This window comes from Pocillopora verrucosa, chromosome 1 (genome assembly GCF_036669915.1).
Source record: "Pocillopora verrucosa isolate sample1 chromosome 1, ASM3666991v2, whole genome shotgun sequence".
NCBI classification, from domain to species: domain Eukaryota; kingdom Metazoa; phylum Cnidaria; class Anthozoa; order Scleractinia; family Pocilloporidae; genus Pocillopora; species Pocillopora verrucosa.
This window is the reverse complement of record NC_089312.1, coordinates 34,445,520-34,513,202: the sequence shown is the minus strand read 5'-3', so window position 1 is coordinate 34,513,202 and position 67,683 is coordinate 34,445,520. Positions and strand designations below refer to the sequence as shown.

The 67,683-nt window shown below is 38.1% G+C and overlaps 3 protein-coding genes, 1 long non-coding RNA gene and 1 pseudogene across 5 annotated transcripts; 3 read left to right on the top strand and 2 right to left on the bottom strand.

The window, feature by feature from the left end:
• Nucleotides 1-18,591: 18,591 nt before the first annotated feature.
• Nucleotides 18,592-19,905, top strand: LOC131799915 (angiopoietin-related protein 7-like; annotated as a pseudogene).
• Nucleotides 19,906-28,125: 8,220 nt separating this feature from the next.
• On the top strand, nucleotides 28,126-29,539 carry LOC131799914 (uncharacterized). Its single transcript, XM_059117601.2, is given in 3 exon segments — nucleotides 28,126-28,788; nucleotides 28,790-29,240; nucleotides 29,243-29,539. Coding segments are annotated over 3 exon segments (1,233 nt in total). The 3' UTR covers nucleotides 29,362-29,539.
• A 111-nt stretch (nucleotides 29,540-29,650) lies between these two features.
• Nucleotides 29,651-37,119, bottom strand: LOC131799919 (uncharacterized). Of its 2 annotated transcripts, XM_066159715.1 has the most exons (10): nucleotides 35,998-37,119; nucleotides 34,953-35,187; nucleotides 34,556-34,664; nucleotides 34,207-34,310; nucleotides 33,759-33,874; nucleotides 32,915-32,988; nucleotides 32,280-32,554; nucleotides 31,875-32,173; nucleotides 30,821-30,902; nucleotides 29,651-30,385 (listed from the first exon to the last, which is right to left on the bottom strand). In XM_066159715.1, exons 1-7 carry the CDS (start codon nucleotides 36,991-36,993, stop codon nucleotides 32,386-32,388), a joined length of 1,803 nt encoding a protein of 600 aa, XP_066015812.1. In that variant the 5' UTR covers nucleotides 36,994-37,119; the 3' UTR covers nucleotides 29,651-30,385; nucleotides 30,821-30,902; nucleotides 31,875-32,173; nucleotides 32,280-32,385. The 2 variants fall into 2 exon arrangements, with proteins under 2 accessions (XP_066015812.1, XP_066015814.1); XM_066159717.1 differs by lacking the exon at nucleotides 32,280-32,554 and having other exon boundaries at nucleotides 29,653-30,385.
• Nucleotides 37,120-46,375: 9,256 nt separating this feature from the next.
• LOC131799918 (angiopoietin-related protein 7-like) lies at nucleotides 46,376-47,770 on the bottom strand. Its single transcript, XM_066162915.1, has 3 exons — nucleotides 47,681-47,770; nucleotides 47,029-47,407; nucleotides 46,376-46,641 (listed from the first exon to the last, which is right to left on the bottom strand). The coding sequence occupies exons 1-3, from the start codon at nucleotides 47,768-47,770 to the stop codon at nucleotides 46,376-46,378; spliced, it is 735 nt and encodes a 244-aa protein (XP_066019012.1).
• Nucleotides 47,771-49,632: 1,862 nt separating this feature from the next.
• LOC131770628 (uncharacterized) lies at nucleotides 49,633-51,172 on the top strand. Its single transcript, XR_010718820.1, has 3 exons — nucleotides 49,633-49,799; nucleotides 50,363-50,459; nucleotides 50,890-51,172. It is a non-coding gene; the product is annotated as an uncharacterized lncRNA (long non-coding RNA).
• Nucleotides 51,173-67,683: the final 16,511 nt, after the last annotated feature.

Here is a 67,683-nt window from a genome sequence, read left to right as displayed (position 1 = left end):
TGAGATTAAAAAAAAACTCGTGGTTTCCTGCGTTCTCTGCCGTTTTATGCTCGCTTTTGCCACCTTATTCGTTATCCAGTTAAATCGCACCATGGTTAGATCGCTCCTAGTTAGTTTGCTCCAGCCAAAAGTTAGATCGCTCAACTCAAAATTTAGATCGGTCCATCAGGTATCGCCCCGTGTAAGGTAATCCAGGACAGTATTAGATTCTGGATTCCTCGTTGTGGATTCCGGATTCCAGGTGCTGGATTCCGGATTCTACCGCTGCAGATTCCGGATTCCAAAACACAAAAGATTCCAGATTTTAGTTTCTGGTTTGCCCCTAATTTTCACATTTCGTTTTCTAGGAATGACTTCAATGGCGGATTTTGCTATTGAAGGATATGTTTGTGAATGCATGTTTGTCTATTCATATTTCCATAACAACATTTGATAATTATGACACTTGATATTATGACATTTGAAATGTATAACGGCAAATTAAGGGATAAATTTTTATTGTAGGAATAACTGTTGAGACTGTCCGTCTCTTAAGTCCAATGTCCATTAATTCCACATCTTTTAGCAACTCTGAAGAAGCCAGGCCGCATTTCTTTCATACAGGTTCCTTGAGGTTCTTTCAGTGATTTAACAGTAACAAAGAACTAATAGTTCAAATCATTGCTTATCATTTTTAATTTGTAAATAACTGTTGGACTAAAAAGTTTTTCTGGTACAGCATAACATTGTTCCGACTTGGAAAAGATGGCCAATTTTTTTAAATATAAAATTGACTTAGAACTGCCAAGAAAACAGCTCGAAAATATTTCCCTATCATCTCAAATTACTTTTTAAACTTTCCTTTTAAACAAAAACCATGGTATTGAGGCAAAAATCTAAACTGGAATAAAATTTTAATAACACCCCTAGTAAATCGCGGACAGAAAAGCTTGTTTTCCTAGATGTAATTGGCGATGATGTTCGACGAGATTGCGCATTAAACGGTGTTACACCAATTCAACTATGCTTACACCTTTGAAAAATCGCGAAAGATCTTCATTTACACGGTAATAACAGATTCTATTTTCTATACTTCCTTTTTTCTTTGGAAGGTTAGCCAAGTTATATCGCATTACGTCAGCTATGAATCCTTCAGAGCAATGATTCTATAAAGTTTCAGATGGCCCGCCGCTATTTTCTTTTCTGGACCTTAAAATCGGGTAATATCTTATCTTAGTCGCACTGAGATATGATGCTTTATGAAATCTTAAATTTGTTATTCTAAATGCCAAATATCAAAGAAAGCAGTTTACGTTTAAATGCCGAACATTCGACCTATAAATAGACCTCTCCTGGCTCCCATAAATATCCATATATAACTTTGTTCAAAGTTTATCATAATTGGAAACGTGTGGTCCGTCGCCCTGATAAGCTCACTCCTGCTAATCTTGGAAGCGACACTTCCCTTTCACTCTCCCCAGCTGCTCTCTCATCCTCTGAAGTTTGATCCTCATCATCTCCAACATCTTCGTCATCGAGGTCACCATTAGCAAGCCTGCAGAACCTATTGTTCCCCTCAAACGTTAGAGTGATGCTTGAACCCTCGACAGTGAATCCCAAAACTCGGGTTAGAATGCAGTTGAGTGAGTTCCGATCACAGACATCGCCATTCAGCCAATGAAATTGCACTTTCTTTCGTAATAAATTGCCTCCATCTACTTCTAATTGAACGTCTTGAAGGAGAGTAGCCAGCCAGAATGGCGAAATCTCACAGCAACGACATCCTTATTGTGGTAAAGAGTTTGCACCCGCACAGTTCCACCCTGCAGTACGACATTAGCATCTTCTATTTGGCAGGCTGTTTCGTGCAAAATAGGCGATTTCCATGACCAGTGCCAGGTAGCATGATAAAATATTTAACGAGCAGAGTTTATTCAAACCTATAGTGTAACCGATCTGAAAACGACAAAAGGCCTAACTCACTGTTAACGAGCGAGTCATGCTGTGCGTTCGCTGCGTTCCAGAATTTAACGAGGCGTAATACACTGTTGTTCAATGAGATGCAAACAATTGGCCAGGTATTCTCAAGTTGAAAAAGTGTGTGTTTAAGTGTGAATCACAATTCGGGCGAAATTTTGCGCAAAGTAAGCGATTTTCATGATCAGTGCCAGGTAGCATAATAAAATATTAAACAAGCACAGTTTATTCAAGCCTCTAGCGTAACTGATCTCAAAACGACAAAAGGCCTAAAGCACTGCTAATAAGCGAGTCATGCTGTGCGTTTGTTGCGTTTCATCATTTACGAGGCATAATACATTGTTGTTCCATGAGATGCAAACAATTGGCCGGGTATTCTCAAGTTTAGCAAAGCGTTTTTTCGAGTCTTTCAACTTCTTTTAAACTTCCGAATTTTACTACCTTGACGATTTACGCTCTAACCTTGAAAAAATTATTACTGACCATAGTTTGTAATTAAAACCTCCATCGTTCCTGTTTGTTCGTTGCAACCCCGAAAAAAAATTCAAGAGTGTTTCATGATACACAAAAATCCACAAACCTCAATTGAAGATGCATTTTCAGTAGTTTTTTGTAAGTTTCGCTGGAGGTTAAGTTAGTTGAAAATGGAACAGAAAATCAATTGAATCATTACAATGTTACACTTACCTTTCCCTCTCTGCCTTTTGCTTTTTCTTGTGCTTCCCCATAGATTATGATCGAGGTATCGAGATTTAGAGAAAGAGCAAATCGAATAAACAAATGATATATCAGTATTGAAAAAGACACTACAAATTTTCTGTACACTGCGGCTTGTGTTCCTCCACGTGCTCTGCGTGACTGGTGCAGTTTTGACAGTTCCTGGCTTTCGTCTCGCTTCTAATTACAACTATTCCTCCACGATCATCAGGAGAATATTACTTTTTGATGCTCTCATTATGATTTATGGAAAATGAATATTTATTTTTGATTTTGGTGAGTCAGAAGTGCCAGAAAGTTCGAAAGAGTCGAAAAGGAAAAGAGTATTAAGTATTAAGTATTAAGTATTAAGTATTAAGTATTAAGTATTAAAGTCGATACCTCGACCCTAGGTGCCAGATAAAAGTAGCGCAGTTTCCGGTGCCAAAGCTTGCCGTGCGCCCAATTTGCTTAAAAAACCGGCGGGGAAAGCGGGCAAAAGCAAAGCATCCAAGTTGTCAACAGTTAGATTAATTTCACAGAAATTTACAAATTCCTCGATTAAAAGCAAAACTAAAGCGTATCTTTTACAAGGTCACCTTCCAGCTGTTCTTATGACAACCAGTAATTTAATCTCACAGGACGTCCTTGCGGCCATATCATTATTTAGAGGTGTTCCAAAACAATCAAATAGCGGCCATATTGATGTTTCAAGCAAATCCTGTGGGATTTTAAAGCTCACTTTGAGCACCGATTGATAACGTGAGCGAACTGCACTCTAGTGGATTCTGGATTCCCTTTTTAGCGGGATCCTGGATTCCAAAAGCTGGATTCTGGATTCCAGAGCCCAGTATTCCGGATTCCACAAGCAAAAATTTTTCCTGGATTCCGGAATCCGGATTACCTTACATGGGGCGACTTATCTCTAAATTACCCTGAACCCCTCTGGGCACATTTAAATCAAGAAAGGGCAAATGTCTATCATTTTCACGCTCAAGGGGGAATTGGATCGACGGCTCTACTGAATTCAAATGCGACGAGAGGCGCTCCGCTTCATTTCCGGATACCGCAGAAATAACATCATCGACATATCGTTTCCAGAAAAAGGGTTTAACCGGTGAAGTGGCTAAGGCCCTTTGCTTCACGTCTTCCATTACCATGTTAGCAATGACAGCAGAAACGGGCGAACCCATCGCTGTACCAAAAACTTGTTGATAGTAGGTGCCGATATATGTAAATTGCGTGGTTTTGAGGCAAAAAGACAGCAGATGAATAATATCCTCCACAGGCAAAGAAGTTCTTTGTCCCAGGGAAGCATCTTCTCTGAGTCTTTCCTCCACAACTTTAACGGCAAGGTCAACTGGGATTTTGGTGAAGAGCGAAACAACGTCGAAAGATACTAATTCTTCACAAGCGTTAAGAGTTTCATCTCTTATGAAATTTTTGACAGTGTAATCAGTATTCCCAACAACAGGCGACAAAATTCTCGCAAGATAACCAGAAATTGCATAAGTCAGAGAATTAACAAAAGAGACAATGGGTCTCAAAGGAATTCCCGGTTTATGAATTTTAGGTAATCCATAAAAACGTGGACATAAGCCGTCACTACTGTTGACATAACATTTTGTACGTAGAGTCACTAATTCTGCCAGCTTTTTTCAAATCAAGCAACATTTTGTTTAACTTTCTTTGAGTTTTACTTGTAGGATCAGAGTTTAAGACAGCATACGTATTCTTGTCATTAAGCAGAGACAGAGCTTTGTCGTGATATTGCTGTTTGTCCATAACCACAACACAATTACCCTTGTCAGCAGATTATACGAGCCTGTCCGGATCCTTTTTGAGAGCTATAAGCGCATTGAAAACATCCTTTTTAATGTTTTTGGGAGGAGGTTTAGCACGCTTGAGTATGCTAGTTACTTATGCTCTTTCCAAATGCCTACAATCGTCGTTAAGTTGAGAGATACTCTCCTCAACAGCGGCGACAATTTCGGCAGTCGGTATTTTCCGAGGAGCAATAGCAAACTTTAGACCCTTCTCTAAACCACTCCGTTCCAGTGCGGATAACTCCTTGGAGGAAAGGTTCATGACCCATTCATCTTTCAGAGATGAGCCTGAATTAACAGGAGACCTCTTACTGAGCAAGTGACGGAGTTTTCTGTCGTGTTTCTCTCTCTGTTTGGTAAACGTCTGCAGTTCGAAAGAACTGCAGAACTCCTCGACCCAGGAAGTTTCGGAGTTGTTAATCAAAGCAGAGAGTTCACTGAGTGATCGAAAGAATAACGCACGCAAACGCAGTATGGAACTGTGACATTCATCTATTCGTAGCTTAAGAAAAGAAAAACCAGTACGGACCATGAGCTTGTATCCTTTAGCACTCCGTAAAGGAGGCCGAAATCTCAAACTGGATGGAAGGACATAGTTTTCTTTTCTTTTGTTTGGCGAACAAATGAAAAAGATCAAAACGATTACAAAATCACAGAACCACATGAGCTGATTGATCATTTAAATGACACGACGATTGAAATATCAGACATACGCATTTTGAGTGCTGATGTGATTGAATTACCGTATAAGAAGATAGATGAGGATGCAGTAAAGGGGTCCAAAACCAACGTATTCATAACAGCCTTTACCACCTGTCAGGCCCATCTTAAGCCTTATAAATCTTTGAAGGTGTTGGGCGATCGAGTCTTGTATTATGATACAGACTCGGTCATTTACACGTGGAAGCCAGTTCAAACAGAAATTCCCTTAGGTGATTACTTTGGCGATACGACCAATGAGTTGGATGAAGGGGATTACATCGTGGAATTTGTGTCAGGGGGTGCCAAGAGCTATGAAACATGGGAAAATCGTGTGTAAAGTTCGTGGCTTTTCCCTAAACGTGCGTGGTGCCAAACAGCTTAATTATCAGGTCATGAAGCAAAATATTTTGGAAGAAATTTTAGACCCGCAAGACAAAAGAAAAGACACTGTCATTGTGAACCCGAGACATTTTAAGCATGATCCAAATGCCAGGAAGATTAAGACAGAAACAGAAGTAAAAAAATATGGTTTGGTATTTGACAAGCGGGTACTTCATATAGGAACATTTAAATCGTATCCCTACGGATATCGGATATGCCCAGTTTACAGGATTCGATGCACAAGACATTTTAAACATTGAAACACTTATATGAGAGACATTTAAGCCAAGAGAATTTAGCGTTTTATCCCCTTTTTATTATTTTTGAATAAAACAAAAGTTACATTTAAATCACGTGTCTGTGTCATCCTTTCAAGCGTTTCATACCCTCTGTGATATTATCTATCCATTTTCTAAGAAAGGCTGTTCTTTGATCTACCCAGCGAATCATATCTTGTAGTTCCTTTTCAATGTTGTCTTGCCATTCGTGACATGAAGGACATTTGCAAGTAAGTGGATGGAATGGACATTTCCTCTTCTGTCCTTTTCCCGGGCGGCGGCATCCATGAGTTAACGTACGCGTCTGAGATGAAGTGTGATGATAGAAAGCCCGTCTGTAAACCGAGCCAAATTATTATTTTCCGACTCACTTATCTGTGTTTCCACTGCATCAATGTGATTCTTACGCAACTTGATGTAATGAATCTGCTTGGGTTCGTAATAATAATTTCCTTCCAAGATTGGTTGGTAGTGTATTTGACGTATAAGATCAGTCGTCTGATCTCCCATACGTACTGGAGCACAAAGCGAGGAATACATATACAAGGTCCATGGGTAAGGTAAGTTTAAGTAGGTACTTTTCTTAGTATTGATAAAGGTCCAGTTCAGATCGCTAAGAAGAAATCTATGATATTTCTCCGCAAATCGGTCTTTCCATGGGATCTCATATCTGTAATACGCCCAACTGGATGTAGTAAGCCTCCTATCATAACTCCACACCATACTTCGTTTGGTCACTGTGATATTATGTGCCGGTCGTGATGTACTATAATTCTCTTTAACAGGACCACTAAAAATATGACGATAACGAACTGCTGTTTTTTTCTTCCAACCAAACAACTCACACATCTCTCGAGGTAACTCAAAATAGAGACCGTCACGAACTTCTTGATGAGTTATATCAGTCGATTTTACCTTATCTGCTGTCACAGTAATCTTTTCTTTACCTTCATCTGCAATCACTTCAAATTGTGCGCTGTGTCCTGAATAAAAATGACTACCATACGCCGAACCCCTATTCATAATACATGTTAAACGTTCTTCATCAAACAAGGATTTGAGTGAATAGTGAACTGTCTCGATACGATGTTGTTTGATGTCTCCATACGTGACACTGTAAGTCACTTTATGTTGTATATCCCCAGTGGCTACTTTAAGTCTTCCTGTGGTTTGCAAGACATCATCGTCTTTTAATCCTTCGAGGTAACTGTACATCTTAGAATCGTGTGGAAGCGAAATACTACTCAATCCCACTTCCCACTCTCCTTCTAAATCGATGCGTTTGTCTTATCAATTTTTCCAAGAATCGTTTTTTCTGTCTGGAAAATATTTCAGACTGCCATCGTTACTGGGTAACGCCAAGTAAAAATTATTGCCTGACATGATGTGCTCTCGATAACGACACAACTACAAATGAACCGGAGACAAACACTTTATTGCATTTTCACAAGTTTTATTTCCTCATTGTAGAGGTGTTACAATTTTGTTTTAAGTTTAGCTTGCATGATTCGCTTATAATTTGCTCGGTTAAACTCTTCTTGCCTGGAAACTTATCGATTCCAGCTACCATCCTACGTTCTGCAATATGTTTGTCAGCGAGTGATTTAGCTTTACTGTAATCAATATCATGCTGTTTGGCTAATCTGTCAAGAAGATTAATTCCTAGATCACCACGTTTTAATCGCTTGGCTAATTTTGTACCTGGATCTATATACTAGTATCCAGGCCAATGGAACTCTACACCTAACTTTGAAATCCATTTCTGAATATCAAATTTTCCTCCACTCTGTCGTTTCCTTTTAGGCTTAGCTTGAACTGTTCTTGCCCCTCCCTTTGCCTTTCCTCGACTTTGGGGTTTCGTCATCTTCAAACGCTTGATACGGGTCGTAACCCCTCTTTTCTCAAGGTTCCCAGATACCAAATTCTTTGAGTCGTTCCAACTCCGTGCGATGCTTTTGCGGTGTGGGAACAGGAATTTTTCATTTCCTTTTTTGTATCTTTTGGGGTGGAGGTGTGAGAATAGGAATCTTGGACGTTCCCTGTTTCGGAAGGGTGAAGGGTTCGTTCTTGATCCTCGCAGGTGTGACAGGTTCCCTCTTTGGTGTCATCTGAGGTACAGCGGCTTGTCCCCTGGTGGGGTGGTGAGTAGGGTGCCATTAGCTCTGAAATTGATTTGTTTGAAGAGGGTGTGTGCAATATTGTTGGCTGGTGAAGTCATCATACCCACATTGTTTGCGCCTGCTGTGAAACTGGCATTTTCTGTGGTTTTGAAACCCAAATCCAGTTGGAAAAAAGTTCTCGAAAGATCAATGGGATCTGATTGTCGTTCCACGTACACTTGGATAGAAGTAATATTAGAAGTCTGAGGTGGTATTTTGACATATCAGTATTTTACCGCAGAAAGATCTGTAAGTGGTATTCTAAAGAGATCTGGACTTGGATTCTGCTCTGGCCCTTTGATAGACATGGTGATGTGTCTCTTTCAACGTCTTCTGCGTTTATGCACACGTCGACTGTGTTCCTATTTTCTTAATACGACTTGTGAGAAATCCTCCTGGTTGTTTTTGTTTTCGTTTCCCCCCTTTATACCTTTTTAAGATGGAAGACGCAGGATCCGTCGGTGATGCTGTCCCTACGCCAATGATAGGATCACTTTAACGTACGGTACTGATGCAGACCATGTTTTATTCTCCAAAAATATCGTTCAACCTCTTGGCAACTTTTCACTTTAATTCGTTCTTAAGCTCTTGGGATGCCCCTCTCTTTATACCTCGCGGCACTTCTGATAACGAACGCTTTTTGACACAAAATCTTTAGCCATGTCTTTGACTCCGGCACTTATTTGAGGATCACCCCAGCATCCGATAAAAGGCGGTGGGGTGTAAGGTGAGGGGGTCTACTGGTGCATGAGACCACCACCTCCTTGTTCATTTGGCAGATACACTTTAAAGCGTCTCAAACTTTCTCCTATCATGATTCGATCGCCACAAACACACAGTTCACTTTAAATCTTTTTTACCAGTCCAACTGTTATATTTGCTAGAGTACCGTTTCCACTTGACAAACAATTTATCATTTTGTCTCTTTCATACTTTTTCCACCCGAAAATAAGTCGCTTCATCTACATGTGGTTTTTGCAAATCACACGCATAAAATGTGCCTTGTAAGGGCGTGTCATCCAATTCTTGCACTTTATAGGTCGTTACCATTCCGGGTAGGACTTTATGAACTTGAAACCCTTCTTCCGTCCATCCTGGTAAATACCCTTTCTTAAACAGTCTCAATTTTTTTATTCCATTGGACTGCCACGCCACCCAAACTACCGACGACGCCGGATTCGTCATACAAGTCTTGTGATCCTCTCTCTTTTGTTTTCATTTTTTCATCCTTGATATCTTTTTAATGTTCTTAACCATGATAAACTACACCAAAGTTTGAAACAATGGTAGGTGACCCAATACTTATGAACATACTGCGTATGCAAATAACTCTCCGTCTTATATGTATACTTCCCATAAGAGTATCTCATAAACGTCATCAAATGAAAGATACGGTCGTGTAGTGGATGTGGGTGTGGTTTCACGACAAACTTAAACACCTCATCTCCATATCTTCGGGAACCGATTCGTAAGCGATTTTATGCGGCTCATCCTCTTCGTAGATGCTACGTGTGATGCGATCGCAAAAGCCACGACACTACTCGATAACGTAAGTAACATAGACATTGACTCCACGAGGTAGGCATGATGAACTAATGATTTTTTTTTTCATCGCCGATCCTTTTTATAATGCTTGACATTATCCATAATACCTTTCAAAGCCTGTTTTCCCAGAAGTATACCAAGTGTTCCAAAACCTGGTGCAGGACCCGATAACAATATACTTGCTGCGTAAGCTAATTTATCTGTAAGAGAGGGGCCTCGACGAAGAATTATCTTAACCGTACTCACAGAAGCACCCCCACTTTGATTGCGTTTTCGTCTTTTAATCACTGACCGTCTTACACGCCTCATGATTGACACAGAAAAATGACTCTGTTTTTGGTGATGAAACTTTTATTTATTTATCCGTACTATCTTCTAGAAACTGTACATCACAAGCAATACAGTCTAAGTCTTTATTCGACAATCCTGAGCGTCCAGCTAATTTTCTAAACTTAGGCATACCGATCAACCAAGCGATTTCAACATGACCGTCCATAGACAATGTACCTAGCGTTGTTTTTCTACTCATCAACCGTGCGATTTCAAGATGGTCTGTACTTATCCCTTCTACAAAAAATTAACAAAACTTGGAATTACAACTAAAAAAAATGTGTATTTTTACATCTGGTAAAAGAAACGTTTGAATGAACGCTATGTTTTTGTAACATTAACAGTCACTTTATCGACATAGGGTTCGACTAACTGTGCAACCCTAAAAACAGCCATCTTATGTTCCTCATCCTCGTCTTTGCCTAAAAAATTAATACATTTGACTCTTATTACTTTCTTTGAAGTAAAGGAAAAAGGGCTTCTAATAAATCAGCAAATGTCATCTTGACATCTAGTCCTGAAATGAATCATTCACATCCATCCGTAAGAATTTGTACTGACCTCTTGTTGGGTTTAAATCACCACCAAGAAAATAGCTTACAATGGCGTTGACCGCATCGCAAATAGATTTTTGCCAAAATTTGCTTCTGATTGAGTCAATCCGTAAGAATTTGCACTGACCACTTGTTGGGTTTAAATCACCACCAAGTAAATAGCTTACCATGGCGTTGACCGCATCACAAATACATTTTGCCAAAATTTGTTTCTGATTGAGTCAAAGAAAATGTGGGAGACATTCCACGTTCGCACACTATCTTGTCAATTCTGTCCAGGGTGAACCAGGGGTGACCCTTTCTTTGACACCCATAGTAATAACGGTTGTAATCATTGAGATTACAAATAAGTTTATACAGTTGTGCTGTGTGTTGTTTGTATACAAATATTCAAGCTTTTACTTTTATGCAAATTTACTGTAAGTTTTGTACCTTTCGTTCCCACCATTTAGGTAGAGATAAATTTCAGTATCAGATGGTGAACTATTTGCTCTTCTAAGTTAGAATAACGAACATCAGCTTTGAAGCTATTCAGATGTAAAGAAATAAATTTTCAAATGAAATAAAACGGCTTTTTAAAAATATTGGCGATGGTGAGAAGACTAACTTAATTGTTCATCTTTCAGAAATAAAGATTAAATTGCTTAAACCAGGAGCGAAGCTATTGGAATCTTTATTTACTTCAATTCCTCAGTGGAATGTTAGTCTTCTTTTATCTGTTTAACACTTATGAGTGAAACTTATCTATCCAAAAGCTTGGATCAAAAATTTTAACCTTGTCGGGATTGCCGGTAAAATTGTGCCCCATTGTAAACAAAGATGCTCTCAGCTGGCCTGGTCTTTGATATATTTCCTATTAAAGACTACGCTTGATCGCCTGTCTTTGAAATCAATTGAAAATTTGCGTAGTTGCTCCAATTAGATAGAATCAATGAGGTGTGGCAAAATCGGCTCGAAATATAGCCCTTGGAAAAAATCGAAAATATTCCCAACCATTGACTTATTTTTTTATTGAACGTGTTTTTCCATTAAGAATTCTTTCACAAGGCGAAAGCTACAGTAAGAGTCCTCATCAAGTCAAATCACAATGCATCCATAATTTAAGGGTGCAATAAAAATTGGTTATTCTTTGGTTGTTAATCACTTTGTCATTCACGACTGACGTTCATTAAATCAGTTCTTTAAGAAGAGCGAATAGCTATGCAGCTTTCGGTAAATTGATACACAAAACAGCTAACAGATGGTCCGTGTGTTTAGAGTGTCTTATAAATTTACTTTTTCAAATCAAGTTCAAACGTCTTTCGTAGTCCTTGACCATTTCGAACTTCCTGAAAAAGTACGGGAGGCAGGGGAACGTGGTACGGAAAGCAGGAGACTCTGATGTCTGATTGTCTATTTATGTTATGCAGCAGATTACTGACTTAAAGCCAAAGTTTTTCTAGTCTAGACTTCAGATAAATCCTCGCAACAGCCTCCATGCTATCAGATGTAAGACAAATGTCAGGTTTGAGGAACAATTTTTCATTTGAACTTCGTTAAAATGAAAAAGTTTCTGTAAAAAGTTTCAAAATGTTGACTTCAGTATCTTGCTGAGACAGTTAGGCTGAGATCACGCAATGGCTAAATGACAATACTCTACGCCAGGGTCTGTCAGTTTCTCTTTAGTCTCAGAGAAGATGAAGTCCCTGACATGATTTGACACGAGACTGACAGCTTTGCAGTTATTACCTTCAGTAAAGATATTCGCTTCAGTGTAACAAAACCGCATTTTATTGTCACAATATATTGATATTGGTCCGAGTAAGTCGAGATCTACGTGACCATATTTTTTTCTCCGAACAAGACATGATTTTGGAGTGCAGACGCCGATCCATATCTCAGGATTCCTAATCTCTAATTCCTTATAAGGCTGTTCGGCACTTCATTAATACAAAACAAAAGCGAGAATTGTAGTCATGTTTATTATTAACATCTTTTTAAATTTGTGAAATTGATCCAAGTGGTAGGGTATGTTTTTTCGCTTTATTATCGAAATCAAATACTGGAAAAGCACACGTTGTTCAACGAACTAAACATTGTAATAACTTCTTAATCCACATGAGGGAACTATTATGTATATGTTCTTGTCCCTTTTTTTATCTTGTTGTTGTTTTCCTTTTTTTTTTTTTTTCATTCTTCCTTTTTTTTTTTCATTCTTCCTTATTTTTTCTTTTGTACTTTCTTCTCCATTCTTTGGTGCTTGTAAATCGCATGTACATATCGAATGTAAAATATCATATCCCAAATTGCCAACATTGAGCAAAAACCCTATGGAGCCTCTTTAAGTTTACTTTTATTCCTCTCTTTTCTTGTGCGGCTGCAAAATGTTGAAGACTATCTCTCTGATCCTAATGGCAATTGTTCAAAAGATATCTGGAGAAGCGACCAAGCGAAATGAAGAAAAGCGCTCCTTTTGACATCACTGTCATCGACGAGCCAGTTTCAAGCGTTTGGTACAAGAAAACCCCAATGGGAAAGAACACCATAAACACAATCATGAAAGAGGACTCAATAAAGAATATCACATGCCACGTATCTGTCCAAGGGCTTGACGATTACGACTTAGGGAAGAACGAGAGCAGTAGATCATTTCACGAGCCGTTGACAACACCGGTCCTTTTCCTTCAAGAAACGCTTTAAGTCACCTTTATTCTGCGAATTCCACTGCATCTTTGTGTGCTCCCGGCCGTGTTTACAGTTTCAGTCACTGCAGCGTCACCTTGAACATCGCCGGGAATAATGCCGTTCAGAAGAGCACAAGTGATGGAAGGCGAGGATACAAATGTACCTTCATCGAATAACCAGATTCTGAGTGATCTGAAAGCGTTTTGAACACTTTAACGTTGTTTGAAAAAACAGTAACTTTATATTTTCAAAGTTTAAAGTTTGTTAGCAGGCCTGGTTTTCAATGTCCCGGTATGTTTGTGCAAAAATAAAATTTGATTTATCTCATCCGCGCGTTTGTGGTGATTGATTCTTTGTCAACATTAAATGGCTTCCTGTGACTGAATACTCAAGAGCGCATTCAGAAATTCAGTATTTCCCCCCTCTATTTCATTAACAAGTAATCGCAATGGTCCTCATAAAATTAAGGATTAATATCACTTGTGTTTTCAGAAGTTGCTGAAATTTCCCTCGTCGCTTCGCTACTCGGGCAATTACAGCAACCTCTTAAAACACACGTGATATTACCTATACTAATTGTGAAAATTTTTTTTAGAAAACGTTGAGATAAGTATTGTGCAGTAAATTAATGAAATCATGAAAGCTTTTTCTACTTGTATAGATGACTTTTTATTCTGGTCGTAAACGGGCCAGAATAAGAAATTCGGTCTGGTTTTTCCACCGCAGGAAAATGCACGATAGGTGCCACGTGGCAGATTTTAATTCGAGTAAAGCACTATGGTGGACATAGCCTGGGAACAAGGTTGAGTTTTAGCATCGAGTGTATTCAGGCTTGAAGTGCTGGGCCGCGCATAAACGATAACCAAGCTTGTGACAGTTTAAACTTATCTTTCGAGCAAACTTAAACATATTAATTTCGAGCACAAACCCAATACTGTGAATCGCTTCAATTGTTAATTAACTGATGAAAAACAAAAACAGTGGGAACAGTTAAAGTTTATTGGCTGATTAATTAAATTCAATAGATTAATTCAATTATCTTATGTAAACATTAGGGATGATTACTTTAGCGGACGAAAAAACCATACTTTTCAGACAAAAAAAAAAACTTGTGAAAGTCACTGCCACATATCTTTAATTCCAATCAGTCGAAAAACTTGCAGTCCATAAAATGCTTTCTGTTGTATATCGTTCCAACGTAGACATACATCAAAGGGAGCTTTGTAATCAGGGTAGATTGTATAAACACCTGTAATTCTTTGACCGCCTTTGAAAAGCTCAGCACAGTCGACTGGCTGTTAAAAAAATTATAATAATTAAATTTTGGCTGGTTTGATTAAACGCATCAAGGAAAGAGCTTGAAGCAAAGAAAGACAAAATCGTAGAAATCAAGTAAGAGAGGCAATCAGTGAGTGAATTTCTCGGATCATTTTTTGTTGTGTTTGCAACTTATTGAAGCTGCACGAGTTAAAGAAAATATTTGAACCGTGAATAAAAGTGTCACACTGCGCAGCAAATTAGCAGACATTATATGATGAAATTTTTTCTCCAACCTTAAAGCTGTATATTTTATGATAAAGCACAGTTGTAGAATGAAACAATTTCAACTACTGAACCTCTTATTCATTCTAAGGTTGCAAAACTGTGGGCGTAATAAGAATATGCTCGAAGGCAACTCTATTTCCCGGAAATACTCTTAAGGAAGGATTTTTGAATCATTGCTTCTTTATGTCACTTCTCGAATTATAACAGAAAGTTGGACGTGTGCACGCAGGACAATTTTATAATAAAATACTTTCCTTCTTAAACGCACGATTCATCGAAAAATGCGACCTCTATTTTCTATTTACTTTTTGCCTTTAAGTTTGAGGGTTAAGTAGTATTATTGACTGAGTTGACAACACTCTGACAAAGGGCTAACACTCGAAACTTCAACTTTGAAAGTCTTTGGTGGCCAATTTATGTTATCAACTCAGTTGATGATAAAAGTACCCTGTTATACTCTCTTTAGAAACTTACCCCCTTTAATTATTTTTATTAGATTGATTTATATCCTCTGTTTACTATTGCACGGCAACCTGAAGTTATCATGCGCAATTAAATCAAGTAAAGTAGGCGTAATACTTAAGACTCAAGAAAGGAGTTTTATGTTCCCTGGGGATTCCCGCTTGGTCAATGATGAGGTTGCGCAATGTTAATGGGGAAAGGAAACCTCAAACTCCTTTAAAGGAGTAAAATATGTCATTAAAAGCACGCTACACTTATATCAACCGGATAAAGAATTTAAAAGACGAAGTTCTAGGAAGCTGCTCTATTTGGATCGTTCTATTTGTTTCCTTTTTGCCGAATAATCTAAACTCCCTGTATGTGACGAACAAACCACTAATTATAATGGAATTCCAATCTCCCTCTTAGGTTACTTAATTAATGTTGTGTGTAGCCAAGCATGGAAGTTTAATGTCAAATGAATATATATTCTTTGGTGGTAACATTAAGATAATTTGTAAGGGCTTGACTTTATTTATGCATGGAATGGTCAGAAATCAATTGCTAATCGATTTAAGTTTTAAACAAACCGCACAATGAAAGCTCGAAATTTTCAACGGTTTGAATTTCATAGGAAGACTTACTTATGAACGTTTTACTTATGAACTTTTGAACGTTTTATGTAACTATGTGTTTCATGCACCTTACCTTTCTAAATTCTTGCATTGCTATTTTTAAGAATGATATCAATCTTTAAGTTTACCTGTCTTTATTCTAATGAGAGACAGCTATGTAATTTCGTTAAAGCTGCTTTCGTAAATAACTATATAACTTTCATTTTGTTTTTGTTGAAAATTTTGCTGTATCGGTGATTTTTCGGGAAATATTTACTGACGAGGTTCAGAAACTCTCTGCCGACGTTTCTTTGTACGTTCATGCTGTAGGGCGGATTAAACCAAATTATGTTTCTTTGTCTGTTCTTTCGGCTGCTCTGTACGGTGTGAGTTACAGGTTTCTTGTGTTCAGTGTAGATTAATTCTTCGTCGTGTCCACTTTGTTTAAGTGCACTTTCGTAATGTGGTTTGGCTTTGTTAAAGAGTTCTTTGCTCGAGGAAATGTCGGAGATTCATCGGCCGATGGTAGCTGGTAGGTGCTTTATTATTGTAGGCGGATGGTTGGAATTGGTGTCGATGTAGAGAGTTTCGTTGTTGGGCTTTCTGTATGGGTAGTGGGTTCCGTCCGTAAGGTTTAGGGTGACGTCGAGGAAGTTGCAGATTTTTTGGTTTGTGCTTATAGAAATGTTTACTCCTTGTTTCTTAAATTCTCGTGTGATGTCCTTTCAAGTCCGTTCTGATTGTGGTCCGCTTGCGTTTCTTAGAAGTACCAGCCTGTCTCTGTAGAGTCCTACGTTGTTTTTGCCGTATTTCTCGCTGAGGTTGTTCAGAAGGAAAAGTCCGAGAAGCTCACAAACTTCCGCTCCGTGGAAGCTGCCCATAGTTACGTCGAACATGCTGCTGTGGTTTTTCTTGGTCCAGGCGGTCTCGTCGTCAAATAAAAGTGATTTCTGGCAGTGCATAATTATGTCGATATCTTTGTCGCTGATTGTGGTGTAACTCTTGGATATCTATCTATATATATATATTTGTATTCACCTTATTTGTATTCACATGTCACCCATAGTTCTTTATTTGCCTTCATTGTTTAACCCTTCTCAGATTGTAATTTAGACCTTTGTTGTATTACTTAACCTCAATCTTAAAAATTCTGTTTTGTATATAAGTCGCAATCATTGTAAATAGCTTTTTAGTTTTTAATTTTTAACCTGAAGAAGGCCGAACGGCCGAAACGTCGTGCATTAAACTCGTCCAGAACAGTCAAGAGTTGGCCTCTTCGTTACGTCCCTATAGTACACTTAACTATATATATATATATATATATATATATATATATATAAAAGGAAAAAAATTCAAGAGCTGTTGCTACAGGGTTTATTGGAGTCATGCTGACTCCTCGAAGATGATGACTGCACATCTTTTGAAGATGACAATTCACCTCAGGGCTTACACTAAAATGACTCATGATCTCATTATATAATTATGAATGAGATCCGCGGTAAATTACAATCCTCTCATTTTTGAATTACATATGATCTTTCCATAAAAAAATAATGGCCATAATACAACAATTTTTTTCAAATATTATTAATTTTATGCAATCATGATTTTGATGGAACATTTCATTCCTTCATGAACTCCTACAGTTTAATGTGATTTAAATCAATCTTTAACTTCACCTGCATTAATCATATCAAGATAATAAATTGTGTAAGTTAGTTTCCGCTGCATTCACTGACGAGGTTTCCAGAAACATTTTCTGACCTGAAGCACTTAATTGTTCAAGTTCTTAACTTCTTTATCCCAAGCTTACGATTCGAGAAAACGGAAACGATTAATTCATGAAAGCGTCACGCGTTGTGTGACACAGTGTGAAGTTACTAGAGGAACGTTGAGAATTTTAACACATCATAAGGAATAGTATGAGGAACTTCCGTCCTAAAACAAGAATAACAGTGATGGCAAAACACGCTTAAACGGCAGAGAAAGCCGAAAAGCACAACGGACACACAAGATGTGGGCAACTTCCAATGCTTTTCCGAGTAAAATGGTTATATTTCGAAATATTTATCGATGTAAATCGACCATATTTCGTTCCTCATAATATTCCTTATGACATGTTAGACTTTGCACCGAGTCCCACAACGCGTGACATTTTCATCAATTAATCGTTTGCTTTTTCTCGAAATGTGACCTTGGAACGCCTTTGGTTTTAAAGAGGAAATTATTTTTGTAAGAACAGTTGTTACGTGGGCCGTTAGATTTACGTTAACTCGGAAGAATGCACCTTCAAGATAGCTAAGATAGAGATTTAAATTTATCTGGGGAACTTTAGCATTAAAGACTTATGTAATCATTTATGAATGAAATTGGTAAAAATTATTCCTTATGTCCTTTTTGATAAGAAGGTCAACATACATTAATTCTTGAAACTGTATTACTATTTTAAACAGTCACCGTCTGATTGTGATGGAATAATTAATTCCATTTAAGGAGTGACGAGATTTCGCGTTAGAATTTGGTTTGTTAATCAGTTTTTGTTATAGGAGCTCATTTCGCTGAACTAGGATTTTACTTTGATTTTGATGTTTGAACGAGAAAAGGAGGAGACATCTTCAAAGAAAAAAAATTAGTACTTACTGTGACACAAAATATATTGTCAATATTGTTATTTTAATTGATTAAGAGTTATATATGTGTTGGGTTTCAAACATCCTTCACAGTTAGGAGGGGAGATTCCCGGGGAATACAGTTGTTTTCGAGTATTTGCTTATTACGTTTACAGTTCTCAATAGCTGGATATAAATACAAGGTTGAGCAGTTGTAAATTCTTCAGTCTACAACCGTGCCTCATCATAAAATATACAGCTTTAAGGTCGGAGAAGGAAAATCTTTGCATCATGCCTGTTTCACAAAGTTCTACTTTGCTACTTAGTGTGACACTTTTATTCACGATTCAGTTGTTATCTTCAGTTCTTGGATTTGAGAAATGTAAGTAGGAATCCATTCTCTCCTATATTGTAATAGCCACTGTATTCTTTCTTTTACCTGGTTTTATATCATCTGTTTTTTACCAATTTTAAACTCTTTACTTGATACTCTAATAGATGACTAAACTATTTTCTTGACATCTTTAAAAGCTAAGAATTGTGCTGAGCTTTACAACTCTGATCAAAGAATCAGCGGTGTTTATACAATCTATCCTGATGACGAAGCTCCCTTTGATGTATATTGCGACCAGACAACAGCTGGTGGAGGCTGGACAGTGATCCAAAAGAGACTGAATGGCTACGTTGATTTTAACCGCACCTGGGATGACTACAAATATGGCTTCGGTAATTTCCTCATAGGTGAATATTGGCTTGGATTGGAAAAGATCCGCCGCTTGACTGAAAATAAGACAGACAACAGGCTTCGAGTAGTTCTTGGGGTAAACGATACGAAGCTACTAGTTCCTACAAACACTTTGTACGCTGAATATGCGGGGCTTAAAATTGGAGACGAGGGAGCGGAATACCAGCTGCACCTTGGAAATATTATAAGTAAGCCCAAGGCAATTAACGTTAACAGCAGCTTCACTTTTATCATAATTATACGTCGCTAGCTTTATAGGTCTCTATCCACATCTCGACCCATTCAGTCTCTTCCAATCCTGTTATTTACTTGCAATTCATGTTTGCCAAACGACTCGGTTCACAGCGTGTCCAGTCTAAGTCATGTAAAGCCCTCTCACACTGATAAAGTGGCTCGCCTCTTTGTGACTCAGTGGCAGTGTTTCAAGACCACACTAGGTTAAGTTTCAAATTGGTTTTGTATTGTCTTGTTTTTTGAACCTTAAGATGGTCGAGATGATAACATATTTTTCCTATCTTTCCGCTCCGCCACAGAGTAGTATCTTACGGGTTTATATTGATATCAATGCATATTTTCTCCATTTCCCCTTCTTTTTAGATAAAACTGTTCATGGCGATTCTCTCAGTTATCATAATGGCTCCAAGTTTGGTACATTTGATAAAAATGAATGTGCGTCAAAACGTGGAGGAGGCTGGTGGTACAAACCTGGCTGCGTTTTTGACTCAAATCTCAACGCTGTTTATAACAGTAAGATCTCTTGGGCAATGCTAAATCCCGGCAATGCTAAAGAAAATCATCCTAAGACAACTGAAATGAAGATCAGACCTATGAACTTTTCTTCAAATACATTTACTCATTAGCTTGTTTAGAAAAATGTAATTGGGAGGACCGGTGAGTATGGTACAATACGCGTAGTAAATTAAAGCAAGCATTCATATAACCATTTGGTGATGTACAACCAAGTATTAAAATGCTTGTTTCAAATGCTTGATTATTTGTCTTTCGTTCCCACGATTTAAGTGGAGATAGATTACAGTATCAGATGGTGAACGATTTGCTCTTCTAAGTTAGAATAACGATCCTCATCTTTGAGGCTATTCAGATGTAAATAAGTAAATTTTCAATGAAATAAAACGGCTTTTTAAAAATATTGGCCATGGTGAGAAGACTAACTTAATTGTTCATCTTTCAGAAATAAAGTTTAAATTACTTAAACCAGGAGCGAAGCTATTGGAATCTTTGTTTACTTAAATTCCTCAGTGGAATATTAGTCTTCTCTATCTATTTAACATTTACGAGAGAAACTTATCCATCTAAAAGCTTGGATAAAAAACATGGCCCGGTCTTTGATATATTCCGTATTAAAGACTACGCTTGATCGCCTGACCTTGAAATCAATTGAAAATTGCTCCAGTTAGACAGAATCAATGAGGTGTGACGAAATTGGCACTAAATATAGCCCTGAGGAAAAAACGAAAATATTCCCAGCCGATCTATCCCTGTTTTGTGGCCATTAGGATACTTATGTTTTTATTGAAAGTGTTTTTCTATTAAGAATTCTTTCACGAGGCCGAGGCTACAACAAGTGTTCTCATCAATTCAAATCATAATGCATCCATAATTAAAGGTGCAAACAAAGTTTGGTTATGTGGTTATTATTCTTCGGTCGATAATCACTTTGTCGTTCCCGGCTGACGTTCATTAAATCAGTGCTCTAAGAAGATCTAATAGCTATGCAGCTTTCGGTAAAATGGATGCACAAAACAGCTAACAGATGGTCCGTGTCTAGAGTGTCTTATAAATATATATTTTTTTAAATCAAGTACAAACGTCATTTGTAGTCCCTGACCATTTTGAACTTCCTTATAATTTTTCCGTTCGCTTAAATGGCTCAAAAACGAACACTATGAATTAATAGATATAAAGAAGAGGCGATATAGGATGTTTATGCTTAATGTTGGCCGTTTTCGTACATCCTTTTAATTCAAATGTGTTTCTGTTCTCTGAACGCAACTTTTGGGAGGTCAAATTTGTAAGGTCGCTTGATTTGCGGGGTTTGATGTCTGATTATCTATTTACGTTATGCAGCAGCTCACTGACTTAAAGCCAAGGTTTTTCTAGTCTAGACTTCAGATAAATCTTCGCAACAACCTCTATACTATCAGACGTTTGAGGAACAATTTTTTTATTTGAACTTCGTTGAAATGAAAAAGTTTCTGTAAAAAGTTTCACAATGTTGATTTCGATATCTTGCTGAGATATATAGTTTCAGGTCACGGCAGGGGCTAAATGATAATACCTTATTTTTTCCCCCGAGGAAGACATGATTTTGGAGTGTAGACGCCGACCCATATCTTAGTATATCGTAGATAATTCCTTATAAGGCCGTTCGGCACTCCATCAATACAAAACAACACCGAGAATTTTAGTCACGTTTATGATTGACTTCTTTTAAAACTTTTGAAATTAATCCACGTGGTAGGGTGTGATTTTTTCGCTTTATTATGGCAATCAAATACAGGAAAAACAAACGTTGTTAAACAAACTAAACATTTTACTTCTTAATCTATATGAGGGAACCATGATGCATTTGTTCTTCTCCCTTTCTTTTCCTTCATGTTGTTTTCCTTTTTTTCTTTTCTCTCTACCTTTTTTTTCTTTTGTACTTTCTTCTCCATTCTTTGGTAGCTTGAATATCGAACATTTATATCGAACGTGCAATATCACTTCCCTTTCTTCGGTTACATTCATTAAATCTGCAAACCAGTGTAGCTTCAAACTATGCCTGATTGTCCAACTGGTTGCCGTGTGAACTTTAATGTATATCACTTCCCTAATTGCCGACATCGAACAAAAACTCTATGGAGTTTCCTTAAGTTTACTTTTTATTCCTCTCAATGATGAGGTTGCGCAATTTCAATCGGCAACTGAAACCTCAAACTCCTTTAAAAGAGTGAAATGCGTCATCAAAAGCACGCTACACTTATATTAACCGGATAAAGAATGAAAAAGACAAAGTTCTACAAAGCTGCCCTATTTGGATCGTTTTATTTGTTTCATTTTTGCAGAACAATGTAAACTCACTGTTAATGACGAACAAACCGCAAATCATGATGTTAACAGAATTCCAATTAGGCCCTTAGGATGTTATGTGAATATATATACTTGAGTGGTGACATTAAGATAATTTGCGAGGTTCTTGACGTTATTATGCATGGATTGTTTAGAAATCAATCGCTAATCGATGTCAGTCTTAAATAAGCTGTGTAATAATAACTCAAAGTTTCCAACGGCTTGAATTTCATAAAAAGACTTAATAATGAAATACATACATACATACATACAGGATTGTTCGAGTCACGCTGACTCTTAGCTGATGTGCTTCGAAGATCATGACTGCACATCTTTTGAAGATGACAAATCACCTGAGGGCTCTCAGTAAAATGACTCATGCTTTCATTTTATAATTATGAGTGAGATTGCAGTAAATTATAATTCTCACATTGAATCGCATGTGATCTTTCCAAAAAATAAAAAAGTGGCCAAAATACAACAATTCTATAAACTGTTATCTGTTTTATGCAACCATAGCCTGATTTTGATGGAATATTCGATTCCTTAATGATCTCATACAGTTTAATGTGATCTAAATCAATCTTAAAGTTCACCTGTATTTATCATATCCAGAAAATAAACTGTGTAAGTTAGTTTCCGCCGCATTCACTGACTTGGTTTCCATGAATATTGACCTGAAGCACTTAAATCGTTCAAATTCTTAACTCGTTTCATCACAGGTGTCCCAAGCTCACGATTAAAGGAAAAGCAAACGATGAATTCATGAAAGCGTGATGCGTTATGCGACTTGGTGTTAAGTTACTAAAGGAGCCCTTTAGGATTTTAATACGTTATAAGGAATAGTATGAGGAACTTCCGTTTAATAACAAGAATAACAGCGATGGCAAAACAAGCTTAAAACGGCAGAGAACGCCGGAAACCACAATGGACACACAAGATGTGAGTAAGTTCTAATGATTCTACTAAAATTTCGAAATATTTATCGACCATATTTCGTTTCCCATACTATTCCATATAACATGTTCAAATTCTCATCGGTTCCTCTCGTAAATTAACATAAAGTCACACACGTGACGCCATCAAGAATTAATCGTTTGCTTATTTTCGAAACGTGAGCTTGGCACGCATGTTTTAAATATTTTTGTAAGAACGGTTGCTGCGGGGGATGTTTGATTTTCGTTAGCTCGTAAGAATGCGCCAGAAACATAATGACGGCACACCTACATAATTCAATTTATGTAAGGAATTTTAGCGTTCTATTTCAGACTTATGGATCATTTATGAATGAGATTGGTAAAAAATTACTTCTCATGACCTTTTTGATAAGAAGGTCAACATACAACAATTCTTTAAACTGTGTTACTGTTTTAAACAGTCACCGTGTGATTTTGATGGAACAATTAATTCCATTTATTGAGTGGCGAGGTTTCGCCTTAGAATTTCGCTTGCTAATCAGCTTTTTTATAGGAGCTTATTTCACTGAAAGAGGACTTTACTTTGATTTTGATGTTTGAACGAGCAAAGAAGGAGACATCTTCAAAGAAAAAAAAATCAGCAAACTTCACACTTACTACGACTCAAAATATTTTGTTAATATTCTTATGTTAATTGATTGAGGGTTTCAGTTGTGGTATATTTTTAAACATCTTCAAAAAGAAGAAAAATCTTTGCATCATGCCTGTTTCACAAAGTTCTACTTTGCTGCTCAGTGTGACACTGTTATTCGCGATTCAGTAGTTATCTTCAGTTGTTGGATTTGAGAAATGAATTTGGGAACCATTCTCTGTTATATTGTGATAGCCACTGTATTGTTTCTTTTACTTGGTTTCATATCACTTGTTTTTTTCCCTATTTTTAGCTCTTCGTGATAACGAAGATTTGTCACACTCGTCTTTCGCTCTTTAGCACCGGCGTGCTCTTGTGATGATATTTGGAGAGAGAGAGTTTTACAAACACTACTTTCTCGGGCTCGCACGCCTTAGCCTACGGCTGAAATTCGGTGAAGATAAAAGGACAAACTATGAGACTGTCTATGCCTCGTTATTGACCGAGGATTGTTGGCAGAGGTGGATTTCGATCTCTCAAACCTCCAAAGAATCTAAAACGCTTAATGAGTTTTGATCCTAAGAAAAGAAAGCATGGCTAGGAAATTGCAACTATTGTTCATGTTTGTGTCGAAGCTTCGGCAGTTAAAATTTTCAAGCAGACCAAATGGAGCCGAACAGCCTATAACTGTCTTAATCTTTAACGGTCAAAAAGCTGACAATCTATGTTATGTCGTTGTTAGTGAATGTTCCGGCATTAGAGAAACGGAAAAAAGACCAGGTTTGACTGAGAATGTCAAGGTACAATTGAATAGGTAAGTTTTTTTACCGTTTTATTGTTTACTTCATTTGAAAGTATGATTATCCTGTTTTTACGCCAATATTTTGTTGTTTTTATTATTGAAAACAGACAGGCAAAGAAAGATGGCAGAGCATAACGCTGTTATTGAAACGGACCATCAGCTTGAATTAGAATTCCCATCCATTCTAAACGGCAATGATAAATTTCAACGTGAGTTATTTATTTATTTTGCTTTGAATGTTAATTGAATATTTTTTAGCTCAGGTTTTGCGTTGCGTTTTCCCCTTCCGCATTTATATCATAAGCTAGTCATTCAATAATTGATACCGACACAAGTGAATATTTACCATTTATAAAGATTTTTGTTTACGTTGAATTGAAAATATTGAAATATGTGCTTTCTTCACTAATCGTTGTTTCAGCGGCAGCGAAGCAGTTAGAAGCGGGTTGTTGCTTGAACGCTACTGAAATTTTTAGTATTCAGACAGGCGAGCAAAGCGTGATGCTCTGGGAATAAAAACTTTTAGGGGCCTTTTACATGATATCCGAATGAGTTTTGTACAAGAACGAGATCATACCGGTTGCCACATAATAACCAGCGTAAAATTTATTCGAAATGAGTCATTTCTGAGTGAGTTTATTGGGGTTTTTATTACAGAACGAAACACTCATTCTGGACAACCTTTTCTACCTGTACAATGTAAACGCGGCACGGCTCTCATATTTGTATGAATCCTCTGTAGGAGCAAGGGAAGCATTGAAAAAGACAGAAAAGGATATAAACACTTGTTTTTACAGGCTAGTTGTTGCCACTCCCACACGGTTAAGACTTAAGCACCTTTTAAAATTTTATATAGCGGTCGTTTTTGAAATTCCAGGCGCGCACCCCCGCCCTCTTATGTAAAGGGGTCCCCCGGGGGTGCTAATACGTGCAGCACACTTGACATTTAGCAAGGACAATTTCTGATGTGATTTTGGCGAAGAGAAACATGTTCTGTCAGCGTCTAGTTGCTAGTGCGGAAGGGCCCTTTACCACCACGTGCATAATTACGCGTCCCCCTAGACGGCGGAAAGCCAACAAAGTGTTCAGACCTTAGTTCAGAAAACTCCGCTTCTGTCTGAATTTTTGGTAGCCTATTGACCAATTCCCAATCGAATTTTCCAGACATCTTGAGTACTTTCTGTGATACACGCTTGCCAACTCCCCTATCAGCTTTTGGAATCGACTTAACCCTACCTTTACCATGGCCGGACATTTCTTTTGGCACCCTAAATCTGCTATTGAAACCACGATTCCACCCAACACCGAGATATGATCTCTAAGTAGGGCAATTTGTAAAATCATCGATATCTTTTGGCGTCTCGAAGATGCCGGTGTCGCAGCGGATTTGGACCCCCCGCGGGTATGGACCCCCTTCGCAGATTTGGACCCCCCTACCAAACTTTCCTTTTAAGCATCCTTTGTATCATATTTGGTAACTAATTCTATTTGCAAGCTTTTTTGTCGACGTTCTTTTCAATCACAACACAACATTTCCTCAATAAAGGTAAAAAAAAAAACAACAACAGCCATCTCGTTCTAATTCTACCGCATTCATTATAGCGAGTCGAGCAGTATACGCAAGAATTAGATGTGAACAAACTACTGCATTCGAACTATTGAAATTGTTACAATAAATCTTTGCTTCTTCTGATGCGAATCAACATTGGTACGAAACGTCATAACAATAGTGGAGACTATCGCGTCCAGTCACAAAAATAACTCAGTCTGATTTTCAAAAATAATAACATTAAACAGTTTTTGAACAACAACGAAGAAACTACTCGTACTACAAGTCGTTCGTAAAGCCTATGATAAGTAAAAATGTTTCTATTCTGAACTATTGGAACTCTCAGCTTACTTTCAGATGCAAATCAACGTTAATGTCAACGTCTTAACAAAAGTGGAGACTATTACATCGAACTCAATATTATTTTCTTATTTTAACGATTATTAACTGTTGAGGGATCCGAAATAACACCTTAACAATTACGAAGAAATCTAGAGTCTGGCAATCTGCAGACAATGCAGAGACACTCGTCCTCCGAGGCAGTCTTAAATCCCTCGCACTCTACCATGTCGTCCCTACACTCGGGCATTGAACAATGACAAAAATAAATTAGTGTCACAAGTTTGTTTCTGATTGAATCTAACGGTGTTCGACTATTGCGGAAAAGGTTAAAAAACGACCTCTCTCCAGACATTAAACTAAATTCTTGCCCATTTTCCCTTGGTCAAAAGAAACATCCGACGGGATGCCAGTTCGTGTGCATTAACGATACGCATGTTTTGAATTGAAAACATACTTTAGTACGCTCTGGAACGTAAAGTATCACCCATTTTTACTAGAACGTTAAGGATGATGTTTTCACTCAGTTTTGTTGAGGGGTCCAAATCCGCGGAGGGGGGGGGGGTCCAAATCCGCTAGCGGTTTTGGACGGGGGGGCGGGGGTCCATTTCCGCTAGCGGATTTGGACCGGGGGTCCAAATTCGCTGGACACCGGCACGCGACAAAACAAGATCAACTTCATTTTCTGGATCTGAAAACTTGCAACTCCGCAAGTGAATTGAAATGTCTTTTTAACAATCACGCAAGGGAACGAATTGGTCTTCTCGATAACTTAACCCACAAGTTGCAACGATTTAACTAAATAGCAAATCTCCATATTAGCATGTAAGATGAGACGCTTATAAAACAGATCAGTTAGCTAAATCAGTATCTAGCTTGTCAGTCAAATTGACTACTGTAACCATACTTTGACTTCAGCCGGCAAAGGAATCATTGATGGATCTGGACATTTTAGTTTTCTGAATGCAGTAATTCCTGAAAGGTTTTTCTAGATGTCATGCAAAGAGGAAAAAAACCCATCTCTTGGTATTTCGGAGGTTGACTCATCCTTAAAATTCTGTGTCACGCTTGTCACGCAATTGATATAATAATTTAGAGAAGATATATAAACTGGAACTCAAATCTGGCTAGAATGTGGTAGAGCATAATTAACGTGATCATCGAAACAGCTAATAAAATCATAAGTAAACAAGGTAAGAATGTTATGTCAGATTTTTTTGCAAATTGTAGTGATTTAGCTAGTTAACGGTGGCGACAAGTAGGCGCACCATGTATATTTCATAGTCGCTATAAAGTAAATTTTGCCGGACTTTGAGTTCGTCTCAAGATAGGACAACACAAATACACAAGGAAATTTTTGCATTAACTTTATAACCATCCTTTTTTCTTATTAAAGCTTGAAGCTCAGTATGTGTCGGTCATTGTTAAACATGAGAAGACACACAGGGCTTGCACTGTAAGTATCCCGGAGAGCTCTATACAATTCCTTATAATAAAATTGTATGGAGCTTTTTTAGCGTTAGTCGAGGCGTGGAGGGTGTTGTCACGTACGATCCTTGCGAGGTGTTTTTCCCGCCTCTCTTCTGACAGAAGAATGTCACGTAATGAAAGCAAACCAGAAACGATTGAAGAGCAACTCGGGCTTTCACATATCATCAAGTTCATTAAAACGAGCATTGAATTTCCTGCACATCAACAAGCCTTTGTTTTATACTTTTACACCGATCACGAGCTCATTTGTGTTTCGGAAATAGATCAATTAGCTACATAATGAAGGCGGAATTTGTGAAGGATTTTGAAGATGAAGAAGAACGAAAAGAGCGAGTTATAAAATCACGAAAAAACACTCCAGAAGAAAGAAACAGACAGAGAAAAGAATGGAGATAGAGGAAACAAGGGAAGCAAATGCCGAATTCAACGAATAAAAATGTTGAACTACAATCACTCAACCGCGAAGCGAATGAGTTGGTGCCTTGTACTTCTGAGGCTAAGGAAACGAAACTGCCTCCTTCGGACCAACATTTTGAGCCACAAAATGTCAAGAAACCCCATATCCTCGCGCTTAAACCAGGCAGTGAAGAGAAGAAAGAGGCCTTGGGTGGTTGTTCAAGAGCTGCTAAGATGATTCAAATGGCTGTTGGTGCCGACGCAGTTGTCTCGCAGAAACCTCGTGGGAAACGTCATCAAACCTTTTTAATTGGAAAAAAAACCACAGCGAGCAATGGATCCAGATTTGAACCCAAAGAACTCAGGCCAGAAAACATTGAATACTTGTCTAAAAATCCAGTTGGGAGTGGAAGCTTTGGACAGTGTTTTCTCGGGCACTATCAAGGCATCGACGTTATTGTCAAGCAAATGACTCACAACGAAACGTCAGAGGATGAAGAACGAGCAAGGAGAGATTTACTCCGCGAAGCAAAGGTCGTTTCTGCTTTTGGGGGACCATCCACATCTACCCATGATTTTTGGTGTTGTTACAAAGGCCTCACCATTATGCCTTGTGACTCAATTTCATGGTGTTCAGCAAGAAAGTGTAACTCTCCATCAAGCGGCCGATAACAACGCAGTTACTAGAGCAAACTGTATTTCTATATTTAAAAAGATATGCAGTGTTTTAGACCACGTGCACTCTAAAGGATACCTTCATAACGACATCAAAGGAAACAATGTTGTACTAGAACGGCCCTCAGCCTCTGGGGAATTCAGCCCAGTTCTTATTGACTTTGGAAAGAGCCTTAAGGTTTCATCTGTTACGTTGTACCGCAGACACGGCACCGTTATGAAATGCAAAGGGAAAAGCTATTTAGCCCCCGAGGTTGTTAGTGAACGACTCTATAGCGTTGCCAGTGACATTTTTTCATTGGGAAGAATGCTTAAGGCGATATCGCCTTGTTGGGTTTTTATGAAAGGGTCCGAGAATTGGTTAAAATGTCAACCAGAGATAAGCCGTCAGAGAGACCTAGCCTTTATGTTTTCTCTCGTAAGATTGCTGATGTTAAATTTTAGGTGTAGTATTTTCCAAGTCAGCAGACCTAATATCAGATAGAATCTCATCATTGCATAAAATCTCGCCTTCTGATTGGTTGACGAGGGGAGTTGTTTAGCGGGGCTAAGTGATATTGTTTCGCATCCACGTATACATAACAAATATAAGTAATGCTGTTTTCTTTTTATCTTGTTTTTATTCAAATATGTGATTCAAGGAAAATCCATTACTTGGCTCGTGAATTCCGCGTTAAATTGCACTTAAAAACCGATATCGCACTCATCGCTTCGCGCATCGCTTTTCGCGTGCAATTAAATGCGGAATTCCTTCGTCAAGTAATGAATCTTCCTACGATAGTTTCATTCAAAGTTTAGTTACTACAATTTCAGCGATTTTAAAATGAAGGACAACTTCTTCCCCATGATTCTGCCACAAGAAATAGTTTATGACCCAGCTTACGTGAATAAGAACCTATTGACAACAGGATAATAGTAAATCATTTTTTATCAGTTTATTACCTTTAACGTGTGAACTACATCCGATTTTGAGGGGACAAAACGGCTTTCTAATGACTGCTGGAAGGGAGAAAATATCTTTCTTAATTGGGTGTAATTCCGTGGCACATTCAGTTTCTTGGCGATCGCTGCCAAAAAGCTGTAATGTCTTCTCAAAATCGGAGCAATTTTGTCCGTTTATGGACAAAATTAGGCATAACAGTGCTGGTCAAAAATAAAATATTTCCTACCAAAAAGTATCATAGTAATATCTTTGTGTAATTGTTTTATTCCGCCACGTTATTGAAAGAAGGACATTTTCTGTCTTTTAAAAATTGCTCATTTAAATAAATATAACGCAAGAGGAGTAGCGGTACAAAAATAGTCAAGGCGCAATCGAATCGAAAAAAGCAGATCTAACGCAAGAAAAACAATAGTGAATAGTGAATAGTGACTCTTTGCGTGACTTGCACAACTTCTTGAAAAAGAAGTAGCTCATCCAACTTGCCTTGCCACTGAACAAGGCGAGGCTCCATGTCAGCTTTAATATCTGCAAAATAGCCAAAAACTGAAATAAGACCTGAGAAAGACTGTAATGAGAGGCCCTATATGTTATCACATCATTCAAATAACTGTTGCAAGTAAACATTTTGTTTTCCTTGGGTAAATATTTTAGAGAAATTAAAAACAAAAAGCTCCTTTTGATGTGGCTAAACATCATTTAGGCAAAGTTAAACTGGAGCAAAGCTGGTCAGTGGGTTCACACTAACCTTTAAGGTACCAGCTCCTAAGCTCATCATTAGCAATAAGTGTAATTATTTTAATATTTTCCAAACTCATTTTCCAAAATTTTTTTATTTCAGTATAAAACACTCAATAAAGTCATATTATAGTATGGTAAACCTTCTTTAGCCAGTGAGAGAAAAAATCAGAACTTGTAACCAAAGAAAAAACAAAGTGTTATTACTACTGTTGTTCTACAAACCTGAGCCTTCCAAATCAATTATTTCAGTGTGTGTACCAAAATCTCTTAAAAAAGTGCCCTTGCTTAAAGCTTCTGAAAAGTACTAAACATTTGGAAAAATGCATTAATTACATAACATTGTGCTACCATACTACTTGAAGAAATGTTCCCTCACACCAATTTCATTGTCTTAAAGAGAATGTCTGCATGTCTTTATGCTACTTAAAGGACAGCACTTTCTAGAAAAAACTGAACTGGGTTACAGTCACTCATTAGCAACACTAGGTTACACTGCACCCATGGATGTGCCACCTAAAGTGCAGCCTATGTTAATTACCTTTAACTAAATAAGACACTGGGTTACACAGCACCCATAGGTGTGCCACCTAAAGTGCAGCCAAAGGAAGTTACCTTTACTAAATACAACACTGGGCTACACTGCACCCATGGGTGTGCCACCTAAAGTGCAGCCTATGTTAGTTACCGTTTACTAAAGAAAACACTGGGTTACACTGCACCTATGGGTGTGCCACCTAAAGTGCAGCCTATGTTAATTACCTTTAACTAAATAAAACACTAGGTTACACTGCACCCATGGGTGTGCCACCTAAAGTGCAGCCTATGTTAGTTACCGTTTACTAAAGAAAACACTGGGTTACACTGCACCTATGGGTGTGCCATCTAAAGTGCAGCCTACAGTAGTTACCTTTAATTAAATAAAACACTGGGTTACACTGCACCCATGGGTGTGCCACCTAAAATACAGCCTATGTTAGTTACCGTGAACTAAAGAAAACACTGGGTTATACTGCACCTATGGGTGTACCACCTAAATGCAGCCAAAGTAAGTTTCCTTTAACTAAATAAGACACTGGGTAATACTGCACCCATGGGTGTGCCACCTAAAGTGCAGCCTATGTTAGTTACCTTTAACTAAATAAGACACTGGGTTACACTGCACCCATGGGTGTGCCACCTAAAGTGCAGTCTACGTTAGTTACCTTTAACTAAATAAGACACTGGGTTACACTGCACCAATGGGTGTGCAACCTAAAGTGCAGTCTATGTTAATTACCTTTCACTAGAGGTATTTGATTCCTAAAGCGCACTCCGACGGATCGTCTGGACGCTGTATGAACTCAATGAATACACATTACCAATGATCTTGACTACATGATGTTAAATCAAGTTGCAAGTATAAAAATAATAGTTGCTTCTTACTAACATCAACACGAGCCTGGTAAAATGTAACTCTGTTAAGGATCAAATTTTTTGCTGTGTTCACATCTTCATACGGCTTCTTGAATTTATCCAGTGGTAGGGCAAGTTCTACAATTTCTTCAAGGTGTTGAAGGATTTCCTGTTCTGTTGGACCTGAAACACAACAGCATGAGAGCAAATTAAAAAAGAAAAAAAAAAGATTTTACCTAAGACCTATGGAAAACATCTCTTGAAAACATTATTTTAGGAAATGTCTTACCAGACATTGAACTGACATGGATATTCTGCTTTGTAATAGCAGACTGTTGATCTAACTTCTTCTTTACTGAGATGCAATCGCCATGAAATGACTCTGGGCCATAGTTTTACAAGGCAGCATTGGCCTCTGCTAGGGAATCTACCCTGTATGCAAGAAGACCAATGGATGCCAACAACTGTTCAGTGTTGCGCATCTTCATATGGAGAGCACAAAGTTGAATGTTGCAAAGCTCTTCGACCAAAAGAAAAACCAGATCATCTCGTATACCAGTTGATCTACCAGACAATTTCAAAGAATGATTGATTTTCTGAAGCAATGAATTATTTCATGTTTTTCTCTAAAAATGTTTTTCTTTTTCTTTTTCAATTACCAAACTATGAGTACTCCTTTCCTGAGAGTATGAAAACAATTTTTGGCAACCTTCCAAGTTTGGCAAAAGATCCTGAATGAGGATTTTAGTTTACTAGCTACAATTTTAAAAAAAACCCCAAACTATACACCTAATTTCAGTTCATGCTTTAGTACAAGTCATTTCCCCATGGCTTACAAAATTCATTTTGTTATGTAACAGTAAGAAAATCCCCTTTATGTGTTTGAATGTAATTTAATATGACAATGATCAAATGCCTACACACCTTCCCATGTTGCATTTGCTTCTGAGGCAATCCAGGCATGTCTCATCTGGAGCAACATCATGGCATTTGCAACCCTGACAAAAACAGGCACACTATCAAATAATATATAATATTATAGTTTCAGATAGAACTACACATTTATCATGCTTCTGATTATCTTCTTCAGAGTTCATGCAGATTTTTGGATCCAAAATTCAAGACTTTTCCCAGACCTTTTTTCCAAAACATCAATTTATTTTTCCAGACTGAAGATGGTCAAATAGGTGATCAATAGAGATCTTGAAAAATGCAGAAACCAAGCTTCTTTCATGATGCACTGCAAATGTACAATAACCATGGTGCAATTGTGAAACTTCTCATTCTGTGATTGAATGTCTTAGCTACAGGCAAGATTGAATTGACCACAGGGGGAAAAAATGAACTTATTAAGCACTTTTTGTAGCTATAAAAAAACTCCAGACTTGAACTATTTTTCTAGACATTATCTTCAATTTCAAGACTCTTTCCAGGTCTGGAAAATCAAGACTTTTCCAAGAATTTATGACTCTGTGTGAGCCCTGTTCTTTTTACAGTACATGTATTCATACTTTCAGTGATTTTTAGATGTTTTAAAAGCAGAATGACCTTTAGAGAAGTACTTTACAACTTTTTTTGACTGAATTAAAGCTACTTGATGTTTCTATCACTCACTAATTATTTTCCCAAATATTGGCAAAGATCAAAGTCATCTGAAATCACTGTAAAAAAAGTTGATGAACTGATGCAGCACTTTTATGTACCTCAACTTTAACAGCACAAGTTGCAGTTGCCCCATACTAATTTCTATATCATTTGAGTACTTTACCCTGATAGCATTGCAGATGAAACAGAACTCAACACTGACACCTCTACCACCTAACATGAATGAAGCATTCGTCTTCTTCACCAAAAGAAGTACCAAGGTCTTGTAGTCCAGTACAACTAAGTTTGATAACAGAAATGGGAAAGCAAAAATTAACATGCTAAACTTTCCAGGAAATTAATCTCTAATGTATCTAAAGAAAAGGGTAGTCAAATCAATTTCTGACGTAAAATAGTAATAAATTTCAGGTTTTATTTCTTGCTGCTGCAGTTAAACCTTGAACATGTTTTACAATATAAAAAACCCTTAATTTACTATAGTTTGACTACTGCTTCAATCTAGTTCTAGTCAGACTACCAACTGGGTAGAAACACAATAAATTGCTATAAATAGTATCATGAACAAGAAGTTGACTTTTAAAGCAAATTCCAAGACTAACATTGATTCTTACCCAGAAATTCAAAGGTGTAATGTCTACCATCAACTGTCATTCCTTTTTCCTTTAATATTTTCTTCTGGTGGTTGATGTCCTTAAAAAGAATCTTGAGGTTGTCTCTGTCAACAAACAAAAACCAAAAATCTATACAGTCATTGTTATATTTAGTGCATTAAAGCCAAATTAGGGATATTGATATCAATCCACTTAGATCTCAGAGTGGATGCATGACCTGGTGATATTGCAACTGAGTGGGGCTTACAAAAATCTGTCATTGTGTTATTTAAGTTAAATGCACATACAACCGCAAGCATATTCTAGCCAGAAGGTAGTAAAGAGTTCAAGCAAGCTGCAATTCACAAACCTGTCTTCTTTACAGTTGGCAATTGTCAATGGGTAGACTGATTTTGCACTTTGCTGGCTATATACAGCACCATCACGGGGAACAATTCCAAACAACACCTGAGCTCTACCTGCAAAACAATTTTTTACACTTAATTAGTCAAGACAAAAACTGCAATCTTCACCAACCCATTTCACCTTACACATTATTATAATGACCACCTTCCATACAAAGAACTGCTTGCAAGGCCAAAAAAATTTAACAGTTATAGTTATTTTGATTTGGAAGTACAACACACACACACAAAAAAAATATGTGGATGATTATCATACGTGGGGAACGACCTTTTATAATAATAATAATAAAATAATTTACAGACAAAACTGCAGAGACGGCATGCATTATCACATCATTTTACCCCAAAATGGTCTCCCATCAAGCTTCATCATCAGTCGCAAAGCATGTGAAGACAGCTGGTGCAGCCTTTGTTCCCTTACGATTAACTCCACAACAGAACTCAAATTCACAGAGAAACCTTGTATAGGAGGAGCCACCTTCTTAACCCCCATATACTCCTTACAAGCTCCAAAAACCATCTTCTTAGCTGCCTTGATCTGGTTTAAGTTGAGGAGGAGAGGCGTGTGAGAGGATTTCTAAGAAAATAATAGAAAGCAAGGTGATAAAAAGCAAAGATTAAACTTTTTAATCTAGGTTGATTCTTTGTATCCTTTGTCTCCTACTAGTCCTTGGAAACAAAGGAAACAGAGAATCAACCTCTGTAGGTTAAAAAATCTTCAGTCCCTTGAACATAATTTTGACCTGTAACAATAACATTGCTACAGTCAGCAAGGGTCTTTGTGACCATTTTATGAGAAACTTTTATCACTTTGCCAGCCCTATGTTCTTCAAATTTGAAAAAACGAGTTAAAGTACTGCTTTTACCGTTAAAGCACCGCTTATTTTCCTCATATAAATTTTTGAGTTCTTGATGAATAAAGCTCTACCAGTTCAAACAGCATCTATCAACAGAATTTCATGGGAAAAAACTTTAAAGATTATACTTTAAATTTACACTTGGTGTCATGAAATATTAATAGAAAGTAGGGCGATGACCTTCTATATTAATGGTCCAGGGTTTGTCACTAAGAGCCGGCTTCCAGCATATTTCACCAGCTGAAAAAGAGCTTACCACTGGCTCAAATTGCTCTGGAAAACAGACCTAGGGTAATTTTGAAGACGCAGTTGAGTAAAACGCCCGCTTAATAATAAAAAAACCCTGCTTATCTTTTCCTGTACAAGGCTTCGCTTACGAGAATAACTGAATAAAACAAAAGAAAGAGCTGCTATAAACATTGAGGCTCGCGATGGAATAGTTCTTTTTTTGTTCTTTTATTCCCTTAGCCGGGGCGCCAAGTATGAATATTAATATACCGACGTAAGAACAACGTAACTAAACATCTTACCCCCGTCCTTCTGAGCCCTGTGATGTTTATCACGGATTGCCACGTTTTCGAAGAAACTCTCGCCATCGCCTGGAAAAGGACAAGCTTCCAATCAGGAACTCTCAGGCACGCCACGTACTTCGACATTGTGTCGTCGCCAACTAGCTCTTCCACACTCCTCTTTACTCCCATTTTTACAGCCATCTCTTCGACAATTTCATTGACGATGGCCTTCGCTTCTGGGTCGCCAAATGCGCACATGTTCGAAAGCACCATCGCCAAACTTTCCCTGTTTCTTTCGCACACGTCATGCACGTCCTTGATGACGCGACTGCTTCGCTGCTTCATCAACAGCACCTTTTCTGGAGTATCCAAATCTTCCTTTTCGCTGATCTCCTTTAGATTTGGGGAAACATTCTTTTTTTCAGCTCTTTGCGAGTTTCCACTGTTTGGGGGTGTCATGGCCACAGATGATGTCTTGTTCGTTGGTGTCGTTGGCATTTCCAAGCATCGTGAAGCACGTGGTCGTTCTTTGTTTGCTTGGCCTTCATATTCTTCGTCGATAGACATTTTACTGAGATCTACTGAGTTCAGCAAATCTCTCAGCTGCGAAACGAACTCAGAGCTTTCTGAAGAGGAACGGCGAAGAAGAGTGGTTATCAACCCAAACAAGGAACAGACAATTTCCGTTGCATTAGAGGACTTCTTGTTCGAGTAATGGTGGCCATCTAGCAGCCGAATGTGGGCACTGTCGATTCTTTGAAAATCGCTTGGAAAACTGGCGACAACAGGCGACCGCTTAAAGTATTGCGTCGGCGTTGATCCACAAACTTTCGAACTTAGAATGAACCAAGTCAATTGTGGACTTAATTCAGGGCTGATGACCGGAGTGAAGGGCGAGAAACCCTTCCTAGGTGCCATCTCTACTGCTACTAAATCACGCGTTTGCAATACGAAACTGCAAAGAAAAGATAGGCGGGAAAAAACCATGACATTCGAATATCGACATAGTAACATTATCCAGCTGCTAACTCGAGAGTGTTGATAATTTAAGTTAGTCGGCCCATGACATATTTAATGAGATTAAATCAAATTAACTTCGGGATTATCACATCTGAAAAAGACGAGCCCAGCGGGCTTAATACTTACAGTACAAAGCACTTGTGTCTTCTCATGTTAAACTGTCTTTGTTTTGATGCTACTTTTCGACATGGGAAAGTATGTCGGACAAAAATATTCACCAAAAAATAAATATTTGTTTTCCAGCTTCAATAACGACAGGGGATTAAGTTTAGATGATAAAACAAATGATTATGTTAACAGAAATACCGTAGGTCTGGTACATTCGTTACATGAGGTCACAACTCGGGTATTATTCACGGTGAAAATTTGCATATTTGAGCGGTCGAACGGAAAATATTATTTCTCGAAAACTAAAATAAATTTTTACAAAAAAAAACTACACCACAATTACTAGGACATATTGGGCTACAAAGTATGAAAGTAGGAGGGAAAACAAATTTGGGTGACTTGCCGCTGTTTGTTTGATGCATGCTGACATTAGCTCTTTAGAAGAGAATAAATTTCAGTGTGAGATGTAAGCTATCTGCTGTTTACAGTTAAAATAGCTTAAATAAACAAAAAAAAAAAGCCGTTGCGTTAAAATAAATTTGATTTTTTGCACGAAATGAAACAGACATTCATAAATATTGGCAAAGTGAAAGGAATTATATTATCTTTATCTTTCAGAAGTATGCATAGTTCATTTTGCTGAAAAAGAAAGTGAAGTGTTTGAATCTTCTTACGACTTCATTTTCCTACGGAAATAATGGAGTTCTAATTCTGTTAAAGATTAATTTGTTTTATTGACATATTCACAAGCTTGGACCAAAGATTTTCTTTATATGAGCACGACTGTGCCTGAAACGCGTATATTTAACAAATAGATTCCAAGTTACCGTGCGTCTGTTCAGTAATAGATCACAGATGACAGTAATAGATCACAGATCTGGGGTATAGTTTACAATGAGGATAAAGTTCCTCCTTTCTATAACCCTCTCTTAATAATATTATGTTATATGTTGTTACTTAAATACAGTTTTTATAAATTTTAAAAAAAATTGTGGTAAGAACAAAAAAGTGGCACACGAGGCGTAGCCGAGTATGTCACTGATGTTCTTACCACTTTTTGACGTCCTCTGTGATCTATTACTGAACAGACGCACGGCAACTTAAAATCTATTTGTTTTATATAATAAAGAATTTTAAAAAGTTTTAATGATGACGTCATCTATACGTCTGTCCTCCAACACAGCACGAAAAAAGAGATTTACGGAAGATTAAAGTTGCGTAAATCTGCGTAAAGTTCGTTAAGTAACTTCTGTAGTGATGGGAGACCACAAATTTCGAATGTTAATGTTCGTGGTGTTTTTAAGTGATATTAGAACAATGGTATCCGGACAACTCGCCCCCTGGACAATTAGCCCCAGACGACTAGCCCCCAGTCTCTGGACGATTAGCCCCCAGTATTTGGACGATTAGCCCCCAGCCTCTGGACTATTAGCCCCCAACCCACCAACCTTGAAATAAACTATGTTCTTGCCCTTTACTTTTTATGAACGTTTCCCTATCATATATTATGAAATAAACAATGTTCTTGTTATCTGCTTTTTATGAACATTTCTCTGCGTGTTAAATTATAAGGTAAACTACGTTCTTGCTGTCTTGTTGTTTGCTTGTTATGAACGTTTCTCTGCCGTGCGTATCGAATTATAAAGTGAATTGTGTTCTTTCTGTTTATATATTCTACAAAAATGAACTGTGTTCTTTCTGTTAACATACTTAACGAATGTTTCTCCGTCATGGTGTTTAAATAGGAAAGGAAAGAAAGCAGGGACGAAACTTCGAAACTTTAACTTATTGGCGACTACTTGTTAATGTCAATCGGGCGTGTCGCAGGCAGATTACCGCAACGCTGTTAAAACCGGTGCGTCTATCGATTGGCGCTGCTTAACCTGTGACTTCCCTCGGGCCGAAAACACCGCTCTCAGTGAAAATTTAAGTGAAATCTCAGCATCTGCCAATCCTGACGCTGATTTGGACTCAGAGGAAACTACTGGAGGGTTGGCACAATGGACTGAACCGGCGCGCCAAAGGACGATCACAGCTGCCCCTGTAAATCCTGATCCAGGTACTTCACCGGGTAGCTACACTGGTCAGCATGCAGATCCGTCTGGTTTCAGACAAAAAGCTGAAGAGACATCAGCGGTCAAGCTACCGGACCATGCAGAGAAGACTCTTCGACCTCTGGAGTCAATACGAAGACGGCCTAAGGAATTCAAAGGAGCTTCTGGAGGCCTGCGCTCACCTCGTACAACCCATGTAATTTAAATTGAGTAAATGTTAATATAGATAGACATTCACAAAAAAAGGGCTCCTTTAGGAGCCACAAACTCATAAAAGTCAATGACCAACAAATGAACGTAACTTCTCCTTTACATAAACTAAGACTGGGGGCTAATCGTCCAAAGACGGGAGGCTAATCGTCCAGACACTGGGGGCTAATCGTCTGGGGCTAATTGTCCAGGGGGCGAGTTGTCTGACATTCTAGAACAATATTATCATTTTCTCTATTTTTATATTGACACCAATATAAAGTGAATGTTTTAGTTCTCAGTTGTTTCTGTTAACAATATTTCAACCTGAGATTAGTGGAAAATTTTCAATTTTGACTACTGATGTCAGAACAAAATTTCAAGTTTTAATCCTTCATTTAATTGTTTTAAAGTGTTCAAAGTCGTCATACTTCAAACGATATAAGAACAATGTTTTTAATTTTTTAAACTTTAAACTTATTGCCTTTTTATTCGTATTATAAATTGATATTATTAGAACAAGGTTAGTTTGGTGGCATTATTTCAGAAAAATGATTTTTCAACAAAGATTGCAAATAATATCTGAAATGTTATCGTTAATGATTGAATGTTAAATTACTCACATGCAAGGGAGCATGTATTTCTGACAAATATACAAGATTGTGAACACAGCAGAGTGATTAATTGATTGACTGTCCCTATTCCGTACAAACAACTTTTTAACCTAGCTTTAAGCGATATAAAACAAAGCAGATTTTTTATTTTCTGCACAGGTGGGATTTGAATTTTCACAATATGTGAGCGATTTATACGGCTGCTTCACGCATGAATAAATTTGACTTTACGTCACGCGTAAATTTGGCACAAAGACGCCTATACTCTATTTACGCATATACATAAAGCTGGCGTAAATCTCTACCTTACACCAGCTTTACGCTGTGCTTAAAGTCTTCGTAGAGAAGTCTCATTACTCTAGCTTTACGTCAAAGCGTAAAGGCTGTGTAAAGCGTGCCTTTACGTAACGTAAATGTGGCGCAAAGCTGTGCAAAGCAGAACTTTATGACTGCTTTACGCCAACCTTACACCAACTTAAATTTGTCTTTTTATGCTGTGTGCAATAGATCATAAGTGAGAACCAATCAGAATGTGTACATAACTGAGCTTATTATATAAAGTCATTTGTCACTCTAAAGTATAAATGGTCACCAGGTGAGAAATTGAGAAACGTGCAGGTTGGAGGATTCATTGGTGTCTGAAGTTCATTGTTAGATTGGACAAGCTGGTATTTTATTTCACTTCAATGAATTTCAAAGTTGAATAATTATTTAGATAGAAAACCATTTCGAAGATCACTTTGTCTTTGATTTATTCCCTATTCAGGACAACTCTTGACAGCCACACCTTGAAAATCAATGGACTTAATGGATCCAAATTAGATATAATCTACACAATGTTACAAAATCGGCTAAAACTGTAGCGCCTAGCTCTAAGAACTACCTCTGGGACATACAGAGCATATCATTACTTTTCGTTATCCTCGTTTCTACACTCAGTGATCGTGCGCCCTACGAAACAATCATTTTAAGGATCGAAACAATCGTTTCCGACGAGCTTCAATAACCTCTGCTTTCATTTTCATTTGGACCACACATTGAATGTATCCATCTATCCACATCCGGTTCACGTTTTTTTCTGCTTTCTGTAAATCTCACCTAAGTTTGATGATAAAAACGATCATCTATGAAAATTATAATTTATTAGGAAATAGTAGATTAGCTTACATGAGTACTGCCGATGCGCAACATGTAATAGGTTGTCTCATTCTCAATACCAAACCATTCATTCTCCCTATGAACAGTTTTGGTTGCATTTATTCCCAGATCCACAAACGGAGTTTGCTTTCTGTCTTGTTTTGCGTCAGGCGTTGGATCTCTCTCGGCCAAAATTTACGAACAAGGAAATCACCGAATCCGTTTTTTATAGTCATCCCAGGTGTGGTTGAAATCAACAATGTTACATAGTCTCTTCTGGATCATTGTTCATCCTCCACCAGCTGTTGTCTGGTCGCAATATACATCAAAGGAGCTTTGTTATCAAGGTAGATTGTATAAACACCGCTGATTCTTGCTCAGCACAATTCCTGGCTGTTAACAAAAAATGATTTAAGTTGGGTTGGTTTGATTATGGATATTAGGGAAAGACCATGAAACAAAGAAAGTCAAGTAAAAGAAACAAGCAGCGGGTAAATTATCAGCACTTTTTAACCGGCGATTCTAATTAACTGTTGCTACTCCCTTAATAGCTGTCTTCTTCAAGTTAGATTTACAACTCAAGGGTTATAAGAATACATCAGAGAACTTAGATTGATACTTGCATTTCTCAGATCCTTTATTGTTGTTTTTGCAACTTATTGAAGCTGAACGAGTAGAACATGGCATTTGAAACGTGAATAAAAGTGTCAGACTGAGCAGCAAATCAGAACTTTGTGAAGCAGACATTAGTCGTGGTTTCACTGGCCCTTTTACCCATGGGTAAATAGCGTTTGCCCACGGGCAAGGACGTTTTTGTGTGTAACCGCTTTCCCCAAACCGAAACTGCCCTTGGGTTATTTCCATGGATACATCAAAAAGAACAAAAGAACTTCCCATAACAGTTCCTGAACTGAAAAGTGGATGTACGGCAGTTTGGGACTGTGCCAGGTTCCAGTACGACACAAGCACTAATAAGCATGGTCCACTCATGGCTTAGTGCTACGGATGGGAACGGTGCAACTGTCAGAACCATCCTCTTTGACTTCCGCAAGGCGTTTGACCTTATTGACCATCAGATCCTAGTTCAGAAGCTCATTTCATACGATCTTCCAAGCGGAATAATTGACTGGATAGTGGACTTTCTGTCCTGTCGCCGACAGCGTGTTAAACTTAGTCAGGACTGTTACTCGGAGTGGGGGGCCATCCCATCAGGGGTCCCACAGGGCACAAAACTTGGCCCCTGGTTATTTACTATTATGATAAACGACCTCATCATCCCGGGTACAGACATGTGGAAATATGTCGATGACTCCACTATTTCTGAAACAGTCATGAAGTCTGAGGTCAGCAAAGTCCAACAAGCGGTTGACGAACTCGCGACGCAAGCTTCTGCTGACAAGTTCCAATTAAATGAAACCAAGTGCAAGGAACTGCGCATAACATTCAGTCACTCTAGAAAGAACTTTGATCCAATTAAGGTTAATGATCAGGACTTAGAGTGTGTAGAGCAAGCAAAGATCTTAGGTTTACAGATATCTTGCGATCTTACGTGGAATAATCACGTATCCGAAGTTGTAAAGAAAGTAAACAAGCGCCTGTATTTTTTGCGTCAGCTTAAGCGTGCACAAGTCAAGTCGGAGGAACTTTTGCTCTTCTATTTGACTTGTATTAGGCCTGTCACTGAATATGCATGCCCTGTTTATCATCATAGCCTCCCGCAATACCTTTCAGTAGATCTTGAGAGATGTCAAAGGCGAGCTTTACGTATTATCTATCCAGATTGTTCGTACAATGAGGCGCTTCTTTTGACTGGTCTAGTTCCCTTACACAACCGCCGCGAGTTCTTATGTGATAAGCTTTTTAATTCCATCCTGTCTAATCCCTCGCACAAGCTCTATAGCTTACTACCTCCCAAGAATGAGTGCGAAGTCAATTTAAGGAGTCAGCACTCTTTTACTACACGGCGCCTCCACACCATTCGTACTCGAAATAGTTTTATCCATCACTATGTCCATAAAGCAATGATGTAATATTGTTTTTCTCTTAATTATATATTTTTGTCTTTTTAATTAGTTCTTCTTAGCCATGTATTTTTTGTAGTATATATTTTATTGTAAATCAAACGTAATTCAGCCTGTGGCTGCAAGGTTCTTGATAATAAACTATCTATCTATCTATCTTACCCTCCGTAAGGCCCCAAACCCAAGGTGTGCGTAATCACGGCTATAATATGAGAAAATTTTTTTTCCAACCTTAAAGCTGTATATTTTGTGATGAAGCACAGTCGAAGACTAAATCAATTTCAACTGCTCAACCCTTGTATTTATGTCCAAGATACTCCCTAAAGCTAATACGGTGTGAAACTGTAGACGTAATAAGAATATGCTCGAGGACAACCGTATTTCCCAGGAATGTCCCTATACTCCTAAAGGAGTATTGCAAGTTATTGAAGCTGCATGAGTTTAAGATAACATTTGAAACGTGAATAAAAGTGTCACACTGAGCAGCAAATTAGAACTTTGTGAAGCAGACATTATGTGATTAAACATTTTCTCCAACCTTAAACCTGTCTATTTTGGGATGAAGCACAGTTGTAGAATGAAGAAATTTCAACTCTTTAACCTTTTATCTATAACCAAGATATTCCCTAAAGCTAATAGGGTTTGAAACTGTAGACGTAAAAAGAATATGCTCGAAGATAACTCTATCTCCCGGGAATCTTCCAATACTCCTAAAGGAGGATTTTTGAAACATAGGCATCTGTATGTCATTCTCGAATTACCACATTATTAGATGTTCCATCACAATCAGACTATGACTGTATGGAGGGCATAATAATTCATAGATTTGTTTCATGTGTTATTCATCAATAAAAAAGAGAGTAATAAAATGTTTTGCAAATTTTATTCATCAAATGATCTCATTGCTCTTGAATGTTCTAAGGACCCAGAGGATTTGTAATTCTCCATAACGTGCCCCGTCATCATCTTCGTGCGTGTTCTTACAAGTTATCGTACTTCTTACAGCCCCCCAGCACCTGTTCCTATAAATATTTTCTTTTATATTTCAGAGTAGAGTTTCGACAATTAAGTTCATAAGGTCGCAACGTGCTCCGATGTTTCGCAATCTTAGAACTGCGTCTCTGAATACATAAAACTGTGCGTGAAACTGGTAGAAAACTTACATTGTGTAGGTTGTTTAAAAGTGAGATAGAGTAGCAATTGATGGACTTTTCTCATGATAAAGTCTTGAGCTTTACGGATTTTCTTAGTGAACCACTCACGAATATATTAATTTGTCATTACACCGCCACGGCTGACTTCACTTAAGATTCAACATGAGAGGGTGTGCACAAAGTGAAATCATTTAATCGTCAATTTATGAATTATTTTCGCCATGAAACAAGATAATGTGAGAAAATGGTATTGAGAGACGTGAATGCAATGTCAGAGTTCTACTGTCCCCACAATAAGCGGCAGAATGCACTATGAGTTCCGCTTGAACACTCAATAAAAAAATTAAGCGAGACAAATACATGAGTACCAAAATACTCCTCCAGTATTACCGGTATTTTCTTTTTCGAATCTTTATATGGACCTTTGGAAAGGCTTTGATCAATTATTATTCATTTAATTTGGCCATGAAGACGGATAACGTGAGCAAATGATGCTAAAACACTAAGGTGTTAGTTAAGTTACTCATGTGCAAGATCAGAGCGTCATTATTTCCATTTGCGGAGGATAAACCGTGAGTCATGCTTAAACACTCAAATTTAACAATCAGCAAGCCAAATACCTGAGTAACTGGGTCGCTCTGACGAAGGGCTAACGCTCGAAAGGTCAGCTTTGAAACTCTTCACGGACGCCAATTTACGTTGTCAAAGTTGATAATACCAAATTACATAAAACCTCAACCACAATTATTTTCTTTTTGAAGCGTAGTAAATAAAATCGTACTCATGACGAGGTACGCCAAATTATTATGAACTTTTCACGACAACAAGAGATGTATGATGCAATAATGCAAACCTCCACATGTCGAATGTACAAAGTGGATTTTTTCCTTTCGATCATACCTGTAATAAATTTTTAACAGACGTTAACATTACTCTTGAATTATGAAGGCATGTTTAAATACGTTGAAGAATTTCTCATCCTTAGGTAATGATTTATGAAATGACGAAATTTCATGACATAATGATCTTCATCAGCGCGTTAGGACCTGTACTCAGTGTAAGGAAAATGTTGTTTCTTTGAAAGACTGATCATGAACACGAGTGCATCCTTTCATTATGAAACGGAAAGCCAGTGGCCCACACGCAGACTGTATCCGTGCCTTTGACTCATCCAGGGTCATTTTAGACGAAACATATATAGATGGCTGTGGGTGTTCACGGGTTTTAGGTGAGATTGACTTTAACGTGTGTGGCATATAGAAGCATTCAAAATCAATAGGGCTACTGATGAAGGTTTTCTGCTATTAACATTTGGTTCATACGTCAACGTGCGTTCATCGAGATATGAAGCACGCAGGAAGTTTGGAGAGCACGAAAGATGCGTAAGAGTTGCTCGAGGCATAGCCGAGAGCACTTCAGCTTCTACTAAGGATTCGAAAGCGTGCCATCGATCATGACAGCTCTACTTCTGCATATTACGCCATCACGTCTGTGTTTAGTACAGACCATCGTCCCAGGAAACATAACAACTTCGCTTTCATTTTCAATTGCACCACACATTGAACCCATCAGTCTGTACACTTCAGGTTCAGGTTTATTTTCTGGTTTCTGTAAAACTCGCGGCTAATCAAAATGATCAACAAGTTTGAGACTAAAGTGGTATTCCTATTTTGTTTTCACAAACATCATTCACACACATAAAAAAGGCTTCCATGATTTCATTTATTTACTGCTCAACATTTATCTCAACGTTGTCGCAAAACGTTTACAAATTTACCTTAAGATATTTCTCATTTGGAATGAAGTAGATTTAATCTAATTAGATGCCCGTAGGAAGTTTAGATCCAAAACTGCATAGTCGGATGTAGTTCACCGGTTCAAACTTTCTACCAAAAAATGTTTGCGTTCATTTCCATCAAAAAACTTATCAAATCAATCAAGTTGCCTGATAAATCATAGATAACTTTATCAACCCACCCGAGAACATTACAGAGCCTTGTAAGAGGATCTGGTAAACTATTTCATACAAACAATTGTTTCATGACACACAAAAAAAATCTTCCCGAAACATAATTATCGGTCCCCTTAGGGAGGAGGCTTTAGGGAATGCGAAAGTCCACTGGTCTGATTTTCATTTCAGATGTTGTGGGATTGCTTTTAGCATAAAGGGTTAAGTTTGCCCAGTGAATTTTGTTATAGATGCTGTTAAGATTTGAGTAAGTACCACAAGTTTTACCGACGTTCAGGTACCACCAGCCTCCACAATCTTTCTGTTCACAAGCACAACCAGTTGTATTCTTATCCCATGTACTGAATGACGTGCCATTATTAATGGAGAGGGAATCGTAAGCAGTACTATTACCATCTGCACAAGAAAAAGGAAGGAATAAAATTTAAATATATTTTAGCTTCACAGTTGTCAATCATCCGTAATTGTTAAGAGTCCTTCCTTGGCCTATTTTTGGCTTCTACATGTGTATAAAATTATGAGCTACTGTTACCAAGTGCTGTGCCACTGCTACCAAGTCACAGGGAACTTGCAGGTAAATGGTTCGTTTAAGGTTGGACTCATGAGTGCGATATGCATAACAATATAAAAATGTATGAATAACAACGATATTTCCATGGCATACATCCTTTGAGATCGAGACATGTGAGTAAAGAGCTGTGAGATTCACCATATTTAAGGATGATGATAATAATGATCACCTATGACAATGATCATGTGTTAGGGAAGAATAGACTGGCTTACGTGAAAAATGGCCGATGCGTAGCTTGTAATGAACTTTCTCACTCTCAATACCAAACCATTTGTACTCAGCGTGAACAGTTTTGCTCGCATTTACTCCCAGATCCACGCGGAGTTTATTTTCTGTCTTGTTTTGCGTCAGGCGTTGGATCTTGTCCAGTCCGAGCCAAAATCCACGAACGAGAAAATCACCGAATCCCTTTTTAAAATCTTTCCAGGTGCGGTTGAAATCAACAATGCCATTCACTCTCTTCTGGATCACTGTCCATCCTCCACCAGCTGTCGTTTGATCACAATACACATCAAAGGCACCTGAACTATCAGGGTCGATTTTATAAACACCACTGATGGTTTGGCCGCATTTGTAAAGCTCAGCGCAGTTCTTATTTGTAGGGAAAAAAAAAATTCTCGATTGGTTATTTTCTTAGGTGAAATCACTATTCCTCGGTCAGACCTTACACAAAATTCGACAAGTCTTCGAGATCGAAGGAAAAAAGGTTTCGACGAGATGTTTTTTTGTCCTGTCACGAGCGAGAGGCCAGGTAAACGGGTTGTGAATTTGATTTTTCCTATGGATATTTGAACCAGGACCTTCGGATTCCAAAGCCGAAAGACATGGACTCTACACTGCTGGCGTATCAATCACCAATGATACCCTAAGCCCGATAACGATGACTTTGGCCTTTTCGGAAATGCTCGGATTACATCCGATCGCTCTGAAATTTCGGATGTAGAATGTAAACATTCTAAGCCAATCACATGGCGAGTTTTAGCTCCGAACTATCAAACGTGACCTCGGGAGCCCGATCCAAAAATTATTTGGGGCGACCCTAAAAGCCGGAATGATTGAACGGTGGAATGGTAGAATGGTGGAATGGTGGAATGGCGGAATGGCGGAATGGCGGAATGGCGGAATGGCGGAATGGCGGAATGGCGGAATGGCGGAATGGCGGAATGGCGGAATGGCGGAATGGCGGAATGGCGGAATGGCGGAATGGCGGAATGGCGGAATGGCGGAATGGCGGAATGGCGGAATGGCGGAATGGCGGAATGGCGGAATGGCGGAATGGCGGAATGGCGGAATGGCGGAATGGCGGAATGGCGGAATGGCGGAATGGCGGAATGGCGGAATGGCGGAATGGCGGAATGGCGGAATGGCGGAATGGCGGAATGGCGGAATGGCGGAATGGCGGAATGGCGGAATGGCGGAATGGCGGAATGGCGGAATGGCGGAATGGCGGAATGGCGGAATGGCGGAATGGCGGAATGGCGGAAAATGACCCCAAATCCTAAAAATACGGAACGGCGGAAAATGACCCAAACCCTAAAACACAGAACGGCGGAAAATGACCCCAAATCCTAAAACACGGAACGGATGTCATGTTGCGCGAACTGTTTGTACTAAGACACTCGAGCGACGATAACGCGCGTGACTAAAATTAAGTGTTATTACTTTTTTTTCTTTTACTGAGTGGTATGAATAATAATGACCATTATGAATGAAAGGTGGCTGCGTTTTCGCGTTGTTAACCTGTGTAAGTACCTTTTGTCATGCTAAATTTGCCATGAGTTTTCGTCGCGGCATAAAAAGTCGCACAGCATGTGAAAACCAACTTGACGTACCACATTTCAATAAACAATTGTAACTTTGATACGTTTCCTGGTCACGTATGCATTGATTTAATGGAATGAAATAATAATATACTATGTGCATGTAAATGTGAGAACATCATAGGAACGTTTTCAGGCTTCTCAAAATATGGCGACGTTCAGCCCCAGTTCCAAACTTAAACTAGCATGTGAGTTTTTGTGGCGAGAAACAATTTTGAGAAGGTCGTTATCAAGAAGCTATTAGGTGAGGACGAGAAGGAAAAGAGTCTTTTTCTCAAAGAAGCAAAGATACTCCATGCGATTAAAAGTGAACATAAAGTTAAGTTTAAAGCTGTGGGCGTGGAACCGTTTGCAACGATGCTTGAATATTTGTTTTTCGACTTCGCTCCCTTCGGCGGCTCAGAAGTTGTTAGCAGTCTGGACCAATTTCTCTGACAATTTTTTTTTCACAATTTTTTTACAAATGAACTAATGAGCAGCACTCTGCGAACAATAGTTGTAAAAATTCTTTATTCTCCGACGCGTTTCGTCTAACTGTCGCACACTTCTTCAGGAAGTTTTACAAGTTGAAACTAAATGCCTGTATTTATGAGCCATAGTTAGAGGCTATACAGGGGCCAGTGACCATAAAGGCTTGGCTAGACATACGAACAGGAACAGGCGAAGTGGTGAAAAATTTGAAACTTTTGTGGGAAAGGTGAGAAAAATATTTTGGGGGCCATGCTTTTAGAAAATTCAAAAAAATTATTTAAAAAATTAATTAGAAATTTTTTTTTTTAAAAAATGACATCCGTTCCGTGTTTCAGAATTTGGGGTCGTTTTTTGCCGTTCCGTGTTTTAGGATTTGGGGTCATTTTCCGCCGTTCCATGTTTTAGGATTTGAGGTCATTTTCCGCCGTTCCGTGTTTTAGGATTTGGGGTCTTTTTCCGCCATTCCACCATTCTGCCGTTCCGCCGTTCCACCGTTCCGGCTTTTAGGGTCATCCAATTATTTTCGTATGATTTCAGTCTGCGATAATGGCGTCCGATGCGAAACGCTAGAGATACAGCGTAGCTAAGGCTTTAGAGGTGATTTTTGACGATGGAAGTGAGCATGGTGGTATCTCTAGTGGTGAGGAATCCGAATTAGATAGAAAACTGGAAAATCTTGGCGAAGAATCGAGGTAAGTAATCTGTAAACAATCTTGCGATATTTAAATGCGTGACGCATGTGGTGTTGAAACATTTACTTTTACTTTTCGCGCACGAATCCTTGTTTTTTGCCTTGAGACAAACCTGTTAATGTGTATTTGTGAATGAAAAGCAACATATATTATGATCAAACATGATTTTTGAGCGACAGAGAAAATAATCTTCAATTGAATGTTAGAACGCAACGACCTAAATTATCAGCCGATGACAGATATGACGCAGTGTGAGTCCGAACTAAATCAAATAAAATCTTTTATTTTTAAAACGATAGTTGAATATATATCGACCTGTACATTATCTTATATGTTTTGTATGTTTTTTAGATGTGGCTCTACTTGTTACATGCTGAAAATTCACAAAACAAACAAACTATGCTCGAGAATGAGTGGAATGATATAAAATGACAGTTTCCGGTTTCACTTCTGAATTGCTTACTCTTGAAAATACTGGTGGTGCATTGCAAGTGAAAGGCTTTTGATATATGTTGCGCTTTATGTATTTTGAGGCTGATTATCTCATTTGTCCCTGTTTCAAGGCAAAATTTCAGAAGTCAAACAAAGAAATATAGTTCCAATGATTGCACTGAAGACTTCAAGAGGGATTAGTAAATTTGAGCTTGGGGTGATGATGAGGTCAGACTAATTAGTCAGTGTGTCAATCAGTGTTCACAAGATATGTGTAACACGTCTCAGATTTGTTATCTTCCAACCAATTTTTTATGGAGATGTTGCCCATATAACAAGGAACCTCTTAAGTTAATTTTTGCCTTATTACTTTGTATTATTTGGGTATCACTTAATTCACAGTTCAAATTTAGATGATATTTTATGCTAATTAATGTTAGTTTGAAAGCATTCAATGAGGTTGTTTCCTTTTTCTTGGAGAGGAAACATGCATTTCAGGAAAGCTTATTTACTGCTGTTTCAAGTGAGGTATAGCTTATTTCCCTTCTGTAAATACTTGGTGGGGAATAAATTTTTCAATAATCTGGGTCAATTTTTATGGTTTTGGGGTACAGTTTGTAAAAAAATTCTAATTAATTCCATATTTGTTCTTTTTCAGCCAGAGTCTCTGGATGTCTTGCCCATAAGATAAGGAATATTTACCTAAGAAATGTTTCCTTTTAACTCCAATCCATTCAGGCTCAGGCTGTTTCAAAGTCAAAAGTTGTAAAATAATTTATGCAAATTGTATGCCATTTTCTTTGCATGATTTAAAATCCATGGATTTTTGGAGGCTAAATATATTTTTTCTGAAAAGCTAATTTTGTCCTCTTTCAAATGAGATATAGCACTAATAACTAGTGTAAATACTGTTGACAAAAAAATAAAAGAAGAAGGGTTACCATCATTTGTCATTTTTTTCAGTGAACCCGAAAGAGTAAAGCTCAGCACAGTTCCTAGCTTTTAAAGATGACAAGATAATAGTTTGGTCTTCGATTAAGAGTATCAAGTAAAGAGTTTAAAATAGGGAAAAAAACAAATGATACAAAACCAAGAAAAAGAAACAATACGGTGGTTATCACAAGAGAACAGAGAATGGATTCCTACTTACATTTCTCAAATCCTATTCTGCTTTTGTTGAAACACATCGCCTGAGTTGGAGGTAGCGACTGAATCGTGAATAAAATTGTCACGCTGAGCAGCAAAGTAGAACTTTGTGAAACAGGCATGATTCAAAGATTTTTCTTCTCCGACCTTAAAGCACGATATTTCATGTAGACTGAAGAATTTACAACTGTTAAGCCTTGTATTTATACCCAAGCTATTAGGAACTGTAATCGTAATAAGAAAGTACTCGACTCCACAGCTGTATTCCGCGGGAATCTCCCCCTATTCCTAAATGTGGAGGATATTTGAAACATACCACTAATGCAATTTTTAACCAGTTAACATAAGAATATTGCCAACTCAGTATTTTGAGTCGTAGTAAGTGTGAAGCCTGCTAATTTTTTTAAATTTTTTTTATCTGAACATATCTCTTCCTTTGCTTTTTCAAACATTAAAATCACTGTAAAATCTTAGTTCAGTGAAAAAAGCTCCTATAAAAAAAACTGATTAGCTAGCCAAAATTTTAAGGCAAAACCGCCTCACTCCTTAAATGGAATTAATTGTACCATCACAGTCACACGCTGACTGTATAAAATAGTACAGTCTCTAGAACTTTGTCCTTCTAATTCTTTATCCGGTTAATATAAGTGTAGCGTGCTTTTGATGACGAATTTCATTCCTTTAAAGGAGTTTGAGGTTTCTGTTGCTCTTTGAAATTGTGCAACTTCATCACTGACCCAGCGGGAGTCCCCAGGGAACATAACACCCCTTTCTTGAGTCTTAAGTATTACGCCTAGTTTACTCCGATTTAATTGCATATGATAACTTCAGCGTCCAAGTTCCTGTGTTAATTCGAGAAATGACATACAGAAGCAATGTTTCAAAAATCCTTCCTTAAGAGTATCTCCGGGAAATAGAGTTGCCTTCGAGGATATTGTTATTAGGCCCACAGTTTTACACCCTTAGAATGAATAAAAGGTGAAGTAGTTGAAATTGATCCAGTCTACAACTGTGCTTCATCATAAAATATACAGCCTTAAGGTAGGAGAAAAATTTCATCATATAATGTCTGCTTCACAAAGTTCCAATTTGCTGCTCAGTGTGAAACTTTTTTTAACGGTTCAAATGTTATCTTCAACTCCTGCACCTTCAACGAGTTACGAAAACAACAACAAAGGATCCGAGAAATGTAAGTATCAATCTAAGTTCTCTGATATTTTCTTATAACTCTTGAGTTGTAAATCTGACTCGTAGAAGATAGCTATCAACAAAGTGGCAAGCACTTAATTAAATTGGCCAGCTAAAAAGTGATGATCATTCTCACACTGCTCGTTTCTTTTACTTGTCTTCTACGATTTTGTCTTTCTTTGCTTCATGCTCTTTCCCTGATGTGTTTCATCAAACCAACCAAAGTTTAATTATTATAATTTTTAAAAAGCCAAGAACTGTGCCGAGGTTTTCAAAGGCAGTCAAAGAATCAGCGGTGTTTATACAATCTATCCCGATGACAAAGCTCCCTTTGATGTATATTGCGACCAGACAACAGCTGGTGGAGGATGGACAGCGATATAAAAGAGGCTGAATGGCTTCGTTGATTTCAACCGCACCTGGGTTGACTACAAACATGGCTTCCGTAATTTCCTCATTGGTGAATATTGGCTTGGATTGATGAAAAGATCCACCGCTTGACAAGAAATAAGTCAGAGAGCAAGTTTCGCGTAGATCTGGGAGTAACTAAAAAAATAAAAAAACTGTATGAGTATGCCTGGTTACAAATTAGAAAAGAGGAAGCTAAGTACAAGCTGATTAAATTATAGTTATCACCAGCCTCAATACCATCGCAATTATGGCTAGCCAACGTTCTCGCTCTTAAGCAACAAACTGACTCATTTTTTTCTCTACCAATCCTGTTATTTACTCATCACGTTGGCCAAACGACTGCACAGCATGTCTCTTCTGAGTCATGTAAATGCCTCTAAAACTGAAGAAGAATCGCCGGTAGTTTGTCAATACCACAACGGGACTATTTTTGTTTTGCATTGTTTGTTTTTCAACATTTATGTAGCTGAGATCATAACATTTGATTTCCTACTTCATTTTCCTTCTCCTTATTAATAAAGTGTCTAACGGCTGGCTATATATTGATATCAATGCTTATTTCCCAAAATTTCTTTTGTTTAGACAAGACAATCAATCGTGACTGTCTCTGGTATCATAATGGCTCCCAGTTTGTTACCTGAGATAACGATCCCGCTTCTAATATATGTTGTGGAGGTTGGTGGTACAAAGTCAATTGTACTTCAGCTCAGGATTCAAATCTCAGGATCCACTGGTCACGTTTAGATTCCAGCGACGCTGGAAAAAGTGCGCCCACAACAACTGAAACGAAGATCAGACCGGTGAACTTTTCTAAAAACTGTTTCACTTATTAGTTTGGGTATGAAATGTAATTGCACGGTTAATTGAAGTCATTTGTTATATCAGATGTAATCTGGTGATGCAAAATCTAATGTTTTATTTGTTTTGAATGAAGTATGAATACATTTTATGACGACAGTGATGGGAAAGAGGCAAATAAGTTAATACAGTCGCACTGTTCTTCGTTTATATTCAAGTTTTTGCCCTATATGCAAATATTTTGTAAATATAAACATTTCTTTAGCTCTATTTGAGAAGAGACTAAATTTCAGTGAGAGATATGGAGAATAATACATGGGCACGCGTAGTTATGGAATTTCTCTTTGAGTGTTTAACTCGATAGCTCACGAGTGAGTGCAGCGAAGGAATGAGATGTCGAGTTGAAAGCGAGAAGAGAAATTCCATTTCCACAAACAACCATGTATTACTCTGTTTATCATATAAACCCAATAGCCCTTTATTGCCAAGAAAAGCCGACTAAATTATTGAATCTGATGAAAATAAATGAATCGACAGTCCCCAAGCAACCGTCGTAGAGTGCTTTGGGACTGTCCATCTTAAGATGGAAAAATGCGTTGAATCACGATTACAAAAACAACAATGGTCGTAATTTTCAATTTACACAAATCTCATTTCTTGACTTTGTCGTTGCCGACAGAAGAAGAATGTCAGGTAAACGGTCAAAATCGGCCAGTGACAAATCTTCCACTAAGTTGTCAAATTTTCATTCTCAGCCACGAGAAGTGCCAACACCCAAGCCACTGAATACTTAACTCTCGGTTTTCTTTTCTTTTATTGGTTTTTCCCCCCTACTAGGAAAGTTTGAACCTCACTATCTGTTAGCGATTCGGATTTTTTAGTGTTTTCGACGCCACAACACGACAAAGTTCTGCCAAACTACCTTGTATTGAGAATCGTGACGGCTTTGCCGTTCATTCATCAACCTGGCCGAGTGGCGCCAAAGGCGAGTGACGTGTCAGCAGCTGATTGACTCTATCAATACACGTGGGAAAAAACGATATTTTTTCACGTGTGTTGTTACGGCTTTTCTCAGGGCCGGAAATCCCAGTTTAACACTGCAGTTTATTTGATAAAGAGAATAATTAACCGTTTACGGTTAAAACAACTTACATAAACAAAAAAAGCTGTTGCCATGTGATAGATTTAACTTTTTGCACGAAATGAAACAGCCATTTATAAATATTGGCATAGTGAAAGGAATTACAATGTCGTTATCTTTCAGATGTATGCATAGTTTATGTTGCTGAATCAAAGTGCTCTGTGAGCAAACTCGTGAACTGACAGATGACTTACATGATTTTTTTGATTATGTTAAATGTTATCTGATTTGGGGAATTTTGTGGTTGATTTTCATATTTAGAGTACGAGCAGGAGTTCAGTGTTCGCTAATGTAGCAAAGAAACAAAATAACGTTGGGATAAGAAGGCATTACAATTGAAATGATCATGCTATTACATTTGACAAGGGTGGATGATGTCATATGTTTTTAAACATATATCATTTTTGTTTCAGGTTCAAAAGAAAAGGTTGGAAGTAAATGTGGGTGAAAAGTTAAATTTACGGTCTATCATTGTAAATATTGGAAAATCAAGGCAATACTGTCTTAATGACAACATAATGTTTCCTTCTTTATCAAACTAGACCCTGTGAGCAGGGTAACTGGGACACCTGGATGGTACTGGATCCTTGGAATCAAGTGTAGTGATTTTATGGGTGTCGGACTAGTATACTGAAATAGTGAGCTCAAGTCTGGCTAAAGGCATACACCTATTTCAAAACACAGGAATGCTTTGCATGCAAGAGTTATTTTTTGTAGGGTGGGTGGATTACTTGAAACATTGTAAGTGGTCTACTTTCTTACAAAAGGAAAGAAGAGTATTAATGCGGAAAAGAACGAAAATGTCGAATTACCTCACACAGGTATTTTGTGGTAGATCATGTGTGTTGTGCGAGTAAATGTCACCAAAAATAAACTGTATTGGTGCCACGGATACCTGTTACTACAAAATGCAGACAGCAGACTGCAGACTGGATACAAAATATAAACTGCAGACTGCAGAGGGGGTACAAAATGCAGACTGAGAATCTGAATAGTTTTTACGTCTAGTATATAATAACATATCTTACAGCTTACCGAGAGTCACGCAATCGCTTTTCCGCAATCAGCCTTCACGATTATTTACACTATTGTAGAAAATTCCTGGCCCATTTCTTGATGAAAATCGATCGTAATATAATTTCAAGCCTTCAGTATAGTCTTTTTACTTTGCGCGCGAGTTGGTTTGTGTGATGTCTGTACAGATTTTACCAACGTAATAAAAGTAGATGACGTGAATAACAGTGATGGTAAAGCAAGCTTAAAACGGCAGAAAATCGCCAGAAACTACAACGGATACACAGGGTATGAGTAAGTTTTATTGATTTTACGAGAAAAATGTTCATATTTCGAAATATTTATCGTTGTAAATCGACCATATTTCGTTCTCTATGCTATTGTTCAAATTTTCAACGGTTCCTCTCGTATCTTAATACCGAGTCACGCAACGCGTGACGCGTTCATGAATTAATCGTTGGCTTTTTCTCGAGGCGTGAGCTTGGGCCGCCTGGGACGAGACAATTGCGTAAACAATACTTGACATAATAACATTATACACAAAAAGCACAGGATTTTGGATCGTGTATTTATTAAAAAAGAATATCCATACAACTACAACGAAACAAACATAAGATTCACCTTTCTGATCGTGAAATTAATACCATTCGCACTGTTATCGTAGCTACGTTCCCTGGCATTAAGTGAATCCAACATGCCGTCTTTCTTCACTATCAGTTTGCATCCATTAGAGTTTTGTTCTTTAGTCTCACGGTAAGAGTGCTGTTCAACAGATTGCATAGAGTATATGCAGTTTGGTTTCAGATTTCAGATTTTGCTTTTTACAACAACTGTACATTTTTCAACCAAGACATTGGCATACTTGGCATAGAAGGCATAGAAGGCATTCAAGGCTTTCATGGCTTTCAAGCGTTGGCGACTCAATCCGTTCCAAAATTACCGCTCAATAACATCTTTTAGCGTGAATTGGCCGCGAACAATACGACTTGTGTATGCGTCTGTAAGTATTTTGAGCGTTTGCGCCGTGATGCTCCGGGTGATCGTAATCCAAACACGTTGAAATACAAATGAATAAAGGGGTAAGTTTCTAAAGAAACTGTGGTGCTGCGTCGGTGGGAGAGTATAGCAGGTAATTTAGTGTTAACAACTGGGTTGAAAACGTAAATTAGCCACCGTAAAGAGTAAAAAAACTGACGTTTCGAGCGTTAGCCCTTCGTCAGAGCGATTAGAGGAATTGTGGGTTGTGTGTGGATTTATATGTAGAAAGTGGAGCTACGCCATTGGTGGGAATATGGTGACGAAAAAACAGGAATAAATTAGTTGAATGAAAAGCGCTCGTTGATTCCGTGGGGATTAAGGGTGCCGATTTGAAATATAAATTTTTGTTCTAGTGTTTTACGGCTTTCCGAACTGCCTAGATGTAAGGAAAGGCTGCAAACTGCCATATGCTGTTTAGAATGATAAGGAAGATTAAAGTGTCTAGCGACTGGCTTGGATGCGTCCTTGTCATTTATTTCCACATCGCGAAGGTGTTCTCGGAATCGGTCACCCAGTCGTCTTCCTGTCTCGCCGATGTATAACTTATTGCAATAAGTGCAAGTTATGCAGTAAATAATATTGGCGGAGGTACACGTAAAGTGATCAATGATCTTAATGGATCTTTTGGGTCCCGATATTTTCTCTACGTTATGAATGAAAGGACAAGTTTTGCATCGTGAGCGAGCGCATTTAAAAGTTCCAGATTGGTCATTGGTTTGAAATGAACTCCTGACTAAAAAGTTGCCTATGTTTTTGTCACGTTTGAATGAAATAAGTGGGGGTTGCGAAAAGATAGTGCCAGTCTCTGAATCGTTTTGGAGTAATTTAAAATTTTTAAGAATGATAGATTTAACTGCGTGGTTGTGAGGGTGAAATGTAAGAGTAAATGGAATGCGATTAGTGTTCTCCTTCTCGGCCGTTTGTAGTGCTGCCTGTCGATCGATTTGTTGGGCACGGTGGTAGCCCGCTTGAACGACAGAAACAGGATAGCCGCGTTTATCGAAAAACTGGCACATTGCCTCTGATTTTTCGGAAAAATCAGAGTCGTCACTACATAAACGACGAAATACAAAACGACTGACAAAAGAGTTTTATACGCAAAAATCCCGTGGTTCGTCATGTGACCCGGCCCTGTCCGTGCATGACAACGTGACTCATCATCAAGACAACACGCGTGATCAGTATGTGAACACTTCATTGGATCACAGTTGGTTGTCATGGTGTTGAGAGCCCAATGACCACTGGGTACTATTGCGCAATCTTTCCATTTTGTTTCTTTTCCAGCTTCAATAACGACAGGGGATTAAGTTTAGATGATAAAACAAATGATTATGTCAACAGAAATACCTTAGGTCTAATACATTCGTTACATGAGGTCACACAACTTGGGTAATATTCACGGTGAAAATTTGCATATTTGAGCGGTCGAACGAAAAAAGTCATTTCTCGAAAACTAAAAAATATTTTCACAAAAAAAAAACTACACCACAATTATTAGAACATATTGGGCTACAAACTATGAAAGTTAGAGAGAAAAAAAAAATTTAGGCGACTTGCCACAATATATCAAATTTGTTCGATGGATGCTGACATCCTCTCCTAAGATCATCATTGGCTTCTTTTTCACCCCACCACTATTCTTAGCAACAAAGGTCGCCATTTCGTTTGTTTATTACTCGCCAAAAACTAAAAAATGCACTCAAAAGCCTAAAATAAAAAAAAAAAAGGTTACAGGAATCGACCAGTCGAGCGAGCGAGTGCCATTCTCCACATCATATCTACAACTCGCTGTTGCGCATGCGCGCAATTCACGAGATAAAAAGGAAGTGAAGTGTTGGAATCTTCGTACAACTTCATTTCCTTACGGAAATTTTGGAATTCTTATTCTTATTCCAATAGCTTGGCCAAAGATTTTAGATGTGCTCGACTGTGCCTGAAACGCGTATATAGTCTTTCGGCTGGCTGACCACAGTGCTACTGTATAACATCGTCTCTTCAAAGTATAAAAAGTCACTAGGTGAGAAATTGAGAAACGTGTAGGACGAATTTCAATGAATTTCAAAGGTGAATCATTTAGATAAGAAACCATTTCTATGATCATTTTGTCTTTGATTTATTCCCTATTCAGGACAACTCTTGATTGCGTCACCTTGCAAATCAATGAACTTGTTTGCGTAATTCATCTAAATTAGGAAGAATCCACACTATGTTACAAAATCGGCTAAAACTGTAGCGCTTAGCTCCAGCAACCACCTCTGTGACATGTAGAACATATCATTACGTTTCTCTACTGGCAGTGTTCGTGTTCTCTACGAAACAATCATTTTAAGGATCAAATCAATCGTTTTGGATGAGTTTCAATAAACTGCTTTGAACTGCTCTGCTTTCATTTTCACTTGGACCACACATTGAGCGCATCCGTCTATCCACATCCGGCTCTCGTTTGTTTACTGCTTTCTGTAAAGCTCGCAGCTAATCAAAATGAACAACACTTCAATTGACTTCGATATTGGACTTCCTCCGTTTTTATAGAGCCTCGTCTAACGCGAGCAGGGCTGGCTGAATTCGTGTAGGTTGAAAAACCCAAGAAACAGTCAGAGGGACTTGCACCATATTCCAAATTTTTTTCAAACAAGAGGTTATACCGAACTTATATTCTGGCCGGATTTGCGGTTCTGAGGGAACGAATTGAAGGCCTCGCAGTGTTCAGCAAAATCGCTGTTGAGTGCTTTTCATTGTTAACATAACATGGATCGAGAGTTATGGTCATTTAGACTTTGGAAAGAGTTGATACCATAACAAATTGAAAATACTTGCTAGATGAAATGCGGGACTAACGTAAGTACCGCGGCAAGTCACCAGAAAAGAAATAGGTCAATTTGTGACTTAGCTTGAGTCGCGGAGAAATCCAGAATGATGGTAACTATCAAAATCCGCAGAATAATAAACGCATATCTCGGGCGTTCTACAAAACCAGTACAAAGGGCCTGTTTACATGGAGGCGGGACACCCTAGCTTGGTGAGGTAACCCGCCTAGGTGGGGTAGCCCGCCTGCCCATATTATTTCTAATTTTATTTTGATCACGTTTACATGATAGGTGGGGTGACAGGCGGGTTGCCCGGTCTGCCAGGTAGGGTAACCCTTTCAGTTGGGGTGACAATTTGCCATGTAAACGTGTCGAGGTGGGGTAACCCACCTAGCCGGGGTTGCGTTTATGACAAAAAGCTCAAAAGCGAAACATGTATGTTTTAAAACTTTGTATATTTCCTAGACGTGTTATAGCAGGAATAACCAGAAACCCGCAACAGACACACAAGGAGTGTAAAATGTTCACATTTCGGAATATTTAGCGTTGTAAATCAACCATAGTTGGTTTTCCAAACTATTCCGTATAACGTATAAAGTCAACGGTTCCTCGCGAAGCCAAACACCGCGTAACACAATGCGTAACGCTTTCGTGAAAAAAACTATAAGTGTCCGAGAATTAATCTTTCGTCTTTTCGAGAGGTGAGCTTGGGACGCCATTGCTCAAACTCCTTAATTGCAAGCGCAACAGCAACCTCAAGAAACCTCACCCCAGCACCCCGGGATCGTAAGATTGCATATAAACGCGTTTTATTTTTCGACCACGGCTAGGCGGGTTACCTCAATTACCTGGGGTCCCCCACCTCAATGTAAACAGGCCCTAAATGGAATACTGCGTTTATTAAATTTCCGGTTGCAAAATTCATTAAATTTTAAGGTTGTGATTCAAATCTTTCTCTGTCTCCCCGATTTTTCATTTATATGTCAGGTTTCGCCTCACAGTCGCTCAAAAACTATTTGCATTTGAATGCGATGATCTTTGTTTACAAGGGTTTTTTCCCGCTTACATCTGATAACAGACCTCTGAAGTTTTCTACCTCGGAACTATAAAGGCCAGAAGGCATTTTATGGACCGCAAGTTTTTCGACTGATTGAAATTAAAGATATATGGCAGTGACCTTCACAGGTTTTTTTTTTTGTCAGAAAAGTATGGTATTTTCGTCCGCTAATGTAATCATCGCTAATGTTTACATAAAATGGTTAAATTAATCAATCAGCCAATAAACTTTAACTGTTCCCGTGGTTGTATTTTTTGATCAGTACGTTAATAATTGAAACGATTCATCGTATTAGGTTTATGCTTTAAATAAATATTTTAAAGTTTACTCGAAAGATAAGTGTTAACTGTCACAAGCTTGGTTATCGTTTATGCGTGGCCCAGCACTTAAAGCCTGGATACACTCGATGCCAGAACTCAACCTCGTTCCCAGACTATGTCCACCATATTGCTTTACTCCAATTAAAATCTGCCACGTGTACCTACCGTGCATACTCCTGCGGTGGAAAAACCAGGCCGAATTTCTGATTCTGGCTCGTTTACGACCAGAATAAAAAATCATCCATACAAATACAAAAAGCTTTAAAGACTTCATTTATTTACTGTACAGCATTTATCTCAACGTTTGCTCAAAACGTTCACAATTGACTTTAAAATAAATCATTTAGAATAGAGTCGACTTAACGTAATTATAATTAATGTCTCTAGAAAGTTGTTTTTAAATCTAAAACTGACAGCATGATCACATGTAGTTCAACGGTTTAAGCTTCAGCTTTACCAAACAAATTTTGCGTTTTGTTTTCATCAAAAGACTCATCAAATCAATCACGTTGCCTGATAACCCCCCGAGAACATCATAGAGTCTTGTAAGAGGATCTTGTAAATTATTTCATACAAAGAATTGTTTCACGACACAGAAAATCTTCCCGAAGAAAAAATTGCCGGTTCCGATAGAAGAATGCTCTTGGAGAAGTCTGCTGGTCTGATTTTCATTTCAGATGTTGGGTCGTTGTTTTTAGCTTTAGGGGTTAATTTTGCCCAGTAAATTGTGCAATTACTTCCAGGATGAGGACAGATACGATGCCGTTAAGATTTGAGTTAACAGTACAAACTCCATCAATGTACAGGTACCACCAGCCTTCCCCCATTATTCCGTGCATAATCATGATCAGCTGGAAATCTATTCCACGTACTAAATAACGTGCCATTATGACCGGAGAGGGAATCTCCAACAGTAGCAGCTGCACAAAAAAAGAGAGGAATAAAAAGTAAACTTAACGAGGGTTTTTGCTCAATGTTGGCGCGCGCGCCAGCGCTTTGTTTTTCTAGAAATTTTTTATGTTTTCGCTTTTCTGGGTTGCTAAAAGCTATCAAAAGGGCGATAAGCAACGTTCGGACTATCGTGTGCTGTAGCAAATATTATCAAAATGATTTTCGTTGTGAAGCTAAGGTTCCACGAAGAGAGGCGCTCGCCAGTGATAATTTGGCTTTGATTTTCTTCAGTTTTCTTCGGTAAATTTCCCAAAATTTTAAAAATATGTGATAATTATCCTACCGATCATTTAAAAGCCTAAAAAATAGGGGTTAAAGAGGCAATTTCATCGCTATTTGCAATTTTGTGTTTTCTTCCTCTTTCTCAAATTTGGTCATACGAATTTCTCTTATCAACAGGCACTGGAGAGGGCACAAATATGTTTAACGGTCCAGCAAATCTTAAGAGATTCCATCTAAAGAAACGCGATCAGTCTTCCTCGAAAGATCCCCATTTTCTTTATCGTAATTATAACGTGTTGAAATAGAACTTCGCAAATGTCTATATTTGAGCGTGCGTAAACTTTCGAATCTGTTGCTTCATCTGTTGCCTTTTGGCAGTCTCTTCCATGGTGTTTTCTTTTCGGTTGACCTCTTTTTCAGGCGCACCCAAATCTCGCGCCGTCAAAAAACCCAGTGGAGCCTTCTTAAATATAAATTAGCTTCATATTTGACAGTAATCCTTAATTAATTGTTAAGTGCCTTTCTCTGGCCTATTTTTCGCTAGGAACCGTTGACTTTAGACGTTATACGGAGTAGTTTGGGAAACCAACTATGGTTGACTTACAACGCTAATTATTCCTAAATGTGAACATTTTACACTCCTTGTGTGTCCGTTGCGGGTTTCTGGTGATTCCTGCTATAACACGACTAGGAAATGTACAAAGTTTTAAAACATACATGTTTCGCTTTTGAGCTTACGTGTGTATAAAGTTAAGAGCTACTGTTGCTTGTGGAGGCGATGTTTCAGAAAACACTTTTGCATTCCAGAGCATCAAAGTTACAGAATCAAATCTGACACCTAGTTTTCTATACATCCCAGGCCTTTGTGTCACCTGATGGATTCTCTGCCACCAAGTGACAGGTAACTTGCAAGTAAATGGATCGTTTAGGGTTGGGCTCATGAGTGTGATATGCATGACCATATACAAATGCACGAATAAAAACAATATTTCCAAGGCATACAGTCGTTTGAGAGACATGTGGGTGAATAGCTATGAGAATGACTACAATGCATATGAATTTCTAACTTTCGGGGCTAAAAAAGCCGGCAAAGACATTCTTATCACCGCTGTCTTTTGCCTCGCATTGATATTTGCCGAAATCTTCTTCCTTTACTCTTGTAATAACCAACTGGCTTTGCGTGCTTTTGTCGTCCCTTGGGTTGGATTGTAAGGCAAATAAATCACTGTTTTTGATCCATGAGATGCCTGGTGCAAGAAGACCTGTGGCAGTGCAGTTGAAAGTTACATTTGCCCCTATATCAGTACTTTGGTTCCGAGGAACTCCTATTAACTCTGGCGCATGGACTGTAGGGAAAAATATATTGCAATGAATATACTTGTTATTATCGAGATCAGCCGGTTTGAAGTTAATCCAATTATAGTAAGAGACTGACGTTAGGTGATGTTAGAATTATTACATTCTTGTGCCAGACGAGAAGATAACTTCTTCTGAAAGTATTTCAGGCATATGAATAGAGGGGGTAAGTTTCTAAAGAAACTGTGGTGCTGCGTCGGTAAAAGAGTATAACAGGGTAATAAAGTATTGTCAACTGAGTTGATAACGTAAATTGGCCACTGTAAAGAGTTTAAAAGCTGACGTTTCGAGCGTTAGCCCTTCGTCAGAGAGGTCGGAGGAATTGTGGGTTGTGTGTGTGTTTATATGCAGAAAATGGAGCTACGTTATTGGTGGGAATATGGTGACGAGAAAGAAAGAAGAAATTAGTTGAATGAAAATCGCACGTTGATACCATGTTCTCGAGTTTTGCGGTTTTCCGAACCGCTTAAATGTGGGGAAAGGCCGGAAAGTGCCATATGCTTCTTAGAATGGCTAGGGAGATTTAAGTGTCTAGCGACTGGTGCGTCCTTTTCACTTCTTTCAACGTCGTGAAGGTGTCCTCGGAATCGGTCACCTAGTCGTCTTCCTGTTTCACCAATGTATAACTTTTTGTTATAAGGGCGAGTTATGCAGTTGGTAACATCGGCAGAGGTGTACGTGAAGTGATCGGGGATCTTAATGGATCGATCTCTTGAGTCCCGACAAGAACATAGGTAACTTTTTTAGACAAAAGTTCATTTCAAACCAATGACCAACCTGGAACTTTCGAATGCACTCGCTCACGATGCAAAACTTTCCTTTCATTCACAGCATAGAGAAAATGTCGGAACTCAAGAGATTTATTCTTTGTTTTTGTATCAAAACCATCAGAAAGAACTTAATTGTTTCGGTATCTGCAAGAAGAATTTCGTTCTTTAATTGAATGTTGATTTTCGAGCCCTGTTAGCCCATAGTTAAATAAAGGAATTATATGCCGAACTTTCCTATAGTGATAAATTGTATATTGGACTTGCCTGTCCATACATTCAAGGAGTTTCTTAGACACTTTTTATGACATTTGTGGCTTTTTGTTCAAATACAAATCCATCTATATTCCATCATTGCCTCCAAATCCAAAACACGGCGCCCACCTTCGCATTAAAGAACCTATAAAGTATGATAAAGTTGCTTACCTTGGATCACTTTTTCAAATGATTTCCTTGTGTAGTGGCTTGAGTAACCATTGCCCGCTTGGCAAGTGTAAAGGCCAAATTTGTCAACTGTCAGATTTTTAAGTACTAATGGGCAGCTTAATTTACGTTTTTTTGAAGGCTGCTGGCATTTCTTATCTACACATGCTAAACATTTTGATGAAGATACCTACATTCTATGGATCCTCTACGTGACTAGGAGCTGTTTGTTTGGCAGCCATTTTACATTTTCAATATATACTTATGTTCAGTTATTGTGCTTACAAGAAAAACTTTCGCATGAACATCCTTTTAGAGCAGGACGTTTAACTACTTACTACCCCACTTGGAATCTTTGAAAGTAGTTAAAACTACCTACTTGGTATATTGGAATCGCATGTTTCGCCTCTGACGCTGAATGGCAGATTCCATAACGCGCCCATAAGAGCTAAAAGAACTGAACATGTTGACGCTTCTCTAAGACAAAAGTTACCCATCGTGGGCCGGGATTGTTTCCTCAAAATGAGTTCTTTAACTAAGAAGGTAACTGGAACTATAATATCATTAACTCAATCACGTTATCTACATCAACACACTCAGGCAGCCACGAAATGGGAAATGGAAAAGGTGAGATACAAATTTGGTAATTTTGCAAAAAAAGTACCAATCTTTTCTAGGAAAGAAATATTTTTGTTTATTTTCATACAGTTTCCTTTCAATGTGGTATTGATTTCGTCACCTACACTTGATTTCGTCACTTATACGTGCTTATTATTTTTTTTAAATGTTAATCTTTTTTCTTGGGCGCGATTTGAGCCTGAAAACGTTTTTAACATGCTCTTAAAGTTGTGTGATATAATACTTATTTTAGATCGGGTTTAAATAAGAGCTGTGTAACAAATAGTACTGAGCTTTCTTTTATGATGGTTTTAGCATTTTTAGAGGGTCTTAGAAGCTTGTTTATTAGTACAGATGATGAAATTAGAAGATCCTCGCAGCTAAGAACACTACTGAAACTAGTAGTTGTAAGGGCCTATTTACACGGTACGACTTTGTCGCATGCGACAAGCTTACGACAGGCTTACGACACGAATTGTTTCGTGTAAATCAAACCTACAACTCGCTTACGACTCTTAAGTCATGTCGTAGGCCTGTCGTAAGCTTGTCGCATGCGACAAAGTCGTGCCGTGTAAATAGGCCTTAAGTAGGACCTGAAAAAAATTTTTCAGGCCCGAACGGGATTTGAACCCATGACCTCTGCGATACCGGTGCAGTGCTCTACCAATTGAGCTAACAAGCCAACTGGGAGCTGGTCAATGAATTGGGTACAAATAAACATCCGAGTGAATAAGGATTTAGATATATGAAAATTCACATATTTGCACTGCGGTGGAAAGATGAAATTAGAAGATCCTCGCAGCTAAGAACACTACTGAAACTAGTAGTTGTAAGTAGGACCTGAAAAAAAATTTTTCAGGCCCGTACGGGATTTGAACCTGATTTGATTTGATTTGATCTTCTAATTTCATCTTTCCACCGCAGTGCAAATATGTGAATTTTCATATATCTAAATCTTCATTCACTCGAATGTTTATTTGTACCCAATTCATTGACCAGCTCCCAGTTGGCTTGTTAGCTCAATTGGTAGAGCGCTGCACCGGTATCGCAGAGGTCATGGGTTCAAATCCCGTACGGGCCTGAAAAATTTTTTTCAGGTCCTACTTACAACTATTAGTTTCAGTTGTGTTCTTAGCTGCGAGGATCTTCTAATTTCATCTTTCCACCGCAGTGCAAGTATGTGAATTTTCATATATCTAAATCTTCATTCACTCGGATGTTTATTTGTACCCAATTCATTGACCAGCTCCCAGTTGGCTTGTTAGCTCAATTGGTAGAGCGCTGCACCGGTATCGCAGAGGTCATGGGTTCAAATCCCGTACGGGCCTGAAAAATTTTTTTCAGGTCCTACTTACAACTATTAGTTTCAGTAGTGTTCTTAGCTGCGAGGATCTTCTAATTTCATCTTTCCACCGCAGTGCAAATATGTGAATTTTCATATATCTAAATCTTTAGTACAGATGAGTTCGACTACAAACTGAGTTGTACTTTAGTGTATCGTGCGATGAGGAAACTGCATTGTTAATGTTAAAAAGGTCCTTAAGAATTTGAGAAAATTGTTCTGTTACACCACAGATTAAGGTTGAGCAAATTGAGATTAGAAGAACTGAATATTGAATAGCCTATCCAGCAAAATAAAGGAAGTGATCATTGAAAGATTTTTTACTTGAGTTGTGTCGTCTGAAACGCTATATTCTGGTAACTTTCAGGGTGGTCATATGTTTGTTATTATTGTTGTGTAAGCCAAAAGTTGACCTCTCCATTTTTTTATCCATCATAAACGTGCTTCCGTTTCGCGACCGTAGTAACGAAAAGAAAATTGAAGTTGATAGAATCAATTTGTATATTTTCAAAATAGTTCATCTGTAGAAAAAAAACTTATAATTTGAATCAAAGCATTTTGCATCAAGTTTATGTTTCTTTGACTATTTTCCATTAGCTCATAATAAAGTAATCTATGGGTTATCTCACATGTTAACCCAATTCAAGACTCTGATCAGTGTAGATTAAGGAAACAGTTACGAATAAACATTTGAAAAATTCAAGACGTCTAAAAGTTATGTTCTAGAATCTCACCAGATGTCTGAAAACTATAGTGCAATTAATCATCACATATGAATCGCAACCTGGTAATATAACGTATTGTATGAAAACAATTTTATTTAATGATGAATTGTTCTGAAAATTCTTTTGAA

What these genes read in the sequence shown, in the direction of transcription:
- LOC131799919 (XM_066159715.1), bottom strand. Translation starts at nt 36,993, where the DNA reads ATGTTACTATGTCGATATTCGAATGTCATGGTTTTTTCCCGCCTATCT. An exon ending in TGATGGGAGACCATTTTGGG is followed by an intron (nt 34,665 to 34,952) that starts GTAAAATGATGT and finishes ATTGTTTTGCAG; the next exon opens with GTAGAGCTCAGGTGTTGTTT. An exon ending in TTACACCTTTGAATTTCTGG is followed by an intron (nt 33,875 to 34,206) that starts GTAAGAATCAAT and finishes TATCAAACTTAG; the next exon opens with TTGTACTGGACTACAAGACC.
- LOC131799918 (XM_066162915.1), bottom strand. Translation starts at nt 47,770, where the DNA reads ATGTTTACATTCTACATCCGAAATTTCAGAGCGATCGGATGTAATCCG. An exon ending in TCATCGTTATCGGGCTTAGG is followed by an intron (nt 47,408 to 47,680) that starts GTATCATTGGTG and finishes CCTACAAATAAG; the next exon opens with AACTGCGCTGAGCTTTACAA. An exon ending in ACGCATCGGCCATTTTTCAC is followed by an intron (nt 46,642 to 47,028) that starts GTAAGCCAGTCT and finishes TTTCTTGTGCAG; the next exon opens with ATGGTAATAGTACTGCTTAC.